This window comes from Olea europaea, unplaced genomic scaffold, assembly GCF_002742605.1.
Source record: "Olea europaea var. sylvestris unplaced genomic scaffold, O_europaea_v1 scaffold8, whole genome shotgun sequence".
In the NCBI taxonomy this organism is placed as follows: Eukaryota; Viridiplantae; Streptophyta; class Magnoliopsida; order Lamiales; family Oleaceae; genus Olea; species Olea europaea.
Genome location: NW_019266434.1, coordinates 26841 through 93051, shown reverse-complemented (window position 1 = coordinate 93051; position 66211 = coordinate 26841). Strand labels below are relative to the sequence as shown.

General features: G+C 34.3%; 5 protein-coding genes across 11 annotated transcripts; 2 read left to right on the top strand and 3 right to left on the bottom strand.

Annotated features, from left to right (window-relative positions):
- The first annotated feature begins 15715 nt into the window (after nt 1-15715).
- LOC111391533 (cytochrome b561 and DOMON domain-containing protein At2g04850) lies at nt 15716-17387 on the top strand. The gene has a single exon (XM_023016766.1). The coding sequence runs from the start codon at nt 15827-15829 to the stop codon at nt 17048-17050; it is 1224 nt and encodes a 407-aa protein (XP_022872534.1). The 5' UTR covers nt 15716-15826; the 3' UTR covers nt 17051-17387.
- An 18650-nt stretch (nt 17388-36037) lies between these two features.
- Nucleotides 36038-36710, bottom strand: LOC111391528. The gene is made up of 3 exons (XM_023016757.1): nt 36615-36710; nt 36261-36495; nt 36038-36144 (listed from the first exon to the last, which is right to left on the bottom strand). Exons 1-3 carry the CDS (start codon nt 36708-36710, stop codon nt 36038-36040), a joined length of 438 nt encoding a protein of 145 aa, XP_022872525.1.
- A 3657-nt stretch (nt 36711-40367) lies between these two features.
- Nucleotides 40368-42369, bottom strand: LOC111391536 (thymidine kinase-like). Its single transcript, XM_023016774.1, has 4 exons — nt 42135-42369; nt 41697-41841; nt 40877-40998; nt 40368-40810 (listed from the first exon to the last, which is right to left on the bottom strand). Exons 1-4 carry the CDS (start codon nt 42263-42265, stop codon nt 40549-40551), a joined length of 660 nt encoding a protein of 219 aa, XP_022872542.1. The 5' UTR covers nt 42266-42369; the 3' UTR covers nt 40368-40548.
- A 13005-nt stretch (nt 42370-55374) lies between these two features.
- LOC111391535 (probable WRKY transcription factor 20) lies at nt 55375-61281 on the top strand. 5 transcript variants are annotated; one of them, XM_023016771.1, is made up of 5 exons: nt 55375-55412; nt 57668-59187; nt 59269-59437; nt 59523-59678; nt 60784-61281. In XM_023016771.1, the coding sequence occupies exons 2-5, from the start codon at nt 57882-57884 to the stop codon at nt 61034-61036; spliced, it is 1884 nt and encodes a 627-aa protein (XP_022872539.1). In that variant the 5' UTR covers nt 55375-55412; nt 57668-57881; the 3' UTR covers nt 61037-61281. The 5 variants fall into 5 exon arrangements, with proteins under 5 accessions (XP_022872539.1, XP_022872537.1, XP_022872538.1 ...); XM_023016769.1 differs by having other exon boundaries at nt 57664-59187; XM_023016770.1 differs by having other exon boundaries at nt 55383-55417; nt 57664-59187.
- A 361-nt stretch (nt 61282-61642) lies between these two features.
- Nucleotides 61643-64500, bottom strand: LOC111391530 (scarecrow-like protein 21). 3 transcript variants are annotated; one of them, XM_023016762.1, is made up of 4 exons: nt 64341-64500; nt 64115-64193; nt 62241-63554; nt 61643-62159 (listed from the first exon to the last, which is right to left on the bottom strand). In XM_023016762.1, exons 3-4 carry the CDS (start codon nt 63443-63445, stop codon nt 61805-61807), a joined length of 1560 nt encoding a protein of 519 aa, XP_022872530.1. In that variant the 5' UTR covers nt 63446-63554; nt 64115-64193; nt 64341-64500; the 3' UTR covers nt 61643-61804. The 3 variants fall into 3 exon arrangements, with proteins under 3 accessions (XP_022872530.1, XP_022872528.1, XP_022872529.1); XM_023016760.1 differs by having other exon boundaries at nt 61643-63554; nt 64341-64499; XM_023016761.1 differs by lacking the exon at nt 64115-64193 and having other exon boundaries at nt 61643-63554; nt 64341-64499.
- Between the last annotated feature and the right edge of the window lie 1711 nt (nt 64501-66211).

Here is a 66211-nt window from a genome sequence, read left to right as displayed (position 1 = left end):
TAATAACAGAACAAGAAATATAAAATTTAATTTCTAGATTAGAAAAGATGGAAATTATAGGTGAAAATGTTCTAAAATATTGGGAAAAAGATAAAATCCTATGTGAGTTAAAAATAAAAAATCCAGAATACATAATTAAAACTAAGAACATAGAAGCTACAAATTTAGACATAGAAGATTTTAAAACACATATAAAAGAACTATTAGAATTAGGAGTTATTAAAAAATCAGATAGTCCTCATAGATCATCAGCTTTTATAGTTAGAAAACATTCAGAAATTGTTAGAGGAAAAAGCAGAATGGTTATCAATTATAAAAGATTAAATGATAATACTATAGATGATGCTTATAACATACCAGACAAGACAGTTTTAATAAATAAAATACAAGACTGTAAAATTTTTAGTAAATTTGATTTAAAATCAGGATTTTGGCAAGTAAAGATGCACCCAGAAAGTATTAAGTGGACAGCCTTTACCTGTCCAGAAGGACATTTTGAATGGCTTGTAATGCCATTTGGAATTAAGAATGCACCAAGTATTTTCCAAAGAAAAATGGAAAGTATTTTTAATAGACATAGTAAGTTTGTAATAGTATATATTGATGATATTTTAGTTTTTAGTAAAAATAAACAAGAACATAGAGGACACTTACAAATAGTATTCTCAGAATTTATTAAACATGGTTTAATAATAAGTAAGAAAAAAATGATTTTATTTAAAGAATTTATAGATTTCTTAGGAGTTAACATAGGAGATGGTAAAATTAAATTACAACCTCATATTGTTAAGAAAGCTTTAGAATTTCCCAGATAAACTAGAAGATTTAAAACAAATACAAAAATTTCTAGGATTGGTAAATTATGCTAGACCATTTATAAAAGATTTAGGAAAAATAGCAGGACCTTTATATGCAAAGACATCCCCTACAGAACAAAGATTTTTTAATCAAGAAGATATAAAATTAGTTCAACAAATAAAAGAAAAAATAAAAACTTTACCAGAATTAGCTATGCCTTTAGATTCAGAATATTTAATTATAGAAACAGATGGAAGTATGACAGGATGGGGAGCTATTTTAATATGCAAACCCAATAAATACACTGACAAAAGTACAGAGAGAATTTGTAGATACAATAGTGGAAATTATAAAGAAAAAGGAAATTTAAGTAGTATAGATGTAGAATTATTAGCTATTAATTATGCATTAGATAGTTTTGAATTATTCATTATATCTAAGAAAGAAATAACTATAAGAACAGACTGTGTAGCCATAGTTTCTTTTATTAATAAAATGAAAATAAATTCAAAAAGAAGTAGCAGAAAAAGATGGTTAAATTTTATAGATAAAATCACAGATACAGGAATTAATATAGAATTTGAGCATATCAAAGGGAGTGATAATAAAGCAGCAGATATATTAAGTAGAATAATAATAGATAGAAATTATTAAATTTGTTTAATATAATTTTTTTATACAGATGACAAGGCCAAGGCCTATAAGACCAGGAATTCCACCAGGGAATTCATTTGCATCAAGACTATTACCACAGACTCCATTTAATCAGAACAGATCAATGTTACAAGACAGACTAAGGTTTGGAAACCAAGAACTCATAGTCTTTCCCAATAGTAATATTTCTTTTAAAATTTTACCGCATATTTCTTTATCTAGAGAAGAGAAATGTATCTTAAGACAATTTATGGATTTCTTATAATAAGAATCCAAAAGACCAAAAATATTTTCTTGCATGCATGAATGCATTATCATAACATTTTAGTCAGAACAAGCAAAGGTTTAAATTTTATGTTGTCATTAAAGGAAGAACTCCAGGAATTTTTCATTCTTAGTAAGAAGTTATAGATTGCATTAAAAATTTTTCAGAACCTATTTACAAAGGTTTTACAAATTTTCAAGAAGCATTAGATGTTGCAAGACAACTGATAGGAATAAATTTTTATTTATCTCCTTCTTTGAAGAATTACTCAGACCCTCCATTAGATTTTTCTCCAAGCAAAGACCAGAATATTTTCTGCCAACATTGTGAATGTATGCAGAGAAATTTCAAAGTTATCAATGAAGCCAATCAGAACCTTTCATTAGAAAGAACTCAACTTCAAAAGAAAGTGGCCCAATTAGAAAAAGAGATCTTGGATTTAAAAGTCCATTATCCAACAGGTACTATGGAGCCCAAGAAGTCCATAGCTAGTCCAGCTCAAACGGTAGCTGGTAAAGACTCATCAAATCCTTTAAAGGTTGTGGACTTACCAAAAGCCCAACAGACTCAGGGGACTGTTGATTCTCCTACTAAATTAGATGATCAGACTCAGCAGACTGATAAATCTGCTACAGAAAAAGGTAAAGAGATTTGGGATCTCTTAGGACAGCCCAGTGGAAAATTTGATTATTCAGTCAAATATAGTCCACCAGAACATTTTTCTTCAGAACATTTTTCAAACAATCCAGAATTTTCACAAGCCCAAGAAATTCAATCCAGTAAGGGAAAAGAAAAAATGCAAGATAGTTTATTTTTTCAAGAATCACAAGATCCTAATCCAGATACCACTTCTTTAGAAAAGATCTTTGAGAAAATTGAAGAACTTCAAAAACAATCTAAAAAAGATGAAGGGACTTCTTCTAGAAAAAAGAAAAAGATTAAGAAGAAGAAAAATGATGAAGGACTAAAAGAACAAATAAGAGAAGCAGTTAACCAAGCATTCGAGACAATATTAAAAAAGAGCCATGAAGAAGAAAAAGAAATTACAGAATGTCCAAATCAGAAAGAAAAAGATGAAGCAAGTAACTCAAGACTTTCAGATGAAGATGAAGATCCACAGGAAGAAGGATACAATAATTCAGACAGTGGAATGTCATTTTCATCAGTGGCACGTCATAATCTCAGTACATAATCAGATCCTCAATAATGCAGAACAAGACAAAAGTGATGGAAGAAAAGAAGGAAAAGCTGAAGATCCTTATCACATTACTATAGACCTTTTGATTTTTGAAGAAAGATGTCAGAAACTTTTAGACTTTTTACGTAAAATTGGTGGAAATTTCAAGATTCCTAAACTGTAGACTTTTAGACTTTTGTAAAAGTAGGAAATTTTCTTTCCACTTGTTAGATCTATCTTGAATTAGCCAGAAGTTTCTCGGTGAAATGCGTGCTCTTTTCAAGGATTTTTTAGACTTTTTGCTCCCAAAAAATTTTCTATTTAAGGAACAAGTTTCATTCAGATTTAGGCAGAATTTTACAACCTGTGTACTCTCTGCTATCCAAAAACCTTTTGAAACCTTTCTCAGAAAAATTCTCAATCCAAAAAATCATTGTATAGCTGAATCATCATTGTGAATACTTAAGGTATTATTGTATTTCTTTAAGTTTATTTTAGAACTTTAGAGACTTCCCGAAAGGGAAATCTTTAGTTGTAAATCTTTTTAAAAGATGAATTTATAAATCCCTAATTTATGTTTTATTAGTTTATGTTCATATTTTTGTATTTATGTTTTAAGTAAATATTTGTTATGTTTATCATTTCATCCTATGCATATAATAAAAGCATAACTTGATTTCTAGAAGCCATACTGTTTTTAGGTTAATCCCAAGTGACCCAGATGAATGAAAACTTTTGGTCGGAGTGAGCCTTTTTGATGTTTTCTAGAGATGCTGGGGAAAGGGAAAAAATTAATCTAAGAATTTTATAAGGGAGTGCCACGGGTAACCTTATAAAAAGAAATCAGGCTCAAGTTTATATGTCATAGGTGGTGAAAAAAAAAAGGGATTTATACATGATTCTTAAGAAAGATTTATAGAAAACTAAGGAGAGTACTGAGTAAGATTAAAGCTATTAAAAGTAAAACAGCCATCTTAAAATAGCATACCCCCCCCCATTTGGTGTATATATATATATATATATATATATAATAAATGGGTCAAGTGCGTTAGTGGGCCGAGTCCAAGCCTAATGAGAGGGCTCAATATGAGATAATTTTATAGGTACAACGGAGCCCATTCTTATATCCATAAATTACGTGGTATACGGGTGAAGAAGGGGTCCCACGTTGGCCGACGTGGCATCGACTATTTAATTTGATTGGGCCTATTAAATCAAGAAGCCTAAAGAGTTTTACCTTTACATACAAATTCAAAACATCTACGTCTAATGTCTTAATATTTGACGATTGACTTTTTTTCAAAACAATTGTACATAAGTGCTCATTTTTTATCTTTTCGTCCATCTATTGCTAATTTTGTTTCAATGTCGATCGTCAATTGCTGGTCTCATGATCTCGATCTTTGTGTCTTCATTTTTTTAATCTTGCAATAATTGCTATAAATACTCGAATTCAATTTTTTAGAAATAAACACAATTTGTTAATGATATTTAAAACGAGAAGTCGACCATAGATCAACGATTTTCACCTTTTCGATTATGATAAACAAGATGATTTGTCATATAAAACTTGAACAAATTGACAAGAATATAAATTTTAAAATTTGTCATTTTATGCATATATTCTTCCTATCATTTTTACTTATATTTTCCCTACCGTTTTTAGTTATATTCGCCCTATCAACATGCTTGTAATAATTTATATGTCCCCCCTATCATGTATAATCATCTATCTATCTTCCCCCTTTTGGCATAAGTAAAAAATAAATGCGGGAATAGGGTTTAAGGAATACAATGATAGCAATGAAAGGAAAACATCGAGCATTAAACAATAGCATAATATATTCGAAATGTAAAAGCATTTAAAATACGATAAAATGGAAAAATGTTTCATTGCATCAGGAAAAACTAAGGTGCAAGAGGCAGCGGTGGAAATCGGTGAAATATCATTCTACTATGCCTACATCTCTTCTTGTGGGCCTAAATATCATTCTGCTACTCCTAAATCTGATGAAATAGACTGCCAAGGCTGTCCACCGAAGATGAGAGAATCGATTTGCCCATTTAATAAATTATACTAATCCTCAAAAGATGTGAAACCACTATCCGAGGGACGAGAAGAACTGGAGCCGATATGTCATGAGGAGACTCGAAATAGGTAGTATATCATCTCTTTTCTCTTCTTCATCACCATTAAAGGGTAGAGTCGAGGGATCTGAGGAGCGGTCGAACCCTTTATGTGTGCCACTCATTGTCCATGTTCCTTAACTATCTTTATCCGTTTAAAAGTTTAGATGTTGATAGTATCCGTAGGCAAAATTTAACATACACTTTGTCAAAAAGTGCGATAGCGACATGTTTAAAAAACTTTGTGAGAAGCATCCCATAGGGTAAAGTTTTAACATGATATAATGAATGAACAAGTTTCATAAGTCCTAATACAATAGTTGGAAAATCAAATTTTTGTCCGACGAGAAATGAAGAGATTGAAGTTATACACTTCATCTTGGTGACCTTCTCGTGGAAAAATGACATGTGCAATAATATTTTGTAAAATCTTACATGGAAGACTCAATTGATCAACATTTAATTTGGTAATATTTTAGATGTTCTTCCCGGTGACTCAACGACATGCCTCGAAAGGATCATAGCCGTCCAAAGTAGGATGAGCTTTATAAAGAAAAATTTGTAAGTCACACGGTTCGAGCTAGAGAATATCCCAAATTAATGCTTTTATGATCATGATGCGTACATTTTTAACTAAATATACAATCTCGTCGGAATGAGGTGCAACGTGTGTTTTTTTGATAAAATCCTTTCATTAGACTTGGGTATTCGGGTTCTTTCATAGTGACGACCGATACCTACCCATATTTTCAAAATACTCTTCTAGATTAAATGTGGGCTCTTCAATTGAAAAATCGGCAAAATCAACAGGCACCTCGGGCTCCAAGTCCATTTCTTCTTCAAAGAAAGGTGGAGGAGATTGCCCAATGATTTGTTTCATTCGTTTTCCAGCCCTTTTACCTCGTTGAGACCTTGACATTTTGGAAATTTGATGAAATAGCGAAAATGGGCTGATTACGCCCAAAGTATAACGCGATAATTGTAGCAGAGCCTTGAGATGTCGATTTTACAAGGAGATGGATGAATTGTTTAAAGGATTTATCGAACTAGGATTCCGTGAATTATGTGAAAATAATTTGTCCATTGGAATGAGATTTAATTATCAATATGCGAGATTAGTGAAGCATCTGAATCCCTTCGATTGGATTGGATCATCAACATCAATAATTCATGGCTTTTTGCTCAATTAGAGGTTTTCATCACAACTCTCTAATCGAAAGATTTAACGGTCACGATCACTTTAGTTCCAATTGTAATTCTGAGATTTAGACTTTCTAACACATTCCCACAATTGTTATTGGAGTAAGATCAAAAGTAATCATATACTTCAAGCATAAGATCATAAATAACCCACAACTCAATAAATATTTCGATCAAACAATAGAAAAAACATGATTGAATATATGAAAGATCTAATAAAAATTAAACCAATTTCAAAATCAATTCATAAGGAGAAAGTCTAAAATCTAGAATTGTTTGACAATAAAATACCAAATCACATGAGCAATTGATGTGATTTCCCCAAATCGAATAAGTTCCTTCCAAGCTTCACCAAGGGTTTTAGTTCTTCATAGAAATTTTGAGCCAAAAACCAAAGAAAATTGATGTGAGGATGAAGAGAGGCGTTCTCTATCCAGTCTAGGGCTTAAAACCGTGTGCCAAGTTGTTTCCAAAAGAGGTTGAATCGAATAAGGAAACTAAATTTTCGGCTAGAATATTATGGGCAACTACTTTCAGTATTTTGACCATAACTTTCTCTCCCGGTGTATAATTAAGGAAATTCAAGTGCATTAGAAAGCAAACACAAAGGGCTACAAAGTGGACTTCAATCTCTGACTGAAATTTTGGAAAATATTTATTCAGTTGGAATTTGATTTGTGAATAAGTTATGGTCATATTTAACTTCTAATTGCACCCAATGGACTCCTAACTTTCTCGAATAATCATTCCATCACCCATCTCATCTTTAGATTATTTGCAACTTGGTTCCTAAACTTTCACTTACTTTCATTTTGGTCATTTTTCGCTCTTTTTTTTTCCCTAAATTTCACATTTTCTACCAAAATGCAACTTGAATCAAGGCATAAGTATAATAAGTGCGTTTTGGTATCAAATAATCACACCAATGCAATAATTAAGAGGAGAGAATATTATATTTTATGCTCTTATCATACCCTCCAACTTACTTATTGCTAGTCATTAGCAATTCAATACAGAACAAGTAAACGAATGAGTAGACTGTGATACAAGTGAAATTATTAAGTATCAATTTAACCACATGCCATGTTCCTTTCAAACTCAACATCGCAAGAAATTAACAATGTTATGATCATCAAGCTATCGAAAACACATGCCAAATGTGTGAGTGTGTGTCAAGCCATAACCATCTTACTGCCAACCTTAAAACATACAACAATAAGCATGTCTCAAGCTGAAGGTTCAGCCCCATAACTCACGGGTATCAAAGTGTTTAGTGCGGGTTTCTATCTATGGAGCTGAGAAAAGGTATATATTCATAACCTGAAGGCTTAAATATTTATGAATAAGCAACAAACAAACATTGATCTTGTGATAGGCATACTCTCAAATGAGAATCCATTCACTTCTTAACGCAACTATACTTCGGAGCAAAACAGCCAATGCAAAGGGTGTTAAAAGGATTAAGCTGGGTTACATGAAAAGTAAGGCAAAAAGAATTTAAGGACTTCCAAGTATCTAGCTAGGCTTCTCAACAAGTATTTCAACATATCAATAATTTACATCAATGCATTCCTCAACCGTTCAATTCCCGATAGCAATTCACTTTAATTTTCTTTTTCTTTTTCTTTTTTTTTCAACTTTTCGCATTTTTTTTTAAATTCCCCTTCTTCTTCTTTTAAGATTTATCTCTTCACCTGAACACTTATCAACTCTTATCACTTTTCTTCATTGCTTTACTTCTCAAATGACATTCATTACCTATTATACACTTTGAAGCATAAAGGTTTAACTTTATTCCAAAGTGAAGAAGTATAGATAACATAGGCGCATGGAAAAAATGGTTATATGTGTGTTGGCTCAAAGTGGCTATTAGGGAATTATAATTATGAAAAGAGAAAAACTAGTCTGAAGGCTCAAATTCAATCTTAAATTGACTGTTATCATTTCCCAAGTATAATCCATCGTCTTACCATAGACCGGGTAATGTTATTCTCAGAAGAAGTTTCCAATTCACAAAATCAATAAATGCTTATTACCGTTTTTAGTATATATGGCTATCAGTCTTTACCAATGCTTTCATAAGAAAACTTCAGCAAGAGACTCTTCTAGCTACATATGTTTAACCACTATCTTACCACAAGGCTTGTGTACACAAAATGATTCAACAAGTGTCTCAACATCTAAACTTTTCAAAATAAGAAAAGAAAGAGAATGGAACGATCTCCCCTTGGGTTGCCTCCCAAGCAGCGCCTTTGTTTATTGTCGTTGGCTTGACCTAATATTGCTTTCTTTAGCCCGTATCTAGCCAGGGCCTTGTCAATTTTCCTTGCATTACACCAAACTCATTAGAGATAAGCACCAGTGATGCTCCATAATCCTACAAATCATCAAAAGCAGCATAGATATTAGCATATTTATCGTCAGCATAGCATATCCTATTGAAATTTCAGAATTCGAAAGGAAAGAGTTTAAAGGGTCGGGGTGAATAATTAGAAGTGCTTCCTCCTAAATGAGTGCATCAATTATGAGTATTTGATGACACTCGTCATCCTCCTCATGTTGCTTCATGATGTGAAAGATGTTGACGTCCAAGGTCATGTTCCTAAATGATAGTTTCATTAGATCATTTCAGCAATTGATAAGAGCATTAGCCGTGGCAAGAAAAGGTATACCAAGAATTATGAGAATTTTGGAGTTAACATTCACATCAACATTTAGGTCCAAAATCAAGAAGTCAACAGGGTAGTAAAATTTTGTCAGCTTGTACCAACACATCCTCAACTATTCCCCTAGGCCTAACAGTAGATCGATTAGCCAATTGTAAACTTACTGATGTGGGTTTCATCTCTCCTAGCCCTAACGATAAGTAAATATCATACGGCATGATGTTGACACTAGCCACTAGATCAAGAAGGGCTTGTGAAATCTCATGGTTCCCGATGATGCAAGAGACAGTAGGATAACCAGGGTCTTTATTCTTTGGTGGGATCATTTGCTCAATCACAGCACTCACATGTTCAGTCAAGAAAGCAGTTTTCTTGACATGATGCTTCCTCTTCATAGTGCACAAGTTTTTTAAGACTTTAGCATATATGGGAACCTGGGAGATCACATGTGGGAGAGATAGATTGATTTTTACTTGTTTTAGATGCTCTAGGATTTCAATATGTTGGCCGACAAATTTTAAGGTAGACTTGAGAGTTTGAGGGAAAGGCACTCTAGAAGGATTTTTCACTACCTCCTCACTAGGGGTACTCTCTTCTGAATTGCTAAGGTCTTTTTCATCTTCCCTAGGTTTGGGTGTTGGTTCAATAACCTTACCAGACCGAGTGGTTATAGCATTTACTTTTCTAAGATTACTTTCTCCTGACCCTGAAGTTTATATTATGTGTTGCCCCCTAGGGTTTGGTTGAGCCTGTGCTGAAAATTTCCCACGTTCTTTTACAACTAAGACATTAGTTAGTTTGGACATATGAGATTTTATTTCCTTATTTTCTTCAACAATTTGGGTGATCATAGTCTCAAACTTTTGGTTAGTCTTACTCCGTGCCTCTATAAATGCATGTAGAGTGTCTTCTAAAGAGTTCCCAGAGGACATAGGTTGATATGGAGGTGCAGTATAAGGCTTTTGATATACGCCTAAAGCATTACAGTATTCCTCATAAAGTCCCCTCATCTCAGCATAAGTGGCACACTCCTGTGCTGGATGATCAGTATTGCCACGCACAAAACACCCTAAAGGCTCAACACGGGAAATAGATTGCATGAGTTTTGAATCCTTAGCACGTAGGGCTTCAAGTTCTCTAGTGAGGAATTCTACCTTGGCTTTAAGGTTGTCCACTTCTCTAAGGTAGTAAATGCCTGTGCTAGAAGAATTTCTCTAGGGTCGTGGCCTATTGGTACTATCAGAGATACTAGGTCCAGTCCAGGTATGGACCTTTTCTGCTAGGTCATCTTGAGTATTCAATAGCCTCATCTTGATCTTTTTTTAAGAATTCACCATTACACATCATTTCAACAAATTGACGCTTCCTAGGCGTTAACCCCTAATAAAAATAACTCACCACACGCTAACTCTTATAACCATGGTGGGGACAAAGGGCTTGCAAGTCTTTATATCTTTCCCGGGCTTGCACTATCCTTTTGGGCAAATGAAGAGATTTACTTCTTAAAAGCAGTGGTTTTATGATGGGGATAGTATTTGCCAAAGAAAGCTTGGGTCATTTCAGCCCGAGTCCCAATCAAACATGGCCGCAATGAATACAGCCAGCTCTTTGCTCTTTTTTTAAGAGAAAACGGAAAAAATTTAAACCTGACTACATCCATTGTACCACATTGATTGTAAAAAGTTGCAACCACCTTTTCAAATTCCCTAATATGCACATATGTATTTTCATTTTCAAGACCATGAAAGGTGAGAATAAGTTGGATCGTTCCTGATTTAAGGTTCATACGTGGCATATTAGGTGGAAATATAATGCTTGATGGTTTAGATGTGCGAGTGGAGTGAAGATAATCGTGCAAAGTCCTAGTTGGTGCCTCTTCGTGTTCACTATCACTCATTGTGTTATGTGATGTAGTGTTCATGGTAATAGATGCAGTATAAAAAAAAAAGGATTAGAAAGTGATTCAAACACTGGTTGAGGCCTCATAATGAATCGCTCTCACTCATCTCGATGCCTATTCATAAAACACAAAAAAATTAAACTAGATGAGAAATAACAAAATAACTAAGAAAAGAAATTAAACTAACTAAAAAAATATAGAAGATGAACGAAGTCACCCTTTTGCTTGAGAATCCTTCAATTATCTATACCATCTCCCCGACAACGGTGCCAAAATTTGATTACGCCCAAAGTATAACGCGGTAATTATAGTATAGCATTGGGGTGTCAATTCCATAGGGAGATGGACGAATTGTTTAAAGGATTTATCTTTATCGAACTAGGATTTCGTGAATTATGTGAAAATAATTTGTTAATTGGAATGAGATTTAATTATCAATATGTGAGATTAGTGAAGCATCCGAATTACTTCAATTGGATTGGATCATCAACATCAATAACTCATGGCTTTTTGCTCAATTAGAAGTTTTCATCACAACTCTCTAATTGGAAGATTTAACGGTAATGATCACTTTAGTTCCAATTGTAATTCTAAGATTTAGACTTTCTAACACATTTCCACAATTGTTATTGGAGTAATATCAAAAGTAACCATGTACTTCAAGCATAAGATCATAAATAACCCACCAATAACATAAATGAAATTGCAACTCAATAAATATTTCGATCAAACACTAGAAAAAACATGATTGAATCTATGAAAGATCTAATAAAAATTAAACCAATTTCAAAATCAATTCCTAAGGAGAAAGTGTAAAATCTAGAATTGTTTGACAATAAAATACCAAATTACATGAGCAATTGATGTGATTTTCCCAAATCCAATAAGTTCCTTCTAAACTTCACCAAGTGTTTTAGTTCTTCATGGAACTTTTGAGTCAAAAACCAAAGAAAATTGATGTAAGGATGAAGAGAGGCATTCTCTATCCAGTCTGGGCTTAAAACCATATGCCAATTTGTTTCCAAAAGAGATTGAACCAAATAAGGAAACTAAATTTTCGGCTAGAATATTCTGTGTGACTATTTTCAATATTTTGACCATAACTTTCTCTCTTGATGTCCAATTAAGGAAATTTGAAGTGCGTTGAAAAATTAACACAAAGGGCTACTTAATTCTTTTGGAAATTTGGAAAATATTTATGCGGTTGGAATTTGATTTGTGAATAAGTTATGGTCATATTTAATTTCTTTTGACTTCTAATTGCACCCAATGGACTCCTAGATTTCTCAAATCATCATTCCATCACCTGTCTCATCTTTAGATTATTTCTAACTTGGTCAATAAACTTTCACTTTCTTCTATTTTGGTCATTTTTCCTTCTTTTCTTCTAAATTTCATATTTTCTACCAAATTGCAACCTAAATCAAAGTATAAGTATAATGAGTGCATTTTGATATCAAATAATCACACCAATGCAATAATTAAGAGGAGAAAATATTATATTTTACACTCTTATCGTGGGCAAATTAAAGAACTAGGACTTGATTCTTGCAAGCAAAAAGTGGAACTTGCAGATGAAATTTCAAATTTTGAGATAATTTGTGTTGGGGTTATTGAATTTCGACAACTAAATTGAGGAATTAGTATGGAGATTTCAGATTTTGATAGAGGGCTCGGGTGGAGTAAATTTAGGGGTTTTCTGAATTTGAATTTTCGATTTTTTGAGAGATTGGTGCTCTTAATCTCTTGGATATTTGAATTTCAAACAAATATGAGATAATTGAGTGAAGAATTGGGCTAGTGAGTGATTTTAGGGAGGAAATCGCAATAAAAAGGAAGAAAATGAAACTATCATGATTTATTTTGGTTTTGTGTTGAACTGGACATCTGGTTTACCATCCGAACGTCCGGATGAATAGAACAATAACTCTTTTGAAAAGTTCTGTCAATCCAAACACTCATGTCCTGATCGTCCGGACAGACCAAGATGCGTCGGGATGCCTCTCTTTTTTTTCTTTTTTCTTTTTTTTGTAAATCATCAAATAATAGGAAAAGAATTTTATTTTAATCGAGCACATCATTTTCGTTAATAATTCCTAAACTTCTTCGAATGTGTGAAAATCGATCAAGCGCTAAAGGTTTGGTGAAGATGTCGGCCAATTGATTTTTCGTGTCAATAAATTCTAACGTGATATCTCCTTTTGTGCATGATCTCTAAGAAAAATGATGTCTAATTCTAATATGCTTCGTTTGACAGTGCAATATGGGATTCTTAGATAAGTTAATGGCACTATTGTTATCACACATAATAGGAATATGATTGTAAGATAAATGATAATCACTAAGGCTTTGTTTCATCTATAGCACTTGTGTACAGCAACTCACGGTCGAGATATATTCAGCTTTAGCAGTAGATAATGCCATGAAATTTTGTTTCTTACTAAACCATGATATTAGTGCAAAACCTAGAAAATGACATATGTCGCTAGTGCTTTTTTCGATCAATTTAGCAATTGGCCCAATCGGCATCCGAATAGTTAAGTAGGTCAATGTGAGTCTCTTTTGGATATCAAAGTCCGAAATTTGAGTTCCACTAAAGTATTTAAAGATTCTTTTTATGGCTTTAACATGAGATTCCTTAGGATTAACATAATATTGGGTCTACTTGCAATTAAATAAAGAAGGGTTCCAATCAAACCTCGATATTTAGTTATGTCAATGGAAGTACCTTGATCATCTTTGTCAAACTTTATGGATGTACTCATCGAAGTGTTCATTGGCTTTAGATCATCCATTTCAAACCTTTTGAGCATGTCTAATATGTAGTTATTTTGATTTATGAATATTCCATCACTTATTTGTTTAATTTGAAAGCCGAGAAAGAATTTAAGTTCTCCCATCATATTTATTTCAAATTCTATGCTCATACATTTTGAAAATTCTTCACAAAGACGAACACTGGTTGCACAAAAAATATTGTCATCAACATAAATTTGAACGATAAGCATATCTTCCTTATGAGTTTTAACAAAAGTGTAGTATAGATGCTTTTCCAATCGAGAAACCATTTGAAAGTAGAAATTTGCTCAAATGTTCATACCAAACTCTAGTAGCCTGTTTTAAATCGTAAAGAGCTTTTCTAAGTTTAAAAATACGATTCTGATACTTGTGATCTTTAAAATTGGCGAGCATAAAAATAGCTAACCAAGAGTAGTGAATTGGTTTTCAAAACTTTTTTGAAAATAAAAGCAATTTGCTTGTGATAATCAAAACAAGGGGGCTGAATTGCTGGTTTCTTGATCTCGATCTTTGTGTCTTAATTTTTGTCGATCTTGCAATAATTGCTATAAAAACTCAAATCCAATTTATTAAAAATAAACGTAATTTGTTTATGATAATCAAAACGAGAAGTCAACTATAGATCAACAACTTATAGTGGATAATTGTGATCTCGACTAATTGTATTTTAGTAACTATGTGCATCTCTGTTTAGTTTTATTTTATTTGACAATTGATTATCATATTATTTGATTTCTAGTGAAGTGACTAATGAGACCGTTAAAATGGAGCAGAGATAATTTTGTACCCACCGTGTGTAGGAGTTATTTTGTCCACTACTGACGTGAGCCTACAATTTTTGACAAAATTCAATACTGACTTGTCAAAAATTATAGATTTGACCGTTGACATGACATTGTCACATAAAGATTGGCATATTTTACCCATTATGAATAGGAGATTATTTCTATAAAATGGAGATTGAAATCAGGAAGAAAGACATTTGTGTGTATTTTAAGTTACATCAACTTCAAAACCATACATCACTTTTAAGTTAGGTGTGGAAAAGTAGGTACGGCTTCCCAGAAGAGTGAGATAATTTAATCAATCCGCATGTTTTTATTAAATAGTATTTTAAGCAAATATGTTATAGGATTGCCTTTATTTTAGCACAAAGCGAAAGCTAGATAGAAACTTCTGAATAACATGCTACAAATCACCATTGATCATCTTCATCACTTTTTTGTCATCCAAAATTGACTGGCACGCCTCAAGAGTCTCTGTTATTATTATGTATGTTGATTACACCAAACTATAATGAGTGGATTCAATTTTTTCGGTGACCCAATCATGCCTTCATCCCACTCTATCTTAGCTTCGAAGTGAAGCAAAATTTCAACACTAAAAGCTATTCATTTTTTGGGTTTACACCTGATAACAACAGGTACATATAATTTACGAAAGAACATGGGGTAATTTCACTAATGGTCATCGAACTTTCTACTTAATGTCATCTTGCCCACTAAACATTAATTTATTTCATACAAATCTTTGTAACTTTACAAAAGTTTCAGTTAGACCACAACGTCATTCTGGCGTCTATTATTTAACAGAAAATGCGCCGTGTCCTGTGTCAAGTCGTTACACCATTAGTTCCCTTGCATTTTTCTTGTGTTCTGTTTCTTTCATTCTTCTTATCAAGATAGATGTCAAGGTTGATAAAAACAACCAAGACTTACGCCATGTCATGTTTTCATGTTCAAAGTTAGCAAAATAGTTAGTTATAATGAACGGCAATAGACATAGTGACGTGCTCGAAACACAAAAATGAAGTTGGGTGGCTATTTTGATACATTAAAGTTTAGTATTAAACTGAAACGCACAAGTTCAAGAGCAAATGGGTTTTTAAACCAAAAGAAAATAGACACAATATTCGATACATGTTTGATTTGCAGTATTAAATTATAATGAACTCAATATTACAACGATTTCAACTTCTTCTTTTCTTCCTTAATATTATAATCCTCTCTAATAAGCATATCATATATTCAATGACAAAAAAGGATGGAAACCTGTGAAGCAACTGGAATTTGGATTTCTTTAAAGCCAAGTAATGAAAGTGGGTTTCTCATGATTAATGCAACCACACACTGATGAAAACTACTCTTTTATATATTATGTAAAAAACAGATGTATGCCAACAAATTAAACCTCCTTTTCCTATCATCTCAATTTTGATCACTTCACTTGAACGGTAAATTATGCTACCTGGCTGTTTCTTCTTCTTCTTCCTTTTCGTCGCACTTCAGGTACCGGATGTTTCATTTTCGTCGCATTGTACGTCTGAAACAGTATCTAAAACTTTCGAAAAATGCATGACACTTCCTACTCAACAAGCCTCAATCTCGTGGACTTTCCATCCTCAAAACGCCACCCTCGATCTCGTGTTCTTTGGTAGCTTCATATCTCCTTCAGGCTGGGTTGGGTTCGGGATTAATCCGATTTCTCCTGAAATGACAGGAACGCGAGCTTTGATCGCTTTCCCGGACCCCAACTCGGGCCAACTAGTCCTGCTACCTTACATTCTAGATCCCACAGTGAAACTCCAACGAACACCGCTCCTTTCCCGCCCCCTTGACATCCACCTCCTCTCCTCCTCCGCCACCTTATATGGTGGTCGTATGGCCACCATACACGACGGTGCAACTATTCAAATATATGCCACTTTCAAACTCGTCCCCAATAAAACGAAGATTCATTATGTATGGAACCGCGGATTATATGTTCAAGGTTACTCCCCAACTATACATCAAACTGCAATCAATGATCTTTCGTCCATAGCCACAATTGATGTCCTGTCTGCAACTACGGCCAAGGCACAAAACAATAATATCAGGACACTAAAAATCATTCATGGCATCATAAACGCGATTTCTTGGGGAATGTTACTTCCAATAGGGGCCGTAACTGCGCGATATTTAAGACATATACAAACTTTAGGCCCTACATGGTTTTATGCACATGCTGGAGTGCAACTTTTTGCAGTTTTCTTAGGAACTGTAGGATTTTCTATTGGAATTAGGCTAGGGGAGTTGTCTCCCGGACGGGTTTACGGGCTTCATCAGAAACTCGGTTACGCAACATTCTGCCTCGGGTGGCTTCAAACACTGGCTCTTTTGTTTAGGCCTAAAACAACAAACAAATTCAGGAAGTATTGGAAATCGTACCATCATTTTGTAGGGTATGCTTGTGTAGTATTGGGTGTCGTTAACTGTTTTCAGGGATTCCAAGTGATGGGAGAAAGCAGGTCTTATGCTATGTTGGCATACTGTTTGTGCTTGTCTACTCTCATTGGCATTTGCATTGCACTGGAAGTGAATTCTTGGGTTATTTTCTGTAGAAAATCCAAGGAAGATAAATTAAGGAGAGAAGGACGAATTGGAATTGGAAGTTCTGAGAAAGGCAGCGGATCAGGTCATGGTTGACAGCCTATTCTTAAATTTACTTTTTTAGAAATGAGAACAAGACGGGATTTACTTTCCAGAAAAAGGTGGAGTTTTGAAAATCATATATTTGATATTGTAAGTAATTTTGGTCAATCATATATGTACAGAATGTGTAATATGCAGCACATATTCTGTCTTTTAGCTTTCGCAACGTTCACAGCAGTTTTGTTCAATAGAATGAAATTCTGCAATGCTAGGTGAAGTAAAGTTATGCAGCTTTGTATTAATTTCCAGTGAAAGCCCCATCGGGCTGGGAGCTTGCCTAACACCATTTTCTAGGGAAAATTTAACGTGCGGTCACTAAAGTTTGGAGAAATCTCAATTGGGTCAGTAAATTTTAATTTGCTTCAATTGGATCACTAAATTTCAGTTCAAATTCTGTCACCACTCATCTCCTAAACTGATGAAATTTCTTACTTTTACAAGGGCGTCCTCAAATGAGATCTTAATAAATTTTTAAAAATTATAAATCTTATAGAATTTCGTGAATTTGAATAGATTTTCATAGAATCTATTGACCTCGTCTTTGTAGGGAAACGTAGCCAACATATCACAGCCTTGTTCTTGCACCCTTGGATAAACTATCAATCACACAAGCCTTTTTCGATGGTGGAGGATGTAACCACATGCACTTCGACAATCAAGTAAATCAATGTATAGGTGTACGAGTGTATGATGTGCTAAAGACATGAACCACTAGGTGTTGAGGGGCTGGATTTACGAAGGTATGAGGTTAATATATGAAAAAGCAATAGTTCGACCCAACCAACACCTAGAGGGGGGTGAATAGGTGTTTATGCGGAATTAAAATAATTAATTAACTGATGCAACAAGTCACATCAATTATACATTACCTAGATTCATTTACATACTTTACCTACCTAAGTTGAATTACCGGTTGAAAAGTAAATAGCAGAAAGCAGTAAAAACACAGCAAAATGTTGACGGAGAAAACCCAACTGGGTAAAAACTTCGGGCACAAACCAGTAGAGATCCACTATAGAAGATATTGACTTACAGTACGTCAGACATTATTGATTCTAACAATATTCTGACCTCCTTACTGTATCGACCACAGTTATCCTGAATTTTGCAGATCTGCGCCAAAATCTCAACTTTGAATATCTTCTACTTCCTGTGAATCACCAAGCTCTCCAGTTCTTCAAGCAATTTCCTTCCCGGATCTTCAAACAGATGATCTTCTGGAAGTTTATATAGAAATATGAAAGGGTGTTTTGGTTTTGTGCGGGTTGATGTTTTTATTCAAAGAACCATAAGAATCAAAGATGAAAAAGATGAATTTATTGTTGATTCTTAATCCTTTGAAAGTTGAGAGGAATTGTTGTTTTAATGTTTGCCAAGGTCTGATTAGAAAATCGAACGTTTTGTTTATATAGTAGGTCGAATTTGGTAATATAGGACGTTAAAAATTCGCGAGGCATTAGAATTACCAAAGGCCAGATAATATGGTCGCTCGAGCGAGGTCTTGGCGAAACTCGAGCGACGTACCTTCGCTCAAGCGATAGATCAGCGAAACTCCAGCGAGGTCAGTTCTGCAATTTTGGCTCTAGCAAGGTCAGGGCGAAACTCCAGCGAGGTCAGTTCTGCAATTTTGGCTCTAGCAAGGTCAGGGCGAAACTCCAGCGACATCAACCCGCCGTTTGCATCTTCAAAGCATCCCACTTTACCACAGACCTATGCTATGACCTTTACTAAATTGCAACTTTAGTCCCTGAACAATTTAGTCCTTGACTTTACAATTTTGACAAATAGGTCCTTTGGTCACAGATTGCCAATTACACATTTTCCTAACAATATATATTGGAATCAAACTTGTAGCTTTGAAGTCTAAATTTGCATTACTTTCATATGGTATTAAGTGTGAGCTTTTATAGTATAAGAAATGTGTTATTGATAGTTGGATGGAAAGACGTGGTCTCATCCTAATGGTTGAGGAATCATCTCCTACATGTCAATCCATACATTATAGGTCTGACCTTAAGATTGTAGGAAGATTTTGTCTGAAAGATCTCTTGGAAAGATGTGAAGTGGGAGATTAATTGCCTCGCACTTCTTCCCTACAACATGCGTGGCACTTTGCCTATGCCATGAAGGTCGACATCTACATGGCACTTTGACTAAAGTGATGTATTACCTCAGCTATCTTGTATGTAACCTCACCTCAACTAGGTAGGAGGATGATTTAGAGTTTGGGCATGGTTGACTTGCTATCTGGTAGAATTGGTCTAGAGCCTCGTCCAAAGAGGAGTTATAGAATCTATAAAAATCTCATTAAAATAGGAAAATTCAAAAAAAATCTAAACTTAAAATCCATCTAAATTTCTTGAAATCATGATTGAAATTCTTATAAATCCACAAATTATTTAGGATGCCAAACTTTTAAAGGATTTCATTCAAATACATTAAAATCTCAGTTGAGTACTCCTAGATTTTGAAGGAATTTAATAAAATCTCAATTCGGGATACCGGAATCTGGAAAAACTTTTAAAATCAATTAAAATTTTAATTGAGGGCATCATAGCAAATGTCCCATATGATCGCTTTGTGGTATGTCAAATAACCATTGCGTCAACCTTTTAGTCTAGAAATATTGTCGTACTCACATTTTGCAATTTACATTTCTAGTTTAGCACATAGTAGTTACTTGAAAGATCCATTGTATTTTAAAAACCAAGCAATATAAGTCAGCTTTCGGAAAATAGGTCACCGAATATGATAAATAAAAATAATAAATTTGACACAAAATGTAGATAAATTAAAAGTTTAGTTAACCTATTGATATTTTATTGAAGATTCAGTGATCGCTAAAGAAATTTACCCTAAATTTGAGGTGAAAAAGAAAAGATTGACATTGTGGGGAAAGATAGCCCAGCCCAACAAATGACCCAAATGCAAATTCAACTTATTATGAAATTTACATTTACATTTTCTCACGCTAACTTCATCTCGCGCCTCACCATATTTTAGAGCACTGCATTGTAAATTTACCAACTTCGCTTGCCTCCAAATAAGTATTAAAGCTACAATAACAACCAAAAAACATATTTGTAAATAGATTGACTCAATATTTATACCCTATTGAGGGAGACATGGCACATATATTTGGAATAGATTCCATTTTATGAGAGTTGAAAAAATATTATCTCTTCAATACATCTACCCTTTCTCAAAGCATTTCTTCAGATAAAAACTCCATTTTTTCCTCTCTTCGAATAGTAAATAATTATCAGTTAATGGAATGTGAATCAAACCCATGTTTGAATTCTTATCAATTCAAATGGATCCAGTTAAAATTAGATTTAGATAGGGAGAGAAAAGGACGGGCACATTTTCGTATTCACAAAAGCGAAGAATTTAGACCTAAATTGAAGAAGGTTCTATCGATTCATTTTTAGATCAAATTGACACATGATCATTTGTATATGGAAGGCATGTTCTATCCACTTTGACGAGTTAGGGGACCCCCTTTAGGATCCCGCTCTTCATCAAAGCATCCACACTTCCCAGAATGGTAGATAATTCATCCATGCAAAGGCTTCTCCCATGACCATTTGTACATGGGAGGCATGTGATATCCGCTTTGACGAGTTAGAAGGTGGTCCCCTTTGTGTTCTAGCTCTTCGTCGAAGCGCCCATGTTTCCTTGCGTAGTGAATGACTCATCCATACAGAGGCTTCTCCCATGACCATTTGTACATGGGAGAAATGTGTTATCCGCTTTGACGATCATTAGGAGCCAGTTCTTCATCGAAGCACCGACACTTCCTTACATGGTGGATGATTCATCCATATTGAGGCCTTCTCCCATGATCATTTATACATAGGAGGCATGTGCTATCTGCTTTGACAAGTTAGGATGTGGTCCCTTTAAGGATCCAACACTTCTACGCTTCCCTGCATGGTAGATGGGTCATCTGTGCAGAGGCTTCTCCTATGAGGAGGCATGTGTTATTCTCTTTGACGAGCTAGGAGACGGTCCCCTTTCAAATCCAGCTCTTCGTCAAAATGCCCATACTTCCCTGTATGATGAATGGTTCATCCGTGCAGAGGCTTCTCCCATGACTATTTGTACATGGAAGGCATGTGATATCAACCTTAGAAAATTTGGACTCAAAGCACCTATATTTTCCTGCATGGTGGATGGTTCATCCATCAGGGGATAATATAAACTCTCTTAATATAAATGCACTTGTAATGAAACATTTCGTATGGTAAAGCATCTTGCTGAGCGAGGCATAAATATAAGGTTAGTGACTCTCTTAAACTATATGAGACCTGTAAGCTGGCCTCAAGTGGACGAGAAATAAGCATCTAGCGAGGGGGGGAAAATCTCACATATAGCTCTAAAACTATCGGAGTTTCTCAAAATGACAAGATCTTACAGCTAGGCTCAACAATAATGAGAAGAGAAGAATAAACACTCGCAAAGCTATGAATGAAACCTTATATTATGAGACTGAAGCATAGGGAAGGATGATGCACGTTACATGCTGAGGCATTGAAGCATAGGCAAAATATGAGGCCTTGTATGCTGAGACACTAAAGCATAGTATGGTGAGCCTGAAGTATAGGCAAGGATGAGGCCTTGCATGTTGAGATACTGAAACATAGGCAAAATATGAGGTCTTATGTGGTGAGCCTTGTGGAAGCTTATGCTTGTATATAGATAAAATATTAAAATTGCCTTTTAAGTCCTTCAGTAATTTCATGCCTAGGTCCCTCAACTTTTGATTTGGTACGTTTTGATCCTTAGATTTTTTCTTTTATTTCAATCATACCTTTGATATATTGCATTCATGATCTTTAACTTTCGGAACATCTACATTTCAATCCCAAAGTTCACATTTTTGTACGCTTTTAGTCTTTTTCTCTTCTTTTGTGTTGTTCCCCTTCAATTTGGATTTTTTTTTCACCTAATGGGGCATTGCATAGGCAATGATGAAGCCTCATACTCCAAGGATGAAGCCTCTAAATTAATTCATCAAATATCATCTTCAAGGTTGCTTGTTTTATGGTCCCTTCTTTAATGGCTTTCCATTCGTAAAATGAGTCTTCCAATAGCCTCTTTACTAGAGACCTCCCCTTTTAGGGGGTTTTCTTGTTCAATGCAGCTTCCTCAACAGTCTCACCTTTTCTAGAGATCTTACTTATTCATGGCCTCTTCTTTAGAGGCCTCCTCCTTTCTAAGGAGCCTGGTTCAAGGCCACTTCTTTAGTAACCTCCCCATTTTAACGGGATCTTCTTATTCGTAGCCTCTTCTTTAGAGGCCTACCATTCTTAGTTATTCAAGGCCATTTCTTCAGTGGCATTGCCTTCTAGGATGGCCTTTTTTTTCATGGCCTCTTCTTTAGAGGCCTCTTCCCTTTTTAACTGGTCTGATTCATGGCCACTTCTTCCTATTTCTTTGCATTTGGAGCTGTTGTACAAGGCATGTTTCTATATGATGCTTTCCATGTTGGTAGCCATTCAACTACTTCCCGAGTGAGCTGGGTAGTTACTCTCATTCTACCTTGTCTATGCTAGTGATGAGGTCGGTGATGACCCACTGGGGAAGGTCTCCAAGAGACAACTTCCTCCTTCTTCAGGGGTCTTCCTAACCTTTCTAAATGGGACTTCCTCACTGCTTGAACTCATTTTTCTGTACAAATCTTTTCTTCAAAGATATGGGGATCATACAAATGGAATTCTATCTCAATATATCCTTTTTCAAGAAATATCAACAATCCAAGTATAGATGTAAACTCCAAATCTCTTTCTTGGGCTTCCACTTGTTCTTTCTTCAAGAACAAATCCTTTTGTAAGGGAGATACCCAACTCGCTAATGGCAGGCTTTTTCCACGGGATGTTCGTGGTTATAGTGTGACTTCCCATAGATGGTGTCAATATGTTGACCTCAAAAAAATTTGTGAACAGGTGTCGGGTTCCATTGAGGTCTATGTAGACAAATTCCAACATGTATGGACGGGTTGCTAGTCAACAATACTTCGAATTTGGACATGGGAGAAGCTTTGTGTCGACATGGGGAGAAGCTTTATGACACAAGAAAAATATGATCAGACTCGAGTAATATTTTTCAGGAACGATTGTACAGTAATTAACAAATGATAGACAACTCTAAGATATCAAAGTATTCAAAATTCAAGTTAAGCAAGTGTATCAATAACTAGAAAGAAGACAAAGAGTAGTTTTTGGTGTCAAGAGTTGCATTCCCCCTCAAATGATACAAAAATGGGGTATTTATAGTGTGACACATGAGATGGTGTCCATTAGATAAGGAGCTACCTGGCTTCATCTCCTCAACCAAACCATTTAATCGTATCCATCATTTTGACTTCCTAACCTATGACACATTTAATGTTCTTACACATATGATATGATTCAAGATGAGGGAGCCACGAAAGCAAGTTCGAATCAAGACCCATTGAGTATTGAAGGTGGACCGATGACACATTTGGGGGCAAAGCAGGTAAATCAAGTGATGGGAATACTTGTTCAATCAACTATTGAAGGGACGATGTTCAGGATGCAAAATGAGGCAACTTTTATGTTGGGGTCGAGAGCGGAATCGAAATGGATTAACATAATAGAAGCGGACGAAGTTGGAGCTGAAATTCAATTATATGCAGTTGACTGCATAGCACATCCTGGCTTGCGGTTGCATAGACCCATGCAGGAAAATTTTTAGGTAGCAACAACTCTTCTATGCAACCGCATAGAAATACTCTATGCGGTCGCATAGTACAAAATTTGGGACGTGTTTTCAATTTTTGGCAACTTTTCTAGTTTCCATAAAAATTTGATTCTAATTATTATTTTTCGATATTTGAAGCATAATTTTCATCGAAGACAATATCTTTTAAGATTAGTATAAATACTTTCTCCTATTGATTGAGAATTAATTTGAGAGGAAATTCTTGCTTTCTAAACTTTGTTCTTCTTAGAACAATTTTTGAACTTATCAAGATGCTTCCTTGTAGCGTTCAAAATTCGGGTGTGAGTCTTTGGTTCCATGATCAAGAGGTCCTTCATATTACTATTATTATGGGATTGCTTGGTTCGTCATCTTGGGATTCAAATCCATAAACCGGGGTTAATTCTTGGCTTTCTTGGGGTTCAAAGGTCTTTTATGGGTTCGTTAGTGATCATGCTAACCGGGTTCGCATCAGTTGGTATCAGAGTATAGGCTCCAAATTAATCGAGATTATACATTTTTATTATCTCAAATCTTTAAAATTTTGTTCTTTCTATTTTTCGCGTTATTCTTTTGTGTCTTACGTTATTGAGTCTCTAATTTCTTATCTTTGTTCCGTGTCTTGTTATTGTTGTTATTTGATTCCTAGACCATGAGTCAATCGTTAATTCGTCAAAATTTGTTTATTTGCTAGTAATTAGTTAATCTTGCAAAAGAGAGAGAGAAATTCAAAAATTCAAAAAAAAATTGTGCTATTATTATCTAATTTAGTACTAGCACATTCATAATTTGCCTTCAGTCATATTTGTGTTAATCCATAAATTTCATTCATCAATTCATGAATCGTGTTAGCTTTCCATTCAAAATTTTTATTTCCATTGTGTCAAATTCCTGTTATTAGCATAACTCTTGAACGCATCTGGTTTAGAATTCCACAAGGTTAAATCCTATTGAGTTCACTTTGTTCTTTGAGCCACTTGAACGAAAGCACTGAGTGGTAAAAGGTAAAGATGTGAGATCAATAGAGGGTAAAAGCGTTATTGTACGATTCCGAGTGAAATATTGGTAAGGCAGAAAAATAATTAAATAAATTTTAGATTTAAGATGTCTGACAAAGAAGGTTCCAATTCAAGCTGTAACGATAATCACATTAATGCATAGAATGATATGATGAGGCAATTTGAGAGGTTGTTTACGGATATGGTGGATAGGTTAAATAGGCTTGATACATTAGTTAAGAATCTTAGTATGAGGCAATAGGCTAAAATACCTCACGCTAGGAGACCAGGTAGACTAAAACCTAGGATGGAAAGGCGGGAGGCGTATGATTACGATAGTGAACTGGATGAGAATGAATACAATAAAGTGTTTTAGGTGCTTGGGATCGGGACACATTGCTTCTCAGTGTCCGAACAAATGAGCGATGGTGTTGAGGGACAATGGAAAGGTTGTAAGTGAAAGCAAAAGTGAATATGATGACATGCCGGAGTTAGAGGAAATTAATGATGGAGAGATAGTGGAATATGTTGTAGGAGAGTTGTTGGTCACGAGATGAGCTCTTAACGCTCAAATCAAGGCGGATGACTTGGAGCAACAGCAAAAAAATATATTCCACACTCGATGTCATGTTAATAATAAGGTGTGTAGTTTGATCATCGACGATGGGAGTTGTACAAATGTGGCTAGCACAACTTTGGTGGACAAATTGGGATTAACTCTATTAAAACACCCTAAACCTTATAGGCTTTAATGGTTGAATGATTGTTGAGAAATCAAAGTAAATAGGAGGGTTTTGATAAATTTCTCAATTGGGAATTATCATAATGAAGTGGTATGTGATGTGGTACCTATGCATGCGGGACAACTGTTGCTGGGGCGACCATGGCAATACGATAGAAAGATTGTTTACGATGGATACAAGAATCGATACAGCTTTGTCAAAGATGGGATGTCCATTACCCTTGCACCATTAGCATCGGCGCAAGTGTATGAAGACCAAATTAAATTGAAAAATGAAGAAGAGAGGAGAGCTAGAGAAAAAGAGAGAAAACAATGAGACAATGAGTAAGAGAGAAAATAGTGAGGGGGCAAGTCCAGAGAATAAAGCCCCAAGAGCAAAAAGAAAAAGAGTCTTCTGTGAGGAGAGAAAAGTAGCGAATTTTTTTGCAAAAGAGAGTGAGTTGAAGAGAGCAACAGTCGAGATGGGGAAAATGATTTTGTTGGTCTACAAAGAGTCACTCCTCAGTTTTAAGGAATCTAACCCATCCCTCCCCAATTTGGCTAAGTCTTCATTACAAGAGTTCAAGGATATATTTCCATAGGACGTGCCTAGTAGGTTACCACCCATTCAAGATATTGAGCACCAGATCGACTTCATACCTGGAGCTGTCATTCCAAACCGACCAGTTTACCAGAGCAATCTCGAGGAGACAAAGGAACTTCAGAGGCAAGTTGCGGAGTTGATAAGCAAGGGTTATTCAGGAAGAGCATGAGTCCGTGTACCGTACTAGTTTTGTTAGTGCCAAAGAAAGATGGAACATGGAGGATGTGCGTGGATTGCAGAGCCATCAATAACATAATGGTAAAGTATCGTCACCCTATCCCTAGGTGAGATGATATGCTTGATGAATTATATGGTGCATGCATATTTAGTAAAATTAATATTAAGAGTGGTTACCATCAAATTAGAATGAGAGAAGGTGATGAGTGGAAAACTGCATTTAAAACTAAATACAAACTGTATGAGTGGTTCATTCCATTTGGACTCACCAATGCACTGAGCACTTTCATGCGTTTGATGAATCATGTTTTATGTGCTTTTATAAGAAAATTGTCGTCGTGGTGTATTTTGATAATATTCTAGTGTATAGCAAAAACCTAAATGAGCATGTAGAGCATTTAAGAAAAGTGCTTGTAGTATTAAGAAAAGAACAATTGTATGCTAATTTTAAGAAACGTGCATTTTGCATGGAAAAGGTTGTCTTTTTAGGATTTGTAGTTAGTGCCAATGGAGTAGAGGTTGATGAGGATAAGATAAAAGCTATTATGAAGTGGCCTACACCTAAGAGTATAGCCGAAGTAAGGAGTTTTCATGGATTGGCTAGTTTCTATAGGCGATTTGTGAAAGATTTTAGCACAATCACTACACCACTCACCAAGGTAGTAAAGAAGAGCATAGATTTTCATTGGGATAGTAAGTAGGAGCAAGCATTTAATACAATTAAAGATCAATTATGTAAAGCACCTATTTTAGCGTTACCTAATTTTGACAAAACGTTCGAGATTGAGTGTGATGCCTCAGGAATATCGATTGGAGCAATATTGATGCAGGACAACAGGCCAATGGCTTATTTCAGTGAGAAGCTGAGTGGAGCCGCTCTTAACTACCCTACGTATGACAAAGAGTTGTACTCACTTGTTCGAATTTTGGAGACTTGGCAACATTACTTGTTGCCTAAGGAATTTGTAATACACACTGATCTATGTCTCTCAAACATTTGCAAGGTCAAAAAAACTGAACAAGAGGCATGTAAGGTAGATTGAATTTATAGAAACATTCCCCTACGTCATTCGCTATAAGCAAGGTAAAGATAATGTAGTGGCAGATGCTTTGTCTCGCAGGTATGTGTTACTAACTTCTCATAGTTCTAAATTACTTGGTTTTGAGCACATTAAAGATATGTATGTGAATGACTTGGATTTTTCTGATGTGTATAAATCATGTAATAAGGGGTCTATAGACAAGTTCTTTAGGAATGAGGGGTACTTGTTTCGTGAAAAAAGTTGTGTATTCCTAAGTGTTCGATGCGAGAATTGCTAGTAAGGGAGGCATATAGCAGTGGATTGATGGGACACTGTGGGGTTAAGAAAACTTTAGAAATGTTAAAGGAGCATTTTTATTAGCCTAAGATGAAAAGTAACATTGAACGGATATGTAGCCAATGCATAACTTGTAAGGAGGCTAAATCTAAGGTTTTACCTTAAAGGTTGTACACACCGTTACCTACTCCTAGTGAACCTTGGATTGATATTTCAAAGGATTTTGTGTTGGGTTTACCTAGGACTAAGAATGAACGAGATTCTATTTTTGTGGTGGTAGATAGGTTTAGTAAGATAGTGCATTTCATACCGTGTCATAAAACTGATGATGCCACTCACATAGAAAATTTGTTCTTTAAAGAGTCAGCGCGTTTGCATGGGATCCCTGGGAGTATCATGTCAAATAGGGATGTAAAATTTTTTAGTCATTTTTGGTAGCTTTTTTGGGGTAAATTAGGCACGAAATTATTATTTTCCACAACATGTCACCCACAAACCAAGGCGCAAACTGAGGTGGTCAATAGGACCATGACTCAATTATTACGCACTGTAATAAATAAAAACTTGAAGAGTTGGGAAGAGTGCCTACCTTTTGTTGAATTTGCATGTAATAGAGCTATAGATTCTACTACTTCGTTCTCACCTTTTGAAATCATTTATGGGTTTAGCCCACTAACTTCCTTGGATTTGTTACCGTTACCTGTGAATGAATGAGATAGCTTGGATGGTAAGAGAAAAGTTGAGTTGGTAAAGTCACTCCATGAGAAGATCAAGATGCAAATTAAAGAAAAGAGTAAGCTTATTGCATCAAATGCAAACAAAGGAAGAAAGCGCATGACATTTAAACGAGGTGATTGGGTACATTTCAGAAATGAGCGTTTTCCAGAGCAGAGAAAGTCTAAGTTGCAGCCATGGGAAGATGGTCCATTTCAAGCCGTCGAAAATATCAACAATAATGCATACAAAGTGGATATTTCAGGTGAGTATAATGTTTCAGCTACATTTAATGTGCCTGGTCTTTTTCCTTTTGATGCAAGTGCAGATTCGAGGACGAATCATTTTGAAGAGAGAGAGGATGATATGATCCAAGATGCGAGAGTCACGAAGACAAGTCCGAATCAAGACCCGCTGAGTATTGAAGGGGACCATAACACGTTCGAGGGCAAAGCGGGTAAATCAAGCGATGAGACTACTTGTTCAATCCACTATTGAAGGAATGATGTTCAAGATGCAAAACGAGGCAACTTTCATGTTGGGCTCGAGAGCCGAATCGAAACGGATCGACGTAATAGAAGCGGACGAAGTTGGAGCTAAAATTCAGTGCTATGCAGTTGGCTTGCAGTCGTATAGACCCATGTAGGGAAATTTTTGGGCAACAACAACTCTTCCATGCAACCGCATAGAAACACTCTATGCGGCCGCATATTACAAAATTTGTGACGCGTTTTCTATTTTTGGTAATTTTTCTGGTTTCCATAAAATTTGATTCTAATTATTATTTTTTGGTAGAGCATAATTTCCATCCAAGACAATATTTTTTAGGATCAGTCTAAATATTTTCTCCTATTGATTGTAAGAACAACTTTGACATTATTGAGAATTAATTTAAGAGGCAATTCTTGCTTTCCAATCTTTGTTCTTCTTAGAAGAATTTTCAAACTTATCAAAGTCTAAGTTGCAGCCATGGGAAGATGGTCCATTTCAAGCCGTCGAAAATATCAACAATAATGCATACAAAGTGGATATTTCAGGTGAGTATAATGTTTCAGCTACATTTAATGTGCCTGGTCTTTTTCCTTTTGATGCAAGTGCAGATTCGAGGACGAATCATTTTGAAGAGAGAGAGGATGATATGATCCAAGATGCGAGAGTCACGAAGACAAGTCCGAATCAAGACCCGCTGAGTATTGAAGGGGACCATAACACGTTCGAGGGCAAAGCGGGTAAATCAAGCGATGAGACTACTTGTTCAATCCACTATTGAAGGAATGATGTTCAAGATGCAAAACGAGGCAACTTTCATGTTGGGCTCGAGAGCCGAATCGAAACGGATCGACGTAATAGAAGCGGACGAAGTTGGAGCTAAAATTCAGTGCTATGCAGTTGGCTTGCAGTCGTATAGACCCATGTAGGGAAATTTTTGGGCAACAACAACTCTTCCATGCAACCGCATAGAAACACTCTATGCGGCCGCATATTACAAAATTTGTGACGCGTTTTCTATTTTTGGTAATTTTTCTGGTTTCCATAAAATTTGATTCTAATTATTATTTTTTGGTAGAGCATAATTTCCATCCAAGACAATATTTTTTAGGATCAGTCTAAATATTTTCTCCTATTGATTGTAAGAACAACTTTGACATTATTGAGAATTAATTTAAGAGGCAATTCTTGCTTTCCAATCTTTGTTCTTCTTAGAAGAATTTTCAAACTTATCAAGATGCTTTCTTGTGGCGTTCAAAATCCGGGTGTGTCTTTGGTTGCGTGATCAAGAGGTTCTTCATATTACTATTATTGTGAGGTTGCTTAATTCGTCATCTTGGGATTCAAATCCATAAAATGGGGTTAATACTTGGCTTTCCTGGGGTTCAACAATCTTTTGTGGGTTTGTTAGTCATCATATTGACAAGACAAAACATTTATGCTCATTACTCACATCAATCATTCGAATAAGATCTTTATGTAAAAGATCTCTTGGAAGAAGTGAATATGGAAGATGCTCCATTATGATAAGGAGGCTTTTGCTTCGATAGCAGGCTTTGGCCTCTTACATTGTGCTTTAGCTTCAAGACCTCAGCCACTTACAAAGTGCTTTTGCTTTCAGGGCCTCGATCACTAATACAGTGCTTCCACTTCAGGGCCTCGGCCTCTTACGCAGTGCTTCCCTCCAAGGCCTCTTGAGCTTCGGTTGAGACATGGACTTTTTCTTGAGCCTCAATTTTGAAGCATAACATAGCTAATTTCATTCATGTATTCTTGAGAATCGATAATTCTATTGTAATTAATTTTATTTTTGAAGACAAATTAAGTTTATTCTAGTCACAACCCGAATCTATTAATAGTCTGAATTCGAATGAATAGAACATATTCAATTTCACAATTTATCTCAAAGATTGTACATGTGATAAATATTATTCTTAACATTTATTGCATGTATGTTAGTAAAGTAATTTTCTAGATCTATTGTGAGCCTCCCAACAATAAAATTGCAAGAATTTTAACTAAACTACTTGTCTTGAATAAAAGATAAATAGTAAAATGTTTCATTTTCATCCAATACATGAAAAAATTTATCCTAGCATGTTATCTAATAAATCACACAAAAAGATTTGGAAAAACATCACTCGAGATTGAAAACAATGATTGGAAAGTCAAAAATCAATTTCTTATTTGTAAATCATTAACTTGAACTTTAAATCTTCAATCTCTTTTATTACTTGCCTTTGAATTGTATGTTACCACTTTCTTGTGGTGAAAATATGTATATTCTCCGATCCTCCTATTCTGGTCTCACCCCCCCCCCCCCTAGGTAAATAGTTAGTTAAAATTGATTTCTGAAAAGAGTTTGGGTCAAAAGACGATGTTGGGCCGTTCTAGCCTAGAAAATCACTACACGCACTCCGATCATCGAATATGTTTTCAATAAGTGGACCATAGGTTGTTGTGCACGCTTGCACTGTTGTGAAAATTTTCCTTTTGTTGACTTTTGGTCCCTCAATTTCGCGCTTAATTCATTTTAGCTCTTTTGGATATCTTCTTGGTCCTCTATCTTCCAATTTAATCTAATACACCACACATTCTCCAATCATCGATATTTGGTTTGAATTAACTATTAGCTCTTTTCGATTTAGTTCCCAAACTTTGGATTCAATAATTTTTGAACATTTTTTTGCTCCTTTTGTCCACTTCCGTCATTTTTTCATCGAGACATCCTAAAAAATGAAATATAAAAAAATTAAAAAAAATTAAGCCTCAATTAATTTAAAATAACAATAATTGCTCTAATTTAATAATTAAGATAAGTGTACAAAATACATTTATCAAATACCCCAAACTTGAACAATTGTTTGTTCTCAAACAAAATAAAGTTTTAACTATACAAAATTTTCACAAATAAATTGATTGGATAACCTGTCTTTAGCTTCAAGATTGCACTTTCAGAGCTGAAATTATAAACTATTTCAAAATCACAATGCTAAATCAATTTCCACCTATCAAATGAACAACTAACACGTGTGTGTAAAGGTTCATGTAAAGCATCACAAAGTCATAAATTGATTCAATTCCCTTCTGTGGCCAGATATTTTCTTTCTTCGCTCATAAGATTCACACTCTAAAACTTTATTCAACTCCCAAACTTCATTCATTTCACTATTTCCCAAGGTATGATCTGAGGTTGAATTTTTATAAAATACTAATCTTCACTCTTTCTAATTTAAGTCGATTTTACTAATTATAGCTCAACACATCAACAAATGAGAATTTTCCTTATTTTTTATTACTTCAACTTCTAAGAATAAACTAAGCTAATAATTCCTTGTTAGAAGCCTGATTCTCTCGAATAAATGTTTGAAGCTTACCAAGGCATATGACAGTTTTTTTCTCATCTTTTGTACGGGTTCCTCTCCATTAAACCTTCCAAACGACCATTGTAGTAAGCTTTCGACCGATGACTTCCAAATCAAATGATCATTGGGCACCATATTTTTAGTACCCTTACAGGCTTAATCACTTGAACCATAAATGCTACAAAGATGAGCTTCAAAATTAGACAACACCATAATTTTTTTGTGTAATGATTAGTGCAATGCCCCTTATTAAACGCTTAGTTTCAAAAATCACCCCCAACTTAAGATTTTAACCTAATTTTTATCTTATTAATTCAGACAATTCACACAAAACTTAGCATACATAGAAGCCTCATTTTTCTCTATGTAAAGCTACAACACTATTCATCAATTTGAATCAAAAAATTTCTTTTTAATGTAAAACATAAATCTAGTGCTCATAAATATCGAGTTTCACATGACTAAGCATAAACTAACCTAACATATAAAACATAAATCTAGTGCTCATAAAATCGATTTTCAGTTTTCGTTTATGCTTTAAACTCTTATGAAACAAGTCTTATAACACATATACAAACCGTAGAGCCATCAATTGAAGAGCAGAACGTCTTGGGAAAGAAAGAACATATATTGGAGGAGATTTTTCACCACAATGACGAAGAGAAATGCGAAGATAAACGGGATTACAAGAAATTTCTTACACCAGTGATGTCATTTCTGAAAGCTATTATGTTTTTTGTTATTTTTCCATGTTGAGCTAGATTTTCATTGTACTAGGAGATCGGTGAACCTTGTGATGTAACTTTTTAATTTCTAGTTTTGCAATTTTGACATCAAAACACGTTCTTGAATTTTGAATAATTTATATACAATTAATTGCTTCCATTATTATGTGCATGTGATTGTGTGAGTGTGATGACTCATTTCATGCATTCAAGAGAAGGGAAATGAGTTCGACAGGGTATAAATTATCGTAGGGTCCGATTGGGGGATAAAGATATTCCTTTATGCCTTGTGAGAATTTTTAAGTGCTCACAAAATCACATATATTCTTGTATATTTGGACCCGTTATAGAGAGATATAAGATAGTAGTATATGACAATAGGTTCAACTTGACTCGAGAGAAACTGTTGGATAGATTTAGGAGCATTGATTCTTCGAAAATTCAATGTGTTGTCAATTTGTGAAATTAGGTTTAAGGTGAGCATTGTTTGGGAATTTGTGATCCTAGTGTTCTTCATATTCATTGATTCCATCAATCTTGCATTTAAACATCCATTTTTCCCTTCTAGTTCGTTTGAGTCATACATAGTTGCATATTAAGTTAAGTTAAGGTTTATTTAAGTTGCTACGAATCACGTTTGAAAATTCGATTTCATTAAAGCTGAGTTAGATAGAATTAAACTACTCAATCTCCGTGGGACCACATTTGGACTCTATTTTCCGCTTTATTACTTTTTGTGAACCGTACACTTGCAAAAACAAATCAAAAGAATAATGTCGTGAACAGAATGTATACACGCGGAATGATAATGTGATCAAATACTTCACAAAAGTAGAATACCAAAAGATACATCAAAGTAAGATCATTCAGGCAACAAAAAACCACAATATGAATAATCAGACAACTAATTAAGGGGTAACATTAATAAAAAAGATTTTACTTAATCTTGAAGAAACCAAAATCCCAGTCTCCTTAGACTCTAGAATTCTCGCATAAAACCTTAGATAAAGAAAGATTTCTTTCAATAGATCCAAAATATCACCAGATCAAAGAGTTATTTGCAATAAAGGTTCAAAAATGTTATGAAAAGATTGAAGATCACAAATCATAAAACAAAGAATACCAGAATCTGTTTTATTTTCGCTATGAACCAAGTATTAGCCCTTAAATGTACAGATCTGTGAAGATCTAGATTTTAACCTCTATAAACAACCAGAAATCAAGATTGAAAAAGTTTAAATTGAATGCTTTGATATCACTTGTTCATATTTTTGTCTTAAATATAATCAAACTTTCAACAAAAAATAAAGAATACTAAATTTTTTCTGCCATAAAGCCTGGATGTTCAACCAAACACCCTACTTACCACGTCAAGCATCCAGAATGATCTAAATCCACTAGACAATCAAAGAGTACAATCACAGAGATCAATAACCAAAGTACCAACCAAAATAACCATTAGAACATTAATTTCTCTCAAGAATTACACCAAATAATCAGAGGTTACTACTTATAAGAAGCAGATAAACAACCCTCACAACTCTCCATTTATAGATCTCTCCAAGAGCTCATCAGAAATAAAGATTTACAAAAGAAAATCCAGAAGATTTTACAGAGAGAGAAATGACACCACATAGGAATAAATCCCTAGAATCATATGGCAAGTGAGATGACCATCAACCATTTAATTGAGACAACCCATTAGCCCTCAAATCAATGGCTACCAGTCAAACACATGGCATCATCTCAGCTATCAAAGTTTTTATATGGGTAAATGTGTAATATATTGATCAAAAATCATGTACAAGTACACCGGACATACTCTAGCAGTCAAAGATCACGTACACTGGACATACCTAGATAACCAAATATCAAGTGCATATACAATTACACTGGACATATCTGGGCAAACAAAAAGCACAGATTTACAAATCAAATGATCTAGCAACCTAACGCCATAGACTCAAAATGAATTAAAACATTTGGATACAAAGAAAAGATAACTTTTTATAAGTGTGTTTTAATCCGTATAATAATGCTATCAACCCGCGAAATAAGATCCTCAAAGATCTTTCTGTTTCGAGCCATCCATAAATCGTAAACAGTGCTAGTAAGAGCAATCTTCTTAGCTTTATTATGCAAAGCCGTCCCTTGAGCCTCCTTTTTAATCCACTTCAATACACTAAGGATGGTGGACATAGAGCGTATAATGACAAGCCATGCATGGATCTTCTCCCCAAACGTGTGCACTAAACTAACAGGTGACGAATAAGTGATGATCCGTCTTTTTCCCAACACCACAAAAACTACAGTTTAAGTCAATCTCCATGTACCTTAGTTTGTCCTTAGTTAACAACTTGGACCTAGCACCAAGCCATAAAATAAAAGCATGTTTAGGAGTGATGAAAGCATTCTAAACAGTTGTTGTCTAGGCGACATATGGCCTCTTTGGCCTGAAAAACTCATATGTGGCCGAAACGCAGAACTGCCTGAAGCTGTCCAATTAGACAACACATCCCTTGTAGCTTAAACAGTGCGTTCAAGCCATATAATCTGATCATGAACTTCTAGCAGCTTTATAATCAATGGAGAGTCTTGTTTTCTAGCCTTGTATTCCCAAATATCCCATGAAGAAAAATCTGATTTACCCGTTTAATCTAAAGCGTGTCTTTCTTGCTATGAATGTTCCAAAGAGTTTTAGCAAGAAATACCAAGTTCCAACATTTTATATCCCTAAATCCAAAGCTGCCTTCATGTTTTGGCAAGCAAATACTACTCCAAGCAACCAATGACTTTAAAACCCCCAAAGAAAATTACGGCAAAGGCTAACAATCTTTGATATAACTGTGGCTGGAATTGGTAGAATAGAAAGCCAAAAGCATTTCACACCTTTTAGAATGGATCTCACTAATTCCGCTCTCTCTGCATAGGATAAAGGTATCCTAGACCATGCTCCAACATAAGCCGAGATTTTGTTGATACCTTAGTCATAAGAGCTAATTTCAACTTCTTTGTCGTAAGTGGTATTTCCAAATAATGAAAAGGCGTAGATCCCTTGGCCATATTAGTTAATTGGTAGATGTCCTCCAACACATAGCCACGAACTCCCGTCATATACAAGTTAGACTTATTCACATTTGTTCTTAATCCCGACATCCTCCAAATTTGGATAAGCACTCCATCAAGATACCAACCAAAATAACATCCCCTCTAGCATAAAGCATCAAATAATCCGTAAATGCCAAGTTATCTTCAAAGGGTTGCATTTAGGATGATAATAAAAGTCATTATTCTCGGTTGCGCCCTTTAGCATTCTAGAGAAATATTCTAGGTAAATAACAAACATAAATGGTGATAGAGGGTTACCTTGATGAAGCGCCCTCCTTTCCTTTATGAATCTATAAAGGCTTCCATAAAGTGCAATGGAGTAAGTAGGGACAGTAATGCATTCCATCACCCGTCCAATGAATTTTATTGGAAATCCAAGCCCTTCAAGCACCCTTTTTAGGAAATCCCAATCAACCGAATCATATGCCTTCCTAAGATCAATTTTGAGAAGGCATCTAGGAACAACTCTCTTCCGGTTGTATTGCCTAAGGAACTATTGAGCAAGGTAGATGTTTTCCATCATGCATCTATCTTTTACAAACATAGCTTGTGCTTCATCAATAACAGTACGAAGAGTAGGGCCAAATGAAAAGCAAGGATCTTAGTAATAACCTTATAAATCGAATTACAACGCGCAATAGGCATATAGACTCCCATGGTGGTTGCATGATTAGCCTTAGGCACCAAAGCAATGATCATGTGATTCATTTGCTTAAGAAGTGAGGTAGAATTAAAGAATTCTTTGATCGCTTCTACAAATTATCTACCAATTATACTCCAAGACTTTTTGAATAAGCAAGAAGAATAACCATCTAGTCCCAGAAATTTACATCTCCAATAGAAAACAACGCATCTTTGATCTCTTGTTCCGAGATGTCCAGAATTAATACTAAGCTTTGCTCTTATGATAACATGGAACCACTCCTCAATATATCAATGTCAATCGGTTCTCCTGGGCTATTTTTTCGCAGTGAGTCATTATAGAATTGTAAGAAATCATCAACAACTTTATGATTTATGGAGATACTTAATTATAGACGAATTTGGATTGTTTGATAGAATACGTGTCAGTTTTGAGGAGTGAGACGTGAGATCATCCATGCCTAAAAATGAAGGTAATAAGTCAACATTACCAAGAACTTAAGACATTTAGGGACCATATCCGAAATAATATTTTGTAGCGGACAATGCTTGGCCATCTACCTTTCCTAATAGGCACAACTTGTAATAGGAGATGCCTAGCTAACCAAGGCCAAGCGCAGCTTAATTGGTTACGTGACCTTAGGGTCCATGTGCAAATTGATGCAAAGCACTCCCAACCATGCCCTATCACTTTATGGGTTGTGCGTATAGGCATAGCCCATATGAGGCAATGCCTTGCCATTCAATGGCCTACGCGTACTGCTTTACCTCCTTAAGTAAAGGCTGTGCCAAAAAACAATCAATGTTTTAAAGTTTGTTCCAGGCATCAAATCAAAAAAGAAAAAGGGTTAAGGGTCATAAAGTTCGACATGTATCAAATTGAGGTCAAATCAAAGGTATTAAATAAATATTTATGAACATTTTAATTTTATTTTGACAGTTATATAATTATATTTTAAGAGCAACAATTATATATATATAGTCCCATATTGAAAGTGTGTTGAAAAAGTGTGTTTTATTGAAATTTGTCAATCCCATATTAGAAGTGAATCAATTATGAGACTAAAGAAATGGATATAAAAGAGCTCCATAGTTTGAGTGAATGGCCGGCCACTCTACTAGGTAACTTTTTTATTATGAGCGTGTTGTATGCCTATTTTTTGCAAAAAAAAAAAATGTATTTTGAAATAGTGATTTAATGAATAATGTATGATTAAAAAATAAAAAAAAGTTTCAAGTTTGCATATAATATTATTTTATTAAAAAATGTGTAGTTAAAAAGAATAGAAAAAAATGTATTTTGAAAAAAAATGAAAATCAGACAAGACCTATATAATAATTTTTTGCTAAAAAAATATTTTGGAATCAACGAAATCATTAAAACCTCACCAATTTCTAGTTTAATTGATTGATTTTCGATCAATTGACCAATTTTCTATTAAGTGGTTAACCTAATATAACTAGACCGAGTTTTGGTTCGATTTCCAATTGAATGGATCACACCAATCCATTTCAATTCTTGTATGTAAGAACCACAAACTTTATGCATTCACAATAAACAATGTCAATTCATGCTCGTTTCAAGTAGGGGTAGCAACGGAGTGTATCCCCCCATACCTGCCCCATACTCGTTTAAGGCGGGTGGGACGGGGCCTTGCCCTATTTACATGCCCATTTATTTTTATTTTTTTTAAATTTATTTCATTGCACCCATTCATTAAAGTGAGACAATAATATAATTATTAAATTTGTTTAATTCATTTATTTATTTTTAATAGTTTAATTGTTTGAATATATTTGGTAAACTAAAATTTTATTATTTATCATATTCTTAGATAATCTTAGTTGTCTTCTATTAAAATTAATGAAATTTTCTAGAGTTTTTCATTTAAAGTATTGAATTTAAAAAGAAAAAAAGTAAATGAAGTGGAGCAGGTGTTACTCGTACCCGTCTTGGGGCGAAATTCCCCGATTAAGCGGGTAATTCTCGCCCTATTTGGGACAAGACCGCGGGTATTGAGTTTGAAGATTTTTTTGCCATCCCTAGTTTCAAGCTTTATAGTTTATGGTTCCAAGACATGATTATAATAAAAAAATTACAAAGTTGTAATACTACAATTAAAGGAAAATTTATAGAACTACAAAACCAATTTGTACTCCACAAAAACTTACAGTCAGTTTGAGTCACAATTTATTGTAAGAATACTTTTTGAAATAGTAAAGTGATGAAAATGTGTGATTAAAAAATAAGGAAAAATTTTAAATTTGTGTATAATAATATTTTATTAAAAAATATGTGATTGAATAGAAAGAAAGAGAAAAACATATTTTGAAAATGATAAAAATCAAACGAAGTCACATGTAAAATATTCCTTACTCATCTAGAGCTTGTTTGGGAGAGATTAAAATTTGATTTTAATCTAAATTAAAATCAAACAATCAATATTAACCACATCTTTTATGAGCCCAACAACTTTTCAATTATACATTTCAAAAACTTCTATCGCATTCTACTAAAAATCTACTTTCAATCCTCAACAAATATACACCTAATTAACACAGTCATTGTGCGGAAAGAATAAGTCAAATCAGTCCAAAAACCCTAAAGCTCACTGTTAATTGGAAGGGAAATAATGGTGAACAGAGTTAAAAGTAGGGAAAGTGTAAACAAACTGACTTGATAGCGTTTGATTGTTTGTTCCTTTATCTTAATTTTTTAAATTGTTCATTCATGCTTCAACACGTGGTCTCCCAATTTTTAACCTTGTTTTTGACCCTTTTTTTTGTAGCATTTCTCTATAAAAACCGTCTTCTATTTTTGACAACTGACTCGGATAACAAAATTTACAATAAAGCTACTCACACAGGGCCAAAAATAGGGTGAAAGACAGGAATTTTAAAAAGTTGATGTGGCATAGTTGTTGGCTACGACTATTTGGAGGGAAAGTACAGCAAAGTCAAAGTGGAAATTGCATTAAATAAAAGAAAAAGTTTTGGAGGCAATCATGACTAAGGTTTTACGAGCAAAATGTTGACTTTAAAAAAAAAAAAAAAGTTAAACTCTAACCTTAAGGGTCCCTCATCACCCCTATCCTAGAGCATCGTGAGAGAGGTAAATCGCAGGTTATGCCTCCAAGGGTATAGGGTGAAAGGCTACTTGTACACTTGCACTTACCCAAGAGCCAAATCCATATTTCATAATTCAAACCCTTGACGCAGCAGCCTCAAGCAAAATTGGATTTCTCCATCCTCTCCTTTTACCACTTGGAGATGTGCCCTAGTGGCCAAAATGTTGACTTTTTTCTTTGCCACTTGTTTGAGTAGAGCATAGTTTTTAGTAGTGAATCAATTATTATTTGAGTGTTGTTATTTCGCATTATTCAAATTTACAATTAATTTACGTAATAATTTAGTGTTATTAAATAATAAGTTCAATTAAAATAAAGCTTTTCATTTAGCGCTGGTTTAGAATAAATTAAAAAATTTTTAAAAAGTTTTGGTAGAATCGACAATTAATTTCAATTGCATATTTTTATTGAATCCACAATTTTTGTCAACATTTCAATCACACACTTTCATTAACATTTGTCGAACTACAAAAGTCATAAAAAGCTACTGTTTTGAGGACAAACAAAACATAACTGCATTCGACAACGGGTTATTTCACCCGGTTTTTGGCCTTGTGTGAGTCGCTTTATTGCAAAATTTAACTACTAATCCATCTAGCAAAATGAAATTCGCAAGAGTTTTCAAGCAATTCTTGTAGTTTTCAACTCATAAAGATCATACAACATAACTTATATTTACATAACACCTGAAGGTACAGAGAGGAAACACTTAAAACTTCAATATGTAACCATAATTGCTGATTCATAATATGTAAGCAAACAAGCCTAAAAGTATTCTAAACTAGTGTAGCTGCTGCCTCGACTATCAAGTCATTCGGAATTTTCTGAGCTTCCACATTTCGTGCAGCTTGTCCATTAACATAGTGCTGACGGCAAACAGGCATGTAAACATCAGCACCGCCTATGAGTTCTGTCCGCGTCTCATCTGTTTTCCTCAAAGTGAAAAATGCCCGTTTGCCACACAACTCGCACCTTGCTGTCAACTTTGTAACGGTATCAGCAAGAGGAATTATATCAAGCACTGAGCCAAAAGTCCTCCTGTGACCATACATTACAAATTTTGATGACAATACATAATGAATTAAGAGAATTCAAAATCATTACCTCATGTAATCACCGTCTAGGCCAGCAACCACAAGAATTTTTCCATCAAGATCAGCTGCCTCACAGCAGAATTCATAGAGGTCATCAAAGAATTGAGCTTCATCAATACCAATCACATCCAGCTGCCCACAATAAAATAAATACGAATTAACAGGGCAACTGGCTTTTACACTTGATCAAAGATAAAGAATTCTTAAATGTTCTGTTAGTAGTCAAAAAAATTATCCGAATATGAAAAATAGAAATATGGAAATTGAATTTTTAACTGCTGTCTTCAAACTTCTCCTAAGAAGAGAAAATAACTATTAACATTTTTAAGCTATATCGCCTTTTGCATTTGGGAAGTACGTGAGAGGATCAATGTTAAGCAAAAGTACGTAAACATGGTTCTCCTGTGGTTAAGCAAGAAACATCCTTTTCAGTAGTCCGTAAACTCAAACCAGCATAAGCACTGCGTTTTTCATTGAATTTGAAGTATATCAGAACCCTATCTAATGCTCCTGTTTAGCATGTTCCGATCTTAGGATAACCAACATAGGGCATTGTTGGACTCCAGTAGTCCCAAAAAGCTGTAGTGAAAGGAGATATTAAGATGAGCATTTTTAAGGAACATAATTCAAACAAAGAGTCCTCGACTGGTTTCACATAATACAGAACTGAGAGCACCACTCCATATTCAACATATATTTTCACCATTAAGGGACGGTGAACTCAAGGTGAAATAAGCTATTATCAAGTAAAATAGATCAACAACATGTTAGGTACGCCATAAAACCATACACATTTGAAGTAAAAGGGTATTCGAGTATGTAAAAATTACTCTGTCATAGGCATTGGCACCAAATTTCTGCCTGAAAGACGAGAGATCTGGCAATGCCCAGCAAGGGAACTTCGTCCCATCGTGAGTCACCACTGAATCTACCGCATATCGCGTATCCTTGCTTGACTTTATTATGACAACATTTCTACATATTGTTTGCAGAAGCATCAACTTAGTTTACGGAAAAGGGAAATTGCCCCACTGCTTATGGGAAATGATAATAAAATTCTGAAATGTACTCTTTCAGAGCAGAGGCAATTATCGTTATGCATCAATTTATATGTTGAAAGATCCCAATAATCATTCTTGAATTCTACTATTAGACAAAATGAGAGAGAGAGAGAGAGAATCCTTCAAAGCAGCAAATTCTAAATTTTCCAAACAAAATTATCTTATGCTATGCATTAGGAAGACAGGTATTGATAACAGAAGAATAACCTGTCCAAGTTGAGTTCGGACTTGACACGGCGAAGGAGAGCAGTGGTTTTACCGGCGAACATGGGGCCGACAATGACGTGTACCTCACCGGATCGTTTCAGATTGCGACCGTTGACAAAAGAAGAAGCCATGACTAGAAGAGATATGGAAGATTGCTTATGGATCTGTGAATTCTTGTTGAAAAACTGAGGTATTTAATGATGGGGAAATCTTTTTAAAAATATGGGAGGGAAGTGAGGAGCGGCTGTTTTCCTCTTTTTATTTGGAGGGAGAATTTATTTGATCGAGGTAGCGTACTCGCAACTACTCTCTCATTTTTCCCGTTTAAGTTTTTTATTGTATTAAAATAATAATAATAATAAACAAAAAGGAAAATGGGATGACAAATAAAGGTGTTTTAATTTGAGAAATTTGAGCATTTCATCCCCAACCTTTGAAGACTTTTTCTAATCCATCACCAACCTACAAAATTTGTTAATGAAATGTGTGATTAAAAAATTGTGAGTTCAATAAGATATGTAATTAAGACTCCGTTTGGTACCTATTTTTTGTAAGAATGAGAATGAAAAAATAGTCGTTATGGAATCTACAAAAGAGTAGAAAATCAAATATAATGGTTTGATGTGATAAATAACAGTCATAATTTTCATTTTTATAGCCAAAGAATGAGAATCAAACGAGGGCTAAAATTAATTGTTGACCTTAACTTAAAATTTTAATTTACACTAAATAAGAGCATAATTTTTCGGGGCAAAATAGTCATACACTACCTTTTATCATTTTCCCCCAAAGTTGGAGTAGTGTTCTGACCTAACTCATCATTAACATGGAAACAGATTAGCATATTTGGTCCACCGAACGTTTTAAAATAAGGGTAAATTGCACTTTTTGTCCCTAACAATCCTTTTCTTTGGCTACTTTAAGCCTCAACCTTTGAGCAATTGACAAGATTCGTCCTTTGAACTATTTCCATCTATTTATACCGTTAAATGGTCAATTGACTTCTAATGAAGGGCAAATTTGTCCATCCATTCAAAATGAATTCAAATGATCAACAATAAAACTAAATAAATAAAAAGAAAGATTTTCATTCATCTTCTCCTTAATCCCACCCATATATTATTTAGTCTTAATCACACATTTCACCAACTTTTACAAAAATCTATTAAAGTTTTAATTTTTACCAAATCAAACAGGAGTTTAATTAGTCAGTTAAATTCACTTTATTGGCTCTTAGTTAGGGAGCAATGTTCATTTTTATTAAAACTCAATTGGAAGTCAGCAACCCAGTCAACTGATGAAATGGATGGGAGCCGTCCAAAAATGATAAATCTGGCTAATTATTAAAATGTTAGGGTTAAAATCAAGAGGAAAGAAAGGATGAGAGTGTGTGTTACAACCCATTCATTTAACCCTCGTTTGAGCCATATTATTGTAGAAATGAGAATGAAAAATATAATCGTTATCGACCCCACACAAGAAATAAAAAATCAAATATGATTGTTTGATATGATGGATAATGATAATACAAAATGTAAAGTAAATTGATGCAAGTTTGATTTCAAGTTTTCACTAGATGGAAGATGGGATAGTTATTTTTATGTTTTGGATAAAGGTTATTTTGATGAATTGGTTATTTGTAAAGGGACTAGAAAGTAGAATTAGCTCCAATTGATTAAAGAAAAATTTAGAAGATTTATTTAAGTATCGAGAAATTTAGTTTAAGTATTAGATCATTAGAAATAAAAGGTTTCTTGATTTTAGTAGTGGTTAAGTTGATTATCTTGTAACATATTTCAAGTGGTGACGAAGAGATTGGAAAAGCTTACCAATCATCTTAGGCTATAGCTTTTATTATATGAGTGAAAAAAATTTATTTTTCAGAAATAAGTATTCATTAAATTTAAAATTACTTATTTATAACTTGAGTTGATAGCATTATTTTCAGAATAAAATGGAATTTTTAATCAGTTGTTTTTAAAGATAAATCCAATTCAATTAAATCATTTTATTAGCATGTTATATGAATATTAAATATTTCAGCATATTTAAAGTTATTTTAAAAATCACCACAAAATATCCAGGTGATTTTATCATGGTCTGCACTCATATAAATGTTTTTCTACAGTGTACGACCCTATATGGTTATTTTACCCTATCTGCACTGGTGTGAATGAGTTTCCACAGTGTATAATCAATTATAGTTATTTTACCCTTTATGCACTATGGCGAATGTGTTTCCGTAATGTATGACTAGATTGTAACATTTGGACAACTCTACATGCGTATGACCAGAATTATAGAATTTCAAAATTTCAAAATTGAATAACCTTGCCATGTACATCGAGATTAATCGATATATGAATATGGTTATTCTCGGTATTTTTTTTGTGTGGTTTTCAGTAATATATACAGTTTATCAGATTTCAGATTATGGAATTTAATTTATTCGGTTTAAAAAATAAAGAATTTAGCTTATAGTATTGAGAAATGATATTTTTTTTATTATATACCAGTTTTCAAAAATGCAAAATATATACTTATTTGCGAATATCCACTAACTAAGTTACAAGCTCATATATTTTGTCACTTTTTTTTTATTAGATAATAGTTGAGTTGAGTAGCGTTGAAACCTGTTGATTTACTGCGTTGAGCCACATAGTCGTTATTTGTATGATTCATCTTATTAGTTTATACAGTTCATATATTTCGGATACATATATTTTTGTTATAAATTGTATCCATATCTACATATTTGGTATCTTCAAATATGCTGGGCATTTAGAATCTTTGCTTGTTAAGAAGTGTAAATTTCATTCCTGTACACTTTTATTTTGAATAGTTTGTATTTGAAGAGGCTGGTATACTCTATTTTAAATTATGTCCCGGTTTGTTTCTCATTTTTTTCCCATTAAAATGAAAAATATGATCGTTATCCATCACATCAAATCATCAAATTTGAATTTCTATCTCGTGTGGAGCCCATAACTATATTTTTTTATTTTCATTTTTACAAAAATAAGAAACAAACGTCCCCTATATGTATAAATGTAAGAAATTTGATTTTTGTACAGGTGGTTTTAATTCATATTTCAAAGGAAAATCTATCAAAATTCTTTTAAAAATTCATCACAGTCAAAGTAGGTCAACGTTGTCTTGGTGGTGGATCCGACACTTAGCTGGTATCTACCATCGACGCACAACACATGTTAGGTCCATTAGGGTGATTGGGAATGAATCGTGTCAGTATGTCTACTACTTTGGGCAATGATAGGAAATAAAAGTACAGTTTGCTGTAGAATTGGTGCATAAACACGTACCCTTTCAAAAGCCAACCAAGGTTGATTTTGCTTTATAAATATCATTTCAAAATCCAATTTTATGTAATTCTCTTTAGACAAGTTATCAATATGAGAAAGTGGATTACAACACTTCTTTTAACACAAAATTCTTTAATGCATTAAAATATTAAGAACGCAATATCAATTTTACGACTCTAAAACCTGATAAAATATTTCATGAACTCCAAGCATACAAGTCGAACTCAATGGGAGGTTCCGATGGTTGCAAAATTTGAGTACCAACACCTTTAGTTCCTTTGTCCTCTCAGATAAATTGAACATTTCCAAATATAAGCTCATGTTTGTCACTTATTATTTCAAAAATCCTTATTTTACATACTTATTTTCAATTACACATTAGTCGACCTCAGTGGGGTCTGATTCTACCATAACTTCTTCATTTCAAAACTAAAATTAATTATCTTTATATCGTTAAAATGATTTTCAAAAGATTTATCCAAACATACTAAATAAGAAGCATGAAACATAGTATGAAAGAAGTTATCATTGTTGGAATATAGAAACAGAATTATCCAGAAATTAAAAAATTTCTTTAATTCAATAAACAAGATCATCTAAATATTCACGTGTCTACTATATCAAAAATAAAATATTTGAATTTTTACCTAAATACGATTGTTAATTCTTAAATAAATTTTGAATCACTAACTTCCAGCTTTTTGGATCACGAACTTCCAACTTTTAGTTCCAAGAACTTGATGCTTCAAACTTCCAAGTTCTCTTGGTATTCTCTAAAGTCAAAGCTACACCAACGAGTGGGCACTTTTGATTAAATCAATAAACTAATTCTTGAATTGAACAATTAAAAAAGCAAGAAAAATAATTTTCTTCTCTTTTTCTCTCTCCAAATTTGAACACTACGAAATTACACGAATTCGTATTCTCTACTTTACTCATTCTCAAACTCCCAACTTTTCGAGATATTTGACAATCAAATTGATCTTACTCATTGATGAATCAAAAAACCATTAAAATCATGAGAAAATACACATAACCTCGTCAATGGATTTAGATGAAATACACAGCGATAGTGTCTTTTAATTATTTCTATGATAAAAACAAATGGTCAACACAAATACTGAACTAGTCAACATAATCTTCCAGTACAAGATGTCAACCCTTATACATTAAATATGAACAAATTATTTATGATCAAAATATAAGTTGTATCGTATTGTACTTCTTAAAATAAGTACCCAACTTATATTATCACAAGTTATCATATGCATTTTGATTCGCACACTTAATGATAAATAAATGCAATAAATGAAGTAAACAAAATTTTTATTTGATATAAGAATATTGTTATTTTTACATCAACAAAGCTATACTAAATGAGTACACAATGCAACACCCCAAAATTCAAGCAGCAGCCCCAATTCCTAGACTACTTTTTGGGAGATACTCAAAAAGCCCAATATTTTGAACTTTTGGTATAATTATACCATAATTCAAACTACTGGAAACCCATCAAGAATTAACCAAATAGAGACACAAGATCCAATAAAGCGTCTGCCTATACTAATGCGTGAACTTTCCAAGTATTCCATTCTACTACAATGAGGGAGAGAAAAGCAATGGTATTTGTTTGAGCTCCATTTTAATGAGACTCTGATAAAAATGTATTTTAAAATAATGACTTTTTGAAGAACGTGTAGTTAAAAAATAATAAATTTTTTTTAGTAAATTTTGATAAAAATCGAGAAAATAAATGATTACATTAATTACTAATTTTGATTTGTACTTTAATCTAAATTTTAATTGAACTGAGCAAATCACATTCATATGAACATATGGAAGAGAGAAAAATATAAAGTAGAAAAAACAGAAAAGATAAGAACTTAGGTTTAGTTAAAAATTAAATCTTGAATAAATTTTGATTAAAACTGATAAAATGTATATCTAAAAAGTTAATAAAAATTGTGAGTTCTATAAAATTTGTGATTGAAAATAAAATTAAAGAAAAATAAATTTTGAAAATAGTAACAATCTAAAGCAAAATGATTTGAAAATTAAAAATAGCAGCATTTATTGAAGTTGAACGAGCAAGGATTGATTGTAGAAATCACCTATTGCATGCGTTTTCGTGTAATGCTTCTTGGATAGGTTTTGTTTATTAAAACTGTTCAATCAAAATTTGACATGTGCTATTTATGAATAAAATCTGTCAATGACCCTATTCATATAGCATTACTGATATAAAAGAGGCTAGCCTAAGCCATTATTCCCATTGGACACGTGTCAACATCTCCTATAGTCAATCTTCAATTTCTTATTTATTTAATTTTTTGGCCTATGGTCAAACTCCAATTTATTTCTTTTCTCCGGACAGTCATTCACCATTTTACACACAGCCTTCCATTTCTCTTTACTTCATTCTCCATTTAGAAGTATATCACATGCATATCTCTTTGCTTACTTCGTTCTCCATTTTTCCTCCCCAGCTATACATCACAAGGTTCTTTTGCTCTCTTCAATAAAAAACTTGGAAATGAAATTTAGGGGTAGAAAAAGGAGAGGTGGACCCAAAGGTGCATCTATGGAAATGGCAATTTCAAGAAATCCAAGCAAGGTCTATTTTTCATTCTTTTTTACCCTCACTATTAGTTCTAGAGCTTCTTCTTCTTCTTCTTCTTCTTTTTTTTTTATTTTTTTTTATTTTCAATTACTTTTGGGTTTTAAGTTAAAAGTCTGGCATTCAAACATTTGAAGGCTAGGCTTGAGGAAACTTGAATAGAATTAGCGAAAAAATGTTGTGAACAAATGTTGTTTGCCTTGATGCTATGAAAGGCATTGTATATAATTGCATTGTTGTTGATTCAAGAAAAGATGGTTATGAGAGGAATTGTTTGTGTATATTAGTTTTAGCATTTTATTTTATCAATATTATTCTTTTCAAATATCAAATTTTTGATGTTGTGGTTTCTTCCATCTTGAAATGAATCTATTGAATTACCATCTTGCCAGGTTTTTGTTTTTAGTTTTGAGAAGAAAAGGATATTTATATGAAATTAGATGCTCGCTCCACCTGCCAGAGCTCGAGCTGATTATGATTATTTCATTAAGTTGCTGTTGACAGATCGACGACAGTGGTACATGATTTCCACTTAAAAATTTCACGTTCCGATTGAAATGCGTGATACGCTTTTTATAATTGATTTTTGATTTTTGAATGGGTATTTTAGATCTTTTGATTATTTATTTGTTAATCTTTTTGTGATAGGAAAGCCTAACATGTCATATGATTTACTGATAATCTATGTCTAGACAATTATAAGATACATGTTAGATAAAAGGTAACTTTGTTTAAACCTATATATCCACGAAGTAATGGGTGCCCTTTTTTTTTTTTTTGGGTTAATGTATTTGTTTGTATATATGCTCATATAGATGCTAGTTATTTTAGTGTTAAACCTTTTTATTATCTCAAAATAAGCCCCCTCCCCCAAACATGTTCTTATGGTATTTAGATTAGCTGATCCTACATTTAATCTTCAAAGCATCAGTTTGAGATTTTACAATTCACAGCACATTGTACATAATCTAATGATAGAACAACAGAACAGTAAAAATGTAGATTTAACGATGTTTAGATCTCAAAATTGCAGCTTGAACGACTAGATATATATTACTTAATGATTTTAGTGACTGCTAAAAAAAATAAGAATAAAATGATTTAACCCATCACAATTTAGCTAATCTTTCTTCGTTTTTCATTTTCATAGAATATGACTCACACATATGACGTATGCCAATTTTTCTCTTTTCTTCTCTCTTCAGTCGTGACAAAATCAGCCACACTACTTGGCTTCGATATCATAAGTTCAAATATTTATGTCCATAAAATATTTTGGACAAAATTTTGTTAGTTTAATTCTAATGCACTTATCAAATTTTCTCAGTGATTATCACAAGTGTACTAACGAACACTAATTTAGATACAACTGTTTTCCTTGAATTGAACGCTATTCAATGTTAGTATACAATTCATGTTCCATTATGAGGAAAGAGTTTTGTGTTTGTGTACGATTCCGTACATTTTCAAATGTTGAGGCCTTCGGACTTTTAGAAGTCAAATTTTTTTTTTTAAAATAAATTTTCTAACTAGTTAATTTAGTTCAAATCCAAAATATGATTTTCTTATTTCTAATTTTCAGTCCAAACCCATTTTAATCAAATTGACCTAAGTTTTATCCAAATATATTATTTTACCGCAGCGCTATTTCTACCATTTTAAAGAAGTCGAATTGAAACTTGACAGCACATTTCTTAATTATTATGAGCTAGCTATCTTTCTTTTTCTTTGATTTTAATAATCAAATCTATGAAGAACTTAGCAAAGAGAGATAAAAAATACATAAGATTGGACTACGTTATTTCGTAATAGTTAAGATTGAACATGTCATTAGTTGAATTAATGTAACTTTGTAAATAGTAAAAAAATTAATTATAATACGGAATTCGGGAACCGAACCGAATGGGATCAAATCTGAACGGTTCCATAATTAAATTTATACCTGACGCTTTCACTTACTAAATACCCAAGAGTTTCGAGTTCCAATTATTGTTAGAACGAAATCGAATCGAACCACGTCCAGCCCTAGTCAATTGGGTCGGGGCATTGATTGCCAACTTTTTTACTTATTTGGGCAGTCCAATTCCTAATTTTAGCCCCTGTTTGATAACTATTATTCAATAACTCTTTTTTTCTATATATTCTTTTCAACCACATAATCACACAATTAAATATTCTGCAAGTAAATTCAAAATTTTTCTTAATTTTTAACAACACATTATCCAAAAATTCGGTATTCAAACTTTTGGTTTTACCGAATAATAGCCATCAAACAGGGTATTAATTTCTCATTCCCAAATGTAAAGAATTTTATGTCAAGTCCAAAAATTTTATCCATATATTTTTCCTCGGCACCTATTACTTCTGAAATTGCCTAAAAGCTCTTGTATTTGAAATTTTGGAATATGCAGTTTAATCTCTAAAATTTTGTAAAAATCCAAACGAATCATTTTCTCGCTAAAAACCACAATTTCCACCATTTGCACTTAGATCCCTAAAAATAGTAAAAATTTAGATTAGTTCCAAACTTGTTGAAAATTGCAATAGTGCTTCTAAACCTTAAATTTTGACTTATACGCTTTTAATAAATTTTGACATGATACTTCACGTCTTAAATCGTAAAACTGCAAGTTTTCTTAAATTATAGTTGGTCTTTAAGATTTCAAATTTTGCTAAAATAGCCCAAATCATTTTCTAGCATGCAACTGATTTTGTTTTGTTCTTTTCCCACTGTTCAATTGCAAAAATAGTATTCTAAGCTTGATGCGATTTCATAATTAAATTTTGAACAGAGTAATTCGAAGTATTACATCATAGCCTCTTCCCCGAAATTTACTTTTGTTGTAAAGGACCTGGGGCACTTGGCTTTAATATGCCCCCATTTAGCCACCATTCTTGCCAAATTTTAATGGTTGTAATAGTGTTTTTTTGAAAAATGCGTAGTTGAAAAAGAATGAAAAGCTTTTTATTTATGTGTAATATTATTTTATGGAAGATTGTGTGGTTGAAAAAAAAAAAAGAATGAGAATGGGAGCCAAACGGGGGCTTGATTTGGGTGAATATCTAAAGGTTTTGCTACGTGTCAATTGACACCCTAATGTGGATCCCCCTCTTGTTAAGGACTGTAACTTTGGTGTATGAATAGCAAAATACAATATCTAATACTAAAGCTATAAAGACGTGAAAATATTGTGAAAACTCGTTAAACCCTTGTTTGAGCTCCATTCTTTTAAAAATTTATTTTTTCAAAACTCATTTTCAATCACATTTTTCAGTTAAATAATATTAAATACAAAGTTAATACTTTTTTTTTAAAAAATTTTTTAACCATCCATTCTCTATCAATTTATTATTCAAAATTCATTCTTTCCTTCCAAATGGGGCTCAAACAAGGGTTAAATCAAATTACTTCACACTAATGGGCATGGTCAATGTAACCAAATTAAAATTGAAAATTAAGTTTAGTGACCAACTTAAAATAAAATAATTGCGATTAAAACAAAATTTAGTGCCAATTTCACATTTCTTTTGAAAAGTCAAAATGAACTTTTGAAACTCAAAAGTTAATTTTGGACTCGTATGGCTAATTTTATAAAAATGTTTCTTCTAACTAGAAAAATCGTCAGAGAAATTTTGTCTAATATTACTTTCTATAAAATCACTTTCAAACTAGAATTTAAAAAAAAAAAATTAGTTTTCATGTAAAAACAAAAGTAACTTACTTCAAAAATTCTTTTACAAAAAGCAAAAGCATGGCAAACAGGACTTTAGCTAAACTTTCAATAACCAACGGTGTATTTAATCCTGAAGCCTCTCTCTCTCTCTCTATTTTATTATTCTTTTTTTCATTTTTTTAAAACAATATCTAGCTCTCTCGTTTGTTTCACATTTTTTTCTCATTAAAATAAAAAATATATTCATTATCCATCACATCAAGCAATCATATTTGATTTTCTATCTTTTCTGTGAAGCCCGTAATAACTATATTTTTCATTCTTATTTTTTACATTAATGTGTACCAAACGGACCCTAATCCAAAATTTTGCACACGAGTTTTGGAAATATCAATTTAACAAAAAGATTGACGTGATCTGATACATCCAACGGCTGCCTATCACACATTCTGACGTGCAGGAAATCTACGATGCGCGTCGAGTCAAAACTGATCTCACTCCTTCACTGTTCATCTTTTGAGTGAGTATTTGGTATAACTATTATTGCTTGGTCCGAGTCAATTCTGCTTTCCCTGGAAAAATGAATCTTTCTGTTTCCCCCTCATCAATGCCCGTTCGCCTCTGATTATTCTAAAATTGTCCAGAATTGGAAAAAGGTAAGGTAATTGATTTCTCTGTTCAGGGTTTTTCTGTTTTCAGTTGGGTTTATGATTTTCTGGTTATTTCTCCTGCTGTTTGGAATTGAAAGGTGAACCAGCTATGGCTAGGGTTTATGAATTTTATTTTATTTTTTGTTAGAATATCTTAAATTTGTTTGAATGGATTGCTTGATGTGTAGTATATGTGCATATTGTTCTTCGAAGAAACTAGAAATCGACAACAAAGTGAAATGAATTTACCTAACTGAGGTGAAAATTAGTAGAAATAAAAATTTGGTGGGTGAAGGGGGAATCTTATTAATACTAGAAACAGTATATTTTCGTGCATATGCATTTGAGTCTTTGCTAATGAGCAATGCTAGTTGCACATTTGGTATGTGTGCTTTATTTGGTCTCTTCAGTCCAATAGTACACATAAATTAGAAATTTTTAACTCTGAAATTTCCTGGAGAATTCACTCATCTCAATTCAAGGGATGTTGGAAAAGGAGTAGAAAAAACAACCAATAAAGGTCTTCAATAGCTGAGGGACCTAATGATTATGGATGATTATATTGACGTTGAGAAACAGGGACTAATTATTTAATTTCCATTTTTACATTCTGGATTTCTTCTTAACGAGCAAAAGTTGGTTTATTTTGTGTTTTGTTTGTATGCCCAATGTTTTAAATGCAATATAAAATTGTTTGGCCAGGCTAGAATATTTTTGAGTTTTGATTTTGAATGACCATTACAAATTGCTTTGCCTTGGAAGTTGAGAGAACTATTGAAAATGGAAATTAGCTTACCACCTTTTCCCGTTAGTGTTTATTTACATTGATGGTCACACTAGAAGCTCTGCCTTCGTAATTGTTCTACTTCTCTCTTATTCACTTGATCTCATTCTAGAAGACATCACTGAGAAAAATCCAATTTTTATGCACTATGGCTTGTACAACCTCTATGAATGTTGATAACTTTTAAGTTTTTATGCCTTCCATATACATAATAGTATAGAATATGATCTAAATTTTTTGCAGAGTAGTAATTGGGTTTAGTTTCTGACATTATTGGATTACATTGAATTAAAATGCTGTCACTTCTTGGTCTCTTAATTAATTTGCAGTTCATCTCTCTAGAGCATAATTGTTAACCCTTTGTTACTTCAGTTTCCTCCTTGTTATATAAAATATAACCAGCTAGTTATACGCTTTATCAGTACTTCTGTTGCGGTGACGTTTTCTCTTCCCTTACTATTTCATTTCACCCCCCCACCCCCCTCTCTCCTTTCTAGCCTTAGACAGGCTATGCATTCATATATTGTCTATATCTACTTAAAATGTGAATATTCTGCCAAGGCGTTTATAGTGCTTCTTTTGATTTTTGTACTTCCGACAGGAATGGTAATGAGGAAGAGCAGGGCCAGGGATGCCCTCCACGTCCCCTAGCCTGCCAGGGGATTTCTCTTCCCCATCCCTGCTTAGGTAGGGACAGGGCTGGGCTGGACTGGGTTGAGGTCCTCCATTCCCCATTTGGCACCGTGTTTATATTTTATTTTGTTTTAAATATGATTTTAATTCATAACACATACACTAACTGCAAGAAGTTATATCTTTGTACCTGAAAGAAACTTACTATCAAGAATTACTCTAAGTATGAATAAAGCACAATCTGGGAACAACTAGGTACGCAAGAAAACTGAAAATAGCAACTGGGCATTAAACATAAACTTGATTAAGCTCACAAAACAATTGAAACAATCCCTTATAAACACACTGGACGGACCACACTTTTTGCAAGACAAATAGTGCTGAATTTCAGACAGAAAAAGAAAGAGCTAGTTCTTATGGGGAGCTTGTTGATCTAAAAACATTTTATAAATAAATATGAGAGAGATGGGCTGGAAAAGAGAGGAGAGTGGTGGTCGTCTGAGCTGATTGTGTTTGCGAGATTCTGAGAGTGAGATTACAGATTAGGTGCAATGTGAGAGTCTGCTTAGGTTTTGACAAATTTGAAAATTGGTTTCCTCAATACGTTCCTTGGTGACTTACTGATTTAATCCTCTTTGTTTCTGTGTTGGGTAATTTTTTTATAAAATAAAAGTTAAACGGGGTGGGGACCATGATCCTTCTCCCCGGCCCAGGGAAAATTTTCTTGCCCTGTCTTGCCCCGCTGACCTGGTTAAGCAGGAAATACTGATCCAGTTCGGACTAGGTCACCCAGCCTGGCCCCATTGCCATCCCTACTTTTCCGATGTTGGTTTAATGATAGACAATTTTCCCCATTTTCCATGAAAAAAAATTCAATAATTTTTTGCTTGTTTTCACGTAATTACCTGACTATTGAATATCTCCTATCATTAGAATTATTGCAATATTTCAAGTCCCCTCAGAGCTACTGATGTGAGTACCTGAGTGTAAACTTTAGGGCCTCAGGGGATTGGTCGAGGTGTGCGTAAGCCGGTCCGAACAATCACGGTCATAAAAAAATAGAATTATTGCAATGTCCAGTAGTTTGTTAGCTTTGGAGATCAATCCTCACCTCCTGTTTCTCTTAGGATTAAGTAGATTCAATGACCAGTAATATTGTGGATTAATTCATGTTGACATGCGTTTTGGCTTCATTGTTTTCCTTTTGACTATCATTTTGAAGCATGGAGATCATTTTTTACGGATGTATTGACAGTATTTTTTTCCTTTTTACTGTCTCTCTCGGTACACAAGGAAGACATTGTTCGATGGTGTTTATTCCAAAATTGCAGTAGAAACAGGATCCTGACAATGGATTTCATGAAGTAGAGTTCAAAGATTGCTATATATCTGGAGTGCTTCATGAGTGCCAGACAAACTGCAGAAGAGACTGAACACTAAGTTGAAGTCAGATACAGCAGTCTTATCAAGAGAAGGGTGCACCCCCATCCCCAATTTGAGAGAAAATGTCTAGCGACGTGCAGCAGAGACAAAACCAACCTACTGGCATTCAATTGTTACAACCTCTGATTATTCTAAAATTGTCCAGAATTGGAAAAAGGTAAGGTAATTGATTTCTCTGTTCAGGGTTTTTCTGTTTTCAGTTGGGTTTATGATTTTCTGGTTATTTCTCCTGCTGTTTGGAATTGAAAGGTGAACCAGCTATGGCTAGGGTTTATGAAATGTCTAGCGACGTGCAGCAGAGACAAAACCAACCTACTGGCATTCAATTGTTACAATCTAGTCAAATAGAAAACTCTCTCTGCCCAATGCGTGAGAAAGAACCAGGTGATATCTTGCTGAAGCAGAATCCAGAAAATAGTAACCCGACATCTCAATCATATGTAACACCCAAACAAGAATCAAATGATTTCTATTGAAAATGGAAATTAGCTTACCACCTTTTCCCGTTAGTGTTTATTTACATTGATGGTCACACTAGAAGCTCTGCCTTCGTAATTGTTCTACTTCTCTCTTATTCACTTGATCTCATTCTAGAAGACATCACTGAGAAAAATCCAATTTTTATGCACTATGGCTTGTACAACCTCTATGAATGTTGATAACTTTTAAGTTTTTATGCCTTCCATATACATAATAGTATAGAATATGATCTAAATTTTTTGCAGAGTAGTAATTGGGTTTAGTTTCTGACATTATTGGATTACATTGAATTAAAATGCTGTCACTTCTTGGTCTCTTAATTAATTTGCAGTTCATCTCTCTAGAGCATAATTGTTAACCCTTTGTTACTTCAGTTTCCTCCTTGTTATATAAAATATAACCAGCTAGTTATACGCTTTATCAGTACTTCTGTTGCGGTGACGTTTTCTCTTCCCTTACTATTTCATTTCACCCCCCCACCCCCCTCTCTCCTTTCTAGCCTTAGACAGGCTATGCATTCATATATTGTCTATATCTACTTAAAATGTGAATATTCTGCCAAGGCGTTTATAGTGCTTCTTTTGATTTTTGTACTTCCGACAGGAATGGTAATGAGGAAGAGCAGGGCCAGGGATGCCCTCCACGTCCCCTAGCCTGCCAGGGGATTTCTCTTCCCCATCCCTGCTTAGGTAGGGACAGGGCTGGGCTGGACTGGGTTGAGGTCCTCCATTCCCCATTTGGCACCGTGTTTATATTTTATTTTGTTTTAAATATGATTTTAATTCATAACACATACACTAACTGCAAGAAGTTATATCTTTGTACCTGAAAGAAACTTACTATCAAGAATTACTCTAAGTATGAATAAAGCACAATCTGGGAACAACTAGGTACGCAAGAAAACTGAAAATAGCAACTGGGCATTAAACATAAACTTGATTAAGCTCACAAAACAATTGAAACAATCCCTTATAAACACACTGGACGGACCACACTTTTTGCAAGACAAATAGTGCTGAATTTCAGACAGAAAAAGAAAGAGCTAGTTCTTATGGGGAGCTTGTTGATCTAAAAACATTTTATAAATAAATATGAGAGAGATGGGCTGGAAAAGAGAGGAGAGTGGTGGTCGTCTGAGCTGATTGTGTTTGCGAGATTCTGAGAGTGAGATTACAGATTAGGTGCAATGTGAGAGTCTGCTTAGGTTTTGACAAATTTGAAAATTGGTTTCCTCAATACGTTCCTTGGTGACTTACTGATTTAATCCTCTTTGTTTCTGTGTTGGGTAATTTTTTTATAAAATAAAAGTTAAACGGGGTGGGGACCATGATCCTTCTCCCCGGCCCAGGGAAAATTTTCTTGCCCTGTCTTGCCCCGCTGACCTGGTTAAGCAGGAAATACTGATCCAGTTCGGACTAGGTCACCCAGCCTGGCCCCATTGCCATCCCTACTTTTCCGATGTTGGTTTAATGATAGACAATTTTCCCCATTTTCCATGAAAAAAAATTCAATAATTTTTTGCTTGTTTTCACGTAATTACCTGACTATTGAATATCTCCTATCATTAGAATTATTGCAATATTTCAAGTCCCCTCAGAGCTACTGAGGTGAGTACCTGAGTGTAAACTTTAGGGCCTCAGGGGATTGGTCGAGGTGTGCGTAAGCCGGTCCGAACAATCACGGTCATAAAAAAATAGAATTATTGCAATGTCCAGTAGTTTGTTAGCTTTGGAGATCAATCCTCACCTCCTGTTTCTCTTAGGATTAAGTAGATTCAATGACCAGTAATATTGTGGATTAATTCATGTTGACATGCGTTTTGGCTTCATTGTTTTCCTTTTGACTATCATTTTGAAGCATGGAGATCATTTTTTACGGATGTATTGACAGTATTTTTTTCCTTTTTACTGTCTCTCTCGGTACACAAGGAAGACATTGTTCGATGGTGTTTATTCCAAAATTGCAGTAGAAACAGGATCCTGACAATGGATTTCATGAAGTAGAGTTCAATTTGAAAGATTGCTATATATCTGGAGTGCTTCATGAGTGTCAGACAAACTGCAGAAGAGACTGAACACTAAGTTGAAGTCAGATACAGCAGTCTTATCAAGAGAAGGGTGCACCCCCATCCCCAATTTGAGAGAAAATGTCTAGCGACGTGCAGCAGAGACAAAACCAACCTACTGGCATTCAATTGTTACAATCTAGTCAAATAGAAAACTCTCTCTGCCCAATGCGTGAGAAAGAACCAGGTGATATCTTGCTGAAGCAGAATCCAGAAAATAGTAACCCGACATCTCAATCATATGTAACACCCAAACAAGAATCAAATGATTTGCTGCAGAGACAAAATACTGATGCTGGATGTGATGAATCAGAATTATGCGAAGCGGAGAGAGCTCTGTTTATTAAAAGGGAGAGCACTTCTGATATTGTGGTGGAAATAAAATGTTCAAATCCAGAGAACCAATATGATCTTGACCAAGACATTTATTTTACAAGATCAGATAAAGCTATGCAGAAATTGCAGCCAAGGCGGAACCCTGACACTGTAGTTCATAAGTTACAATCAGGACAAAAAAGTATTCCCTATGGAATACCTATAATCCCCAAAACACTTGATGATTTGCAGCCGAGACAGAGCCCTGATGATGTACTGCAAAAGTCAGAATTGAGGGAAGAAAGAATTGTTACTGTCAAAAAGGAGAAGGCTTCAGATGTTGTGTTACCAGTACCAAGTTTCATATCTGACATACCTGCATCACAATATCGCCAGCAGAAATCAAATTATTCTACTATACCAGAGAAAGCTCCCGCGAAACTGCTGCCAAGGCGAAACCTTGACATTGTAGCCTGTGGTTCACAATCTGATCAAGGAAGCATTCTCTCTAGTGTCTCTGATAAAGTGTCTGTTATACCAAAACAAGAATCCAATAATCTACAGTCTAAACAATGCTTGAGTGCTGGATACCATGGGTCGATTAGCAATGAAGAAAAATCTGTTTCTATAAAAAGCGAAATGGTCGCAGATAATTTTCCACAAATACCATGTTCGGAACTTGGGGGGCCTGCATCACATTCTGATCAACAGCATTTTTCATTCTCTACAAGACCTGAGAAAGCAGATAAATTGCTGCAGAGAAGGAACCCTGACCCTGTAATTCAAGGATCGCAATCTGATCCAGAAAGCAATCCCTCAAAAGTACCAGAAAAAGCAGTAGATGATGGCTACAACTGGAGAAAATATGGGCAAAAGATTGTAAAAGGAAACGAATTTGTTCGAAGTTACTACAAGTGTACTTACCCTAATTGCCTTGCGAAAAAGCAAGTGGAGAGATCACATGATGGTAATCTAAAAGACGTTAATTTCCTTGGGAATCATGAACATCCTAAACCACAACACAGTCCCTGTGTGGCCACTGGTCATCTAGTGCGAAGACCAGCCTCAGAAGGTAAATTTGATACTTCCTAAATTTCAGCTTTGACTATTTTGACATTTGAAACTAATATTGACTTATTTACTGACCTCTCAGGTGTTGCTGAGCCATTTGCACCTGGCGATGCATCTCAACATATGGAACCAACGGAGACCTCACAGCGATTGCCTGTGGCAGCAACTGGTGATGGGGAGGCGTGCACAGTTTCACGGTCAAGCACTAAAATCTGTGATGAAAATGATAGCTGTCGAGACTCGAAACGACAGTATGTTCAACCTGATGCTTTCCATGTTTTTTAATTAGTAACCTTATGGGGTAACATTTTTGTCATTGGACTAATGCCTTTGCAGGAAGAGAGAGATTTCTGGTATTGATGATAATCTGAATAAACCCAATTGCGAATCCAGGCATGTTGTTCACACTATTAGTGAGATTGATGTAGTGAATGACGGCTACCGCTGGCGAAAATATGGGCAGAAATTTATTAAAGGCAATCCAAACCCAAGGTAATATAATTTTCAATAATGCAGAATGACTATTGTTTGCTACATGGTACTTATTCTATTAGCTTGTTAATGCCTGCCTTCTATAACATCACCAAGATGATATTATGGTGCAACAAGCTGACATTAGAGAGGCTGCTTTCAAAAGACTCAAAATCATTTTTGTGATGAGTAATATATTAAACTACAATTTTATTATGAAATAAGAAGTTTACATCTTGAAGCCAACGTACTCATTTTATATGTCATCACTCAAGATTTTTATACATTCATTTGAACTACCTTTTGAATTCTACTGACAACCTACATCTGTCACCGCTTACATAATATATGATGCTTCTCAATTTGGGCTCTTCTTTTTAGTCCTGACAATCCTTACACCCAAGCCAAGTGATGAATGATGATTCCAGAGGAAGGTAAATAGGTCTCAGCCAGTAGGATTGTCCATATTTATTTTGTTTCTCCTTTTCCTGTTCGAAGCATGGAATGGTTTGCACTACAGTTTAGTATCTCTAAACTTCATTATGAAATTAGGAAAGTTTATAATGGATTTTACTTATTCTCAGACCTCAAAGTTTGCTAGCTACTTGGCATAAAATTATCACTGTGCTTCTTTAAGTTTGTAAATGGCAATATTCAAATGTCAATAAGGTATCATAACTTGCCTTATATTAAATCCAATGCTTGCAAGTTGCAAATAGTTCTAGTGAGTTGGAAAAATGAGTGTTTGGGACAGTTTTATTCATTTTTACCCTCAAAAGTAGTTGCTTAGATTTTTCGTATGTTACATCATGGACTTTAATAAATTTATTTTAAGAAAGAGGATTTTTTCCAAACAACAATATGGTCATTCAATCCCATATGGCATATTATGTTACTTTGAAGATCTTTGAGAACTTGGCATATTATAGTTCTAATGATAATGTTGTGAATCTTCCTATTCGTGATCAACTCAGTTGTGGTTCATTTTTCTACTGCTAATATTGATTGCCCAATATACACAACCATTCCACCAGGGCAGGAAATCCTATAGTTATTTTACTTTGGTATAATCTACTTCAACATAACTACCCTTGTTGCTCTAATCCCCACTCTTTATGTTATGAAGGAGTTACTATAGGTGCACACATACTGGTTGTCCAGTTAAGAAACATGTGGAAAGAGCTTCTCATGATCAAAAGATGGTTATTACAACATATGAAGGACAGCACGACCATGGTACGCCTCCATCTAAGACCGTCTGCAAAAATACTGCTGGAAGCGACACTACTTTGTCTTTAAATGGTGAATCCAGATTAACACTCGGAGAAAATAAACCTGTTGGCTTAGACATGGTTGTTCATATTAGTGCAAACTCATAATATTTTCGGCAGCAGGGGGTTAGATTAGCTGCAACAGAATGAATCTACTATTTTTTTTCTTGTTTTAAATATTTTCTTATTATCTTCCAGTGGGGTGGTTGAGATTTTCCTGCCCTGTTATGAGAGGAATGATTGTACCTAAACATTGGTTTAAAACTTTATTGGTCAGAGAATGGAAACTTACGATTGTTGTAAAAATTATTCTAGTGAAAAACAAGTAACGGAACGTCCATAGTTGGCTTCTATCTGTTATTTCATTTTCCAAAAGGCTTTAATAACTTCCAAGTATCACGTCGTTTGAATAGGAGATAATGAGCTAATTCCAAGGCTTGATCTGGATCAAAAGTAGAAGATGTGTGCCATTTATATTTTAATTAGAACAATTATGAACCAAAAAACGGCTAGGCTACTTCATTCAGGTTGGCACAGAAGAATTAATGCAATTGACTCCAAATTAATGTGGAAAAATACTTGTTCGTTATTCGATTTTTCTTCTGCTAAACCTCTTTGATGAACCAAGTGCTGATAGAATATTATTTTATTTTATTATTTATTTATTTTTATTATTTTTTTCTTTTTTAAAAGAAAAAAGACCCAAGTTACAAATTACATCAAAGGTAGAGCACTGCATTTTGTTCAAACATTGAGCTTTCTTCAACATAGGCTCTACATCTTGTACACTTGTATTCCAGTAAACAAGGGGAAAACAGAAAATACAAATCTGATTTTGCTTGTAACCTCATTCCATGGATGATCACTGCACGAATTTTACTTCCACGCACAAGAAGCAACCAAATCTCTATTCAACCAACCAAGATATAGAGCTCCATCTCTTTCTACAAGCCTATATTTAGTGCAGTAGTTTTTGAGCAACGTCTTGATTGTAGCATTTACCAAAGAACTCAAGGGGTACGGACTAAAACCAGCCATTTTGAACCGCGACTTCCATTTCCCAAGAAGCTCATGCCGTTCCACTCTCTCCATTCCCTCACATGCTATAATGTTAACGACATCCCTTGCTAAACAATGTTGCTCGACGTTGATTCGCTCCTTGCGTTCCCTGGGGAGAGTTGCATCAATTGATTCAAACATGGCCGTATAATAGTCCAATGCTTCTAGGAACCTAGGAAAAAATGCAGCAGTATTTGTATTGGATTCCTGTTCAACTAATGTCACAACTTTGGGATTTAGGCTTTTGACCAACCTCAATAGCATGTCTCGATGATTTTCGGTACTGACACTTTCATCCGGCATGTGATGCAACATGAACGCAAAATTAACAGCCAATGCCTCACCAGGTTGAATTCCAAGATTTTCAAGCTGAGCATCACATCCGGACATGTTTGCAAAATGGAATTCGAAAGGCACTTTGAAAGTTTTAGCGAGCTTAGATAGCTTCCGTCCCACAATATTCGGTCCTCCTCCACGTGCATAAGCTGATGAGGAATCATCGATACCAGTAATCCGAATTTGAGGTGGCCCTCCAGGACGAGCTGCAAAAGCTTGGATTAGAGATATCCATTGGCTTCCTTGTCCAATCTGGAAATCAATTATGTGCACTTTACTTTCATCCTTCATAGCTTCGGCAATGGCACCATTTGCAGACATATATCCAAACTTGAAGTACGGGCAGGCCTCATAGAGAATCTGCATATAAGATAGTAGCTCAAAACTCGCAGGTTCTTTGCATCTTAGAGATTTATAAATGGAACTCCCCGAAGAAGCCAGCCTAGCAACAAGCCCCTCCAACATGTAAGCTCCCAAACGCTGTATCGGTTCACCAGAAACAGACACTAGTTGACGCAACTCGGATATTAGCCATTGTGCCATCAACAAATCATTATTCGACACTGCTTTTGCACAAGCAATTAGTACCTTCTTCAAGTCCCCTCTGGGAATGGCCTCCATCATTTGTCTCCAATTGTCTATATCTGGTGTCGATATAATATTGCTTGGTAAGCTATTATTGTAAATTGCGAGGATGTCAAGATCAGGTCCCAACATTACAGTCTCGAGTTCTTTTAGTTTGTGCCTGAAGTCATTCGCATCCTCAGTTATGCAAGATTCACTTATAGAGGAGCCATAGTTAGTATCCGGAGATAGACATGGCTCGGTTGGGCACGACTGAGAATCTTTCTGGGACACAGGACTCCTGCCAGGTGAGAAAATGACATTAGATGGCGAGTTATAGACAGTGTAATTAACACTCATTGGGGATGACTCTAGCGTGCAATATTGGTCATTAGAGATCTGAATCGAGCAACTGTTTCCAACATTGCTACGGTTATTGTAGCTTAAGTCTTCGCCAAAATGTTGAAACGGCGGAAAACATGCCCCCAACTTTTGTACGGGCTGATATTGCAAGGTGTTGGACATCCTCGATCTGTTTTGACTTCGTGATGCTTGCATTGAATTGAAAATGTCGGCTTTTTCTCACTATGCTTTCTGATTGGCTTCTAACATGTCTAGATACCCGCGGATGCTTTCATGAAGGGGGTCTTCAATTTTTCTTGAGAATCTGCAGTACCAAGAAAATAAGAAAACTTCTAAAAGGGGAAAAAAAAAAAAAAAAATTTTTGGAATTTTTGAAAAAGGAAAAACAGCAAAAAAAATTGAACTCTCTTTCATTTATTAATTTAACAGCAAATACAAAGCTTAATACGCATCCCGAAACTGCTAACTCATATCGCAATCACAGTTTCACATTATAAAGTACAGAATTTCCTAAATCTGCTGTTAAAACAAACAAAACTATTATCAATTCTCTAAATCATAAATATCATACAAGTTAAACAAAAAAATTTCTACTACGAGAAATCTACTGAACTTCTCTTAATCAAAATAACAGGATCATAAGATTATTCCCCGAACAAAAAAAATGATCCCCAAATGTACGAGACAATTGACGAAGCAGTAGAACATGGATTTGTACACTAACTCTTGGATTAACCCAAAATAAATCTAATTACAACTTATTTTCTGTAAAATTACTTAAATTAGTAAAAGAATCCTAAATGAAACCCATAAATCATAATGTCTCAAATTTCTCAATATTGAGTAGAGTACATAATCCCCCACCTTTTAAAGATCTAAGACCGACCCATTTCCGTTAAGCTCATAGCAATTATGAACTTTAACTCAAGAGCTCCGATTAAACCTAAAAAAGAAAAAAAAATGGATAGAAACAGAAGCATAGTGAAAAAAAAAAAAAAATCATAGATTTTTCTTATCATATAGCAGATGGGATTTAGAAGATACATGAATTTCATAAGAGAATATCATTTCAGTAAGTTGTCAGACCAACCTTAAGTTTGAAGAATCCTCAATCTATCAGTATTGTTACTGAACTCGAAAGGCACTGCTTACACAGAGAAAGAGAGAGAAGGAAGGGATAGGGACACAGACCACTCTGCCAAAGAGAAAGAGAACATACCAGCCGAAATTTTATTATAAAAAGAATGAATAAAAAAGAGCCCTTTAAATTGGAGATAAACACATTAATCCCCACTGAGATTTTGCAGGTGTATAGAAGTAGAAATGAATAAAAAAAAAGCCCTTTAAATTGGCTAATGTATTGTTTATCGATCACAAACCAAATTAGGATCCAATAGTTTAGTCAAGATTGATAGTTGTGATTGTGCTTTACATCGCTTTAGAAAGAATGATGGAATATAAAGTCTTTCACATATCGAACTTGATAAAAATTGCTTAATTGATAGACATGCTGCAGAGATTCTTTCATGTAATTGTTAAATGACTTATTAATTTATCACTTCATGCACGACATAAAAGTGTAAAAATAAACATGCCTTATAACATTTAACTTTAATAATGTTGCCATAACCCCATTTTAATATTTTGTTTATATGGCGACTCGTAAAGATTACATGGAATGACGGTCAAGTAAACATTTTGTCATTTCGTGATAGTAGGTGATGGAATGTGACAGAATTGTGAAATTTGAAACTAAGTAAGAGTTCAATGACCCAATTGAAATATCGCTAAATATATAGTGACTGATATGACATTTCAATGGAAGAAAGAGCCCTTCAAATTGGAAATAAACACATTAATGCCACTAAGATTTTGTGGGCATTATTAAATTTGAAATGCCCTTTAATGGGATTTGTGGTTAAATCACTAAATTGTGTTTGGGGTTGGACTATAAACCATTTCTGAAATAAGGTTAGATTAATCATCGTGCAATGGTCCATCTAACGTGAGATTAAAGTAGCATGCTAATTATTAAAAGGAGTAGAGTCGACTCTCTTTCAATTCCAAGAAATGAGATGGTTTTTTGTCACTACTTCAAACCATGCCAATTATTAAAGTACGTAGGTTTCTTAAAGAGTAATTAAATAAATGAAATGTATTTGAGAAAAGATTTGACGATTTGTGAAATCAAGCAAATTTGTCACTTGTTACCATTTTTAACAAAAAAAATCTATACATTATAAAATTTTAATTGGTGAGAGCTTATGTGATATTATATCTCATTATTAAGGGTCAAAGATAATGAAATATGCGACGAAAAGTTTCATACTTAGTTCTTAATATATTATTACGAGTGACAATTTGATCATCAACTCTTTATCATAGTTGCATAGTTAGTTTCAAATTTTAATGATAATATTGTCGAAATATCCTATTAAATTGTCTCATGATCCTCAAATGTTTTACTTCTGTTTCACGCGTGTTAATTCGCTAACAATTAAAGAGGATCAGACGATTGTGTAAGGGACGAAACCTCTTGAGACAAAGTCCCAAAAAGGGGTGTTCTTTTTATTGGCGATAAACTTTACAATTAGAAACGGAAAATAACGTGCCTCCAAAGGGCGTAAGCACACGAGTTACAGAAAAGGAAGTGTTTAAGTCTAAAAACTAAAGGAATGAAAATTACATATTCTCTGTTCGAGAGTTTTGGATTCCGTCCTTTGCTTCTAAGTTCTTTCTCCCTTTTATACTTCATAGGCAATCACTTTGTGATTAACTGCTCTAAGAAAACTGCTTGATCGCCCTATAACTACCCACTTTCTTTGTAGTGACCATTTTGTCATGAAACTGTCCTTTTAACTGCTGCCATTATCTTGCATCGTTCAACCGCTTTCGATTGAATCCTTTGAGTCGTGGAACGTGATAAGGTTACTTTAGCAACTGCATCAATAACTGCATTTC

Bases quoted from the DNA above. Each gene is read 5' to 3' on its own strand.
- LOC111391528 (XM_023016757.1), bottom strand. From the start codon at position 36,710: ATGAATCACATGATCATTGCTTTGGTGCCTAAGGCTAATCATGCAACC. The intron at 36,496-36,614 runs GTTATTACTAAG...CTTGCTCAATAG, and splicing joins GTTGTAATTCGATTTATAAG to TTCCTTAGGCAATACAACCG. The intron at 36,145-36,260 runs GTAACCCTCTAT...AACCCTTTGAAG, and splicing joins AAGGAGGGCGCTTCATCAAG to ATAACTTGGCATTTACGGAT.
- LOC111391535 (XM_023016771.1), top strand. From the start codon at position 57,882: ATGTCTAGCGACGTGCAGCAGAGACAAAACCAACCTACTGGCATTCAA. The intron at 59,188-59,268 runs GTAAATTTGATA...CTGACCTCTCAG, and splicing joins GCGAAGACCAGCCTCAGAAG to GTGTTGCTGAGCCATTTGCA. The intron at 59,438-59,522 runs GTATGTTCAACC...ATGCCTTTGCAG, and splicing joins TGTCGAGACTCGAAACGACA to GAAGAGAGAGATTTCTGGTA.
- LOC111391533 (XM_023016766.1), top strand. From the start codon at position 15,827: ATGCTACCTGGCTGTTTCTTCTTCTTCTTCCTTTTCGTCGCACTTCAG.
- LOC111391536 (XM_023016774.1), bottom strand. From the start codon at position 42,265: ATGGCTTCTTCTTTTGTCAACGGTCGCAATCTGAAACGATCCGGTGAG. The intron at 41,842-42,134 runs GTTATTCTTCTG...AACAATATGTAG, and splicing joins TCCGAACTCAACTTGGACAG to AAATGTTGTCATAATAAAGT. The intron at 40,999-41,696 runs GTAATTTTTACA...TATTGTGGGCAG, and splicing joins GTGCCAATGCCTATGACAGA to CTGGATGTGATTGGTATTGA.
- LOC111391530 (XM_023016760.1), bottom strand. From the start codon at position 63,445: ATGCAAGCATCACGAAGTCAAAACAGATCGAGGATGTCCAACACCTTG.